The 66,874-nt window shown below is 53.3% G+C and overlaps 19 protein-coding genes across 19 annotated transcripts; 9 read left to right on the top strand and 10 right to left on the bottom strand.

Annotated features, from left to right (window-relative positions):
• Positions 1–3,021: 3,021 nt before the first annotated feature.
• Positions 3,022–4,305, bottom strand: PHYSODRAFT_261807 (hypothetical protein; the record flags this gene model as incomplete). The annotated part of the gene is made up of 2 exons (XM_009535184.1): positions 3,022–4,087; positions 4,121–4,305. 2 exons carry the CDS (start codon positions 4,303–4,305, stop codon positions 3,022–3,024), a joined length of 1,251 nt encoding a protein of 416 aa, XP_009533479.1.
• Positions 4,306–5,388: 1,083 nt separating this feature from the next.
• Positions 5,389–7,574, top strand: PHYSODRAFT_337511 (hypothetical protein; the record flags this gene model as incomplete). The annotated part of the gene is made up of 5 exons (XM_009535183.1): positions 5,389–5,459; positions 5,551–5,701; positions 5,775–5,848; positions 6,117–6,248; positions 7,415–7,574. 5 exons carry the CDS (start codon positions 5,389–5,391, stop codon positions 7,572–7,574), a joined length of 588 nt encoding a protein of 195 aa, XP_009533478.1.
• Positions 7,575–10,628: 3,054 nt separating this feature from the next.
• PHYSODRAFT_519494 (hypothetical protein) lies at positions 10,629–10,913 on the top strand (the record flags this gene model as incomplete). The annotated part of the gene is made up of 2 exons (XM_009535182.1): positions 10,629–10,666; positions 10,745–10,913. 2 exons carry the CDS (start codon positions 10,629–10,631, stop codon positions 10,911–10,913), a joined length of 207 nt encoding a protein of 68 aa, XP_009533477.1.
• Positions 10,914–11,872: 959 nt separating this feature from the next.
• On the top strand, positions 11,873–12,274 carry PHYSODRAFT_304510 (hypothetical protein; the record flags this gene model as incomplete). The annotated part of the gene is made up of 1 exon (XM_009535181.1): positions 11,873–12,274. The coding sequence occupies one exon, from the start codon at positions 11,873–11,875 to the stop codon at positions 12,272–12,274; it is 402 nt and encodes a 133-aa protein (XP_009533476.1).
• A 2,189-nt stretch (positions 12,275–14,463) lies between these two features.
• Positions 14,464–16,430, bottom strand: PHYSODRAFT_337508 (hypothetical protein; the record flags this gene model as incomplete). Its single annotated transcript, XM_009535180.1, has 3 exons — positions 14,464–14,574; positions 14,903–15,466; positions 15,699–16,430. The coding sequence occupies 3 exons, from the start codon at positions 16,428–16,430 to the stop codon at positions 14,464–14,466; spliced, it is 1,407 nt and encodes a 468-aa protein (XP_009533475.1).
• A 1,398-nt stretch (positions 16,431–17,828) lies between these two features.
• Positions 17,829–19,078, top strand: PHYSODRAFT_337507 (hypothetical protein; the record flags this gene model as incomplete). The annotated part of the gene is made up of 4 exons (XM_009535179.1): positions 17,829–17,836; positions 18,073–18,154; positions 18,205–18,716; positions 18,793–19,078. The coding sequence occupies 4 exons, from the start codon at positions 17,829–17,831 to the stop codon at positions 19,076–19,078; spliced, it is 888 nt and encodes a 295-aa protein (XP_009533474.1).
• A 5,594-nt stretch (positions 19,079–24,672) lies between these two features.
• PHYSODRAFT_563622 (hypothetical protein) lies at positions 24,673–26,724 on the top strand (the record flags this gene model as incomplete). The annotated part of the gene is made up of 1 exon (XM_009535178.1): positions 24,673–26,724. The coding sequence occupies one exon, from the start codon at positions 24,673–24,675 to the stop codon at positions 26,722–26,724; it is 2,052 nt and encodes a 683-aa protein (XP_009533473.1).
• A 3,478-nt stretch (positions 26,725–30,202) lies between these two features.
• On the top strand, positions 30,203–31,429 carry PHYSODRAFT_563620 (hypothetical protein; the record flags this gene model as incomplete). Its single annotated transcript, XM_009535177.1, has 1 exon — positions 30,203–31,429. The coding sequence occupies one exon, from the start codon at positions 30,203–30,205 to the stop codon at positions 31,427–31,429; it is 1,227 nt and encodes a 408-aa protein (XP_009533472.1).
• Positions 31,430–31,626: 197 nt separating this feature from the next.
• PHYSODRAFT_563616 (hypothetical protein) lies at positions 31,627–33,289 on the bottom strand (the record flags this gene model as incomplete). Its single annotated transcript, XM_009535176.1, has 1 exon — positions 31,627–33,289. The coding sequence occupies one exon, from the start codon at positions 33,287–33,289 to the stop codon at positions 31,697–31,699; it is 1,593 nt and encodes a 530-aa protein (XP_009533471.1). The 3' UTR covers positions 31,627–31,696.
• A 977-nt stretch (positions 33,290–34,266) lies between these two features.
• Positions 34,267–34,650, bottom strand: PHYSODRAFT_371548 (hypothetical protein; the record flags this gene model as incomplete). Its single annotated transcript, XM_009535175.1, has 1 exon — positions 34,267–34,650. A coding segment is annotated over one exon (384 nt), but the record flags the coding sequence as incomplete, so codon positions are not given.
• A 5,046-nt stretch (positions 34,651–39,696) lies between these two features.
• PHYSODRAFT_337499 (hypothetical protein) lies at positions 39,697–40,427 on the top strand (the record flags this gene model as incomplete). The annotated part of the gene is made up of 3 exons (XM_009535174.1): positions 39,697–40,135; positions 40,223–40,329; positions 40,389–40,427. The coding sequence occupies 3 exons, from the start codon at positions 39,697–39,699 to the stop codon at positions 40,425–40,427; spliced, it is 585 nt and encodes a 194-aa protein (XP_009533469.1).
• A 363-nt stretch (positions 40,428–40,790) lies between these two features.
• On the bottom strand, positions 40,791–41,192 carry PHYSODRAFT_519658 (hypothetical protein; the record flags this gene model as incomplete). Its single annotated transcript, XM_009535173.1, has 1 exon — positions 40,791–41,192. One exon carries the CDS (start codon positions 41,190–41,192, stop codon positions 40,791–40,793), a length of 402 nt encoding a protein of 133 aa, XP_009533468.1.
• A 679-nt stretch (positions 41,193–41,871) lies between these two features.
• On the bottom strand, positions 41,872–42,990 carry PHYSODRAFT_520792 (hypothetical protein; the record flags this gene model as incomplete). The annotated part of the gene is made up of 1 exon (XM_009535172.1): positions 41,872–42,990. One exon carries the CDS (start codon positions 42,988–42,990, stop codon positions 41,872–41,874), a length of 1,119 nt encoding a protein of 372 aa, XP_009533467.1.
• Positions 42,991–43,290: 300 nt separating this feature from the next.
• PHYSODRAFT_304503 (hypothetical protein) lies at positions 43,291–44,155 on the bottom strand (the record flags this gene model as incomplete). Its single annotated transcript, XM_009535171.1, is given in 6 exon segments — positions 43,291–43,304; positions 43,420–43,497; positions 43,608–43,637; positions 43,707–43,891; positions 43,973–44,046; positions 44,066–44,155. The coding sequence occupies 6 exon segments, from the start codon at positions 44,153–44,155 to the stop codon at positions 43,291–43,293; spliced, it is 471 nt and encodes a 156-aa protein (XP_009533466.1).
• Positions 44,156–45,957: 1,802 nt separating this feature from the next.
• Positions 45,958–46,942, bottom strand: PHYSODRAFT_261811 (hypothetical protein; the record flags this gene model as incomplete). Its single annotated transcript, XM_009535170.1, has 3 exons — positions 45,958–46,071; positions 46,099–46,383; positions 46,469–46,942. 3 exons carry the CDS (start codon positions 46,940–46,942, stop codon positions 45,958–45,960), a joined length of 873 nt encoding a protein of 290 aa, XP_009533465.1.
• A 6,271-nt stretch (positions 46,943–53,213) lies between these two features.
• On the bottom strand, positions 53,214–54,245 carry PHYSODRAFT_304502 (hypothetical protein; the record flags this gene model as incomplete). Its single annotated transcript, XM_009535169.1, is given in 5 exon segments — positions 53,214–53,367; positions 53,496–53,563; positions 53,608–53,640; positions 53,780–54,121; positions 54,141–54,245. 5 exon segments carry the CDS (start codon positions 54,243–54,245, stop codon positions 53,214–53,216), a joined length of 702 nt encoding a protein of 233 aa, XP_009533464.1.
• Positions 54,246–60,907: 6,662 nt separating this feature from the next.
• PHYSODRAFT_317824 (hypothetical protein) lies at positions 60,908–63,302 on the top strand (the record flags this gene model as incomplete). Its single annotated transcript, XM_009535168.1, has 3 exons — positions 60,908–62,779; positions 62,859–62,930; positions 63,015–63,302. 3 exons carry the CDS (start codon positions 60,908–60,910, stop codon positions 63,300–63,302), a joined length of 2,232 nt encoding a protein of 743 aa, XP_009533463.1.
• A 159-nt stretch (positions 63,303–63,461) lies between these two features.
• On the bottom strand, positions 63,462–64,447 carry PHYSODRAFT_337492 (hypothetical protein; the record flags this gene model as incomplete). The annotated part of the gene is made up of 2 exons (XM_009535167.1): positions 63,462–63,890; positions 63,989–64,447. 2 exons carry the CDS (start codon positions 64,445–64,447, stop codon positions 63,462–63,464), a joined length of 888 nt encoding a protein of 295 aa, XP_009533462.1.
• An 833-nt stretch (positions 64,448–65,280) lies between these two features.
• PHYSODRAFT_337491 (hypothetical protein) lies at positions 65,281–65,622 on the top strand (the record flags this gene model as incomplete). The annotated part of the gene is made up of 1 exon (XM_009535166.1): positions 65,281–65,622. One exon carries the CDS (start codon positions 65,281–65,283, stop codon positions 65,620–65,622), a length of 342 nt encoding a protein of 113 aa, XP_009533461.1.
• Positions 65,623–66,874: the final 1,252 nt, after the last annotated feature.

Here is a 66,874-nt window from a genome sequence, read left to right as displayed (position 1 = left end):
CAGGCATGCTTCGCTGTCACAGTCTTCGCCGCAGCCTTCCACGCACAGCCCTCGCAGCGTCTTCCAGCCACCCACTCGCTGGCTGTCGTCCACATCCCTCCAGTGCTTGGCCGTTGGACGTGGCTACTGATTGTCCAGAGGCACAGGTTAGATGCACTCGCACCCCGAAGCCATGGCAAACACACTTACTTACACGTCATCGAGCAGGAGTAACATGGCGCTTGCTGTTGCTTCTTCGGCTTGTCTTCCACGTTGGATCTTTCAAAATGAAGCACCTTTCGCCGGCCGCGTTGGACAACCTTGACAATTTTACAGTACGAATATATTACCCCAAGTAGAACTTTTGCGGTAAGCTACTCAGTAGGGGAAATGTGTCGTAAATTACAAGGTTGCTCACGCCACTTTAACAGAAATGTAAGGTTGCTCGAGCAGCCTTCTGAGATTTTTTAGGTTCCTATTAAGGTTGCTTTAATCACTTCGCCACGGTGGAGGTCCGATTTTCCGAAATAAATTACAGAGAACAAACATTAGTAGCCAATCATTGAGCGACATATTTTTAAAAATATCGATATGGAGTGTTTTGATTGGCTATAAACAAGCGTAACCCTGTGTAACCACTGAAGATTGGTGTCGGATATTACTACAGTATACGCTTCGAAGCCATCTTGGACGAGTTCCCGCACGACTGGGTCATGACGCGAACGCCAGCGAAAGTGTTTATGGATGGTGCACTTGTTGGTCTGTACGGCCTGGAGCCACCACTAGTAGGAAAAAGGAAAAAGATTGAATGGCTGAGCCTCCCAGCTCTTACCACTACTCTCGGGCTTGAGCCCGTTTCTCATGCAACGACCCGCAGCTCTCAGCTCTGCTAATTTTCTCAGGTACCTAGTCTCAGCTTTCGCCGGGTCTCAACTCTGACCTTCAACTTGGTCTTCAATGTGCATTGCACATTGAAGACCAAGTTGAAGGAATGCACATTGTGCATTCCAACAGTGTCGACCGACGACGACTAAAACGCACGAATAAAGAGGATTCACACAGCGACGTTTGCATGGTTCACATTCTTCCTTCCGTGCGCCCTTCACGATATCAATTCAAAACTATTGGGGTCAAGCAAGGTAGTAGTAGACTACAAACCGAAGGATCTTTATCAAAAGGGGCCACAAATCCATCAGCACTTTATCATTTGGGGCCACAAACCTGTCAAAGAGTTGGACTGTTGCGCAGTACCGTAAAAAGTACCGTCGATAGCCGATTGCTGTCCAGGCGACCGGTACAGCGTTGCAGCACAGGTGCCAAACCGCAACGCAACTCAAGTAGCGGAACGCGTCGCAACGAAGTCTAAGCTAGGCACGTTTTGCGGTTTCATTACAGAACTGCTGCAGATACGTACATGTATCAAACCAATTGACTAGTAGTCCATTACGTACTTACTCCAGGACTTCGTACGACCTCAAAGAAATATCACGATCCAGTAACACCACATTGGATCGCCATCGAGTTTGCTCGCCAGCATATGGGGTACATCGAGCATGCATATTGTAAATTACCAGTAATTATTAAAAATAAGCAATGGCAAACCAGCAACGCATCCGAAACGACTTAAGCGTGCCCAAAATTGTGCAACCTCCGAAGAATGGCTTGAATTACCGGTGTGGAACGTTTGCCACAGGACAGCACCCAGTTGCTTGCATACTCATGCCTTCGCTACCAGCAAAAAATAAACTAGCGCTGCTTGTGTGCCGTCCTAATTGCCTTTCAAGGTTAACATAGGTGCTGCCAAGTTGTAGATCGAGATGCGGTAGTTAATTTAAGTTAGAAATTGTCGCGGTTTAGAATGTTATGTACCCCCTCAGCTCAACCCAATATGTCGATGATGTGCTCGTGCAGGCACTCGTCTACGGTAAAAGTTCCGCGGTAGATAACACTTACGATCGTTGTGTAATTAACCTAAATGCACCTTGTACACACAACTGTAGATCGAGTTACCAGTGACAAGCATTGCCAAAGGGTGTAGCTTCAGCCGTGTTGTGCTGGTACTCAGAGCAAGGCGCCATCGATTCAGGAAATAAAATTAAGAGTCATCTATGATTGCATTAACTACTACGCGATAAGTTGCAGGTAACATTGCCGTAGTCTAAGCTTGCCAAAAGCCGTTGCCCACTTGCTTGATCAACTGTTTCAACCTTTAGCCGTGCATGCAGTTTGCAAATATAGACGGTAAGTAATTCCGATTGATTTGTTGCTGTTCTTGCATTCATTCGGAGCACTTCAAGTCGTCATGCAGTATAGGAACGGTTTCACAGATACAAACTGTTGGCCTAATAAGCAGACCCGGTTGATAGATATCTACAGGTTCCGACGTAAATAATTTTGTGCAAGGTATTTCACTATCGGTGCCCAACAGAAAATGTTGTATAGCTAAAATTCAGTGCTGCTTAGATAGAGGGCCCTTTTCATAAAGCTGAAAGGGAAGGCATGGCAGCAAACGAGAACTCCTGGAATGACATTCAATTAGGAACAGCCTACAGCGACACCAGGACTTTATAGTTCTAGTTACGTGCTTCTTGGAAATAATAGAGGACCTTTTAGAGCTTTCCCACTAAAGAGTTGATGCAAGTGTCAAATTCCGCTACGACAGTTATTCTGCTCAATAGCTTCCTCTCTTCGATGCCTTTGCGTCACTTATTGCGCGTTTTAGCTATAAACTAAACTTATTATAATACTGCAAGTAGAAACGGATCCGAGGAATGTTTTGTTACATGAAGGAGCGTCATAAAGCTCATAAGCGGAAGATCACTGCAACGCTGTACCGGTCGCCTGGACAGCAATCGGCTATCGACGGTACTTCTTACGGTACTGCGCTAAGTCCAACTCTTTGACAGGTTTGTGGCCCCAAATGATAAAGGGCTGATGGGTTTGTGGCCCCTTTTGATAAAGATCCCAAACCGAATCAAAAAAGCTTCATTCCTTTGAGGGGGTCCGCCACTTCACTGATCACGCGTAGGTGGCAAACGAAGACTAGAAGAAGAGGGCCGTGGCCAGGGCCAGCAGCGTCGACATGAGCACAGCCGACACGCCGTTCATGGCCGCGCCGCTCGAGCTCGAGTCGCCGTCCTTGCCCGACGAGGTCGAGTCCTTGGTGGACGAACTGTCGGCCGACGCGTCGCCCGTGCCGCCGTTCTCGCCCACGGCCTTCTCGAGCGTGGGGAACGTCCAGTCGCTGGGCGGGGTCTCGCACTCGTCCGAGGTCGAGTTGCAGACCGTGCACGTGGAGCCGTAGAGCTCGCGCTTGCAGCCGTAGTCCGAGTTGCACTTCTTGACGTTGTAGTAGCAGGCCGGGTTCTCGGCCGCCAGCTCGGCGGGCGTGGGCAGCGGCAGCATGTGCGCGATGATGTCCGAGTCGAGGCCCGACGTCTCGATGAGGCCGTTCGTCAGGTTGTAGTAGGCCTCCACGAGCTTCGTGGCGCGCTCCGAGTTGGCCTCCTCGTCCTGCGGGTTCTCCCAGAACGAGATGCCGTCGATCCACTCGCCGTCGGTCGTGGCCTCGAACTCGACGCCGCCGTCCTGGCAGAACTCCGAGAAGTTGGCGTACGTCTCGCCCGTCGTGTTGCTCACCATGGACGTGATGCCCACGAGGTCATCGATGAGGATGAAGCCCAGCACGCGGTAGGCGTAGGTGCAGCTCACGCCGTCGGGCATGACGCCGACGTCGCACAAACCCTGGCGGGTGCTGGCGCGGCACTCGCTCGTCTTGGCGCTCCACTCCTGCAGGGGGCACGTGTTGGGGAACGAGTACCAGACGTTGTTCGGGTAGGGCGCGCGCGGGTCCGTCTCCTTGGTCGTGCCGCCGATGAAGGGGCCGACCTCGGGCTCACCCTCGTCGCCGTTGAAGTAGTAGCAGGCCGTCGGGAAGCCCTCACCGCCCGAGCTCGTGGTGGAGCTGGGCGTGCAGCGGCCCGAGTCCATGGCCAGCATGGTGCCGTACTCGTTCTGGCTGGCCACGTCCTGGTACAGCGCGAGCGTCTCGTTCGTCTGCGCGATGGCCATCTCGTAGAACACGATGTACGTCATGTCGTTCTTGCGCGTGCAGCGCTCCTCCTCCGAGCGCGTGTCGTAGTTGATGCCCTCGGCCTGCACGTACATGAGCGCGCCCTCCACCGAGGCCGTGTTCACCGTGTCCATGAGTCCCACGTACGCGTCGTTGGCGTCGTCGTAGTACGACGACACGAAGCGCTGCAGCTCCTCGTTCCACACGGGCATGTCGCTCTGCACGCGCGCCTGCACCACGTGCACGGGCTTCATGTGGTACGCGTCCGACTGGGCCTCCTCGGCGCCCGAGCTCGAGCCCGTGGACAGCGAGCCCATGAAGTTGTTGGCGCCCGAGCCGCTCGACGTCGTCGTCGTCGTCTTCTTGGTCGTGGACGACGAAGAAGTCGACGCGCCGCTCGACGTGGTGGCGGCCGACGAGGCCGACACGGTGCCGACGCTACTCGACTCGCTCGACTCGCTCGACTGCGCGCGCGCGGCCACGGCCATGGCGACCACGAGGGCCAGCGTCGAGAACACCTTCATGTCTTTCTTCTTCTTGGGGGGAGGGAGACGGAGGGAGGGGGCTGTGTAATCTGCGAGCTCGAACGCGGAGTGCACGCGAGAAGGCAAATTGGCGATTGACTCCCCCGATGGACGGCAGGCAGCCATGCACATCAATCACAGCCGTTGCGAGCCAGTTCGCGCGGTCCGGCTGGATTCTGAGGCGAGGCAATGGGACGACCGCGGCCTCTACATGCACACGTACCGTACGATCACGGTAGCTGTGTGCCACGCTGCAACCCTTGCTCAGCATGCTGAGCCCAGAATGCCGAGCTGATGCTGCAGCAAGCGCCGAGATTCCCTCTTTGTCTCGCCGAGAGAGAGAGAGCTCGAGCAATGCGGGCTCGAAACTTCCGATCTCCTACCAGAGGTCTCTGCTTATGACAACAGTAAATCGGATGAAGCGGCTTGGTTTCGGACATGGTGACTAACCTTTTCGCCTTTCAAAGCTGAGGCGGAGGCTGGAATCTCTTGTTGGGAGCTGCTGCTCCTCCTCGTCGAGTGCGACTCAAAAGGCGGCGCTCCTGGTGCATCCTGCTGCAGCTGACGATACTAGGCAGAGATGGCATGAGATATGTTTGTCGCCCAACGCGCGCTGGAAGCAGCGTTCGGCACCGTTTCCAAAGTCTCAGCTCCAAAGTTTCGTCAAAGTCTCCAAAGTCTCACTTTGCATTCCGAGGCAGGCAAAAGTATCTTCGGGTGCCACTGCCGACATGACATGGAGAGTGCCCGCTTCTCGGCGCAACAACCCAACAACACCGATGCGCTGACGAGGCAGCAACGCACGTGCCGCCGATGGTCACGCGCAACGTCGAGGTCGGGGCGCCCTGGGACTCCCAGGCTGGGAGGGCCATCCGCCGGCGCATGTATGTAGCTGACGCCGTCTGAGTACAGCACCATGCCGCTAGCCGATCGGCCATCAGTATGTGTACTCAGCGCTTCGCTCGCTGCAAGCAGACTTCGCTTCCGCATCTTTGCCCAGCCAGTTGAAGGTGCTGGGGCGGCGGGTGCAACCTCTGGCGCCGCGGCCATTACTGCGCGCGCTGGACGCACATGGGCCTCGCTGTTCGACTGTGTGGTGCAGACTGCGAGTTGCTGTAAGTCGCCGGTGAGCGGGTGTGGCCGCGGAGTCGCCAAGATGTGGCGGGGGCGGAACGGAGGCCGTGGACAGCCTGCTTTAGTCGCTGCAGCTCGACACCATGACGAGATTAATTGCCAGCGCGCTTGGCGCGTCCATGCTGGCCACACGAAATTGGTCTGGGGGGGGGACAGACCCAAGTCAAGTCATGGCTTTCGTTGATCTACCGGTATTTCGCGTCAAGCGTGGCGACTAGTTCGAGGTGGACGGACGCACAGCCGCCAGCCACACAATGTGATCGGCATCGGAACAAGGCGCTCAACGGCACCGCCACCGTGTCATGTCAATGACATTGTCATGGATGTGAGTCAATGGGTATCGCACTCAGGTGTGTGCGTCTCAGTGTTCGGGCCCGCTTTTCTGCGCAGGGTTTGCTGTTTGGCAGGGACGCGATGCAGCCCACGGAGAGCAACACTGCAGGGAGGTCACCTCCTCGCGACAGTCGAGCATGGAGCGCCGCGGGCTTCGGACGTGAGGATCGGCCAACTTGGCACGCCATGTTGCAGCACTGCTGCAGGTAGGGCGCCCTCGATGCAAAGCTTCAACGTGTGCATGTGCACAGAAGCGGTGACGCCGCAATGCAACGACGAGGGCTCTCTACAGTGTGTCACGCACCGCCTGATACCGTTTCTTGATGATCAACTTGACCCGCAGCACTTCCAGCGCCTTTGGTCTTGATGGGACCGCTCTGCGGTCATCTGGCAACGCAGTTCCTTGCTCTACATGCATGAGGCCGACTCTGCTGTTGCTGCTGCTTCCAGGGAACGCCGAGATTACGCGCTTTCGTTGTTCGTTGGATCAGCCCGAGGAAGCTACAGCCGATGGAGTCATCGGATCAGCTCGGCCAAGACCGCATGTGACGGCGTCGTAGTCTGAGGCCTGTTCGATCAGGCTCCGTTGCTGACTCCGCGCCACCGCAGCTACTCGTTGCCGAGCTCCTAGATAATAATACTGTACTTCGATGGCGATGAGTTGGCTTGCTGCCACGCCTCAGGGCGCTTCATCGCGGCGGCGTTGTAATTGGCTTCCGCCGAGTAGCCTGCAGAAACCTTGCGCCAAGTGGGAACAAGTCGCAACTTGAGAGCGGCGAGAACGGTGTATGTTCTGTATCCAGGTAGCTTCACTGGCGTCGCCAGAGCAGCCTTGATAGGGAAGGAAAGCACCGGGGTCTAGCCCATTGAGCCGACCCAGCCCCGTGTCGTCCGTTAGTACCAGCCAGCTCCATCCCCAGCAACTGCAGCAGTGCAGCCGGCCATGAACGCGGGCGGCAACATCCCACCGCCGACAACTTCGTACTATCCTCCCGTCGTTAGCCAGCCGATGGATTCAATTAATTAAGGTGTCCTACAATAGTGAGGAAATCTACTACTTTGCTCACGTGCTATCAAAAACTGCAACATTAATTAAGACATGCTACGGTACCAACTAGCTTGCAATGCCCGCATTTATTACTAGTAAAAAATAAGTACTGGGTGCATGTATGTACGATGTGGCATACGCATACGGAGCGTCATGTTCTTTGCACACAAAAGTTCATACAAATGTACGCTTAGACGTAATGCAAAATAATGGAATTATTTATTCTCTGCTCTTCACACACTTCATTAATATCAATACCCTTCACTGGTGTGACTGCCCATGTCCGTACCAGCCTGTCCTGCGGGGTCCCAGCCACCGCTGCAGCCTCGCGTGCGAGCAGCAGCTGCAGTTTTTCCTCGACGTGGAGCAGGCGCTGGAGGCGCTGGAGCACATGCACCGCTCCATCGAAGCGGAGCACGCCCAGAACCAGCGCACCATGGACGACATGGCCGTCCACCTCGCGACCGAGATCCACCTCATGTGAGCGGCGAGCAGAGCGACCAGTACATATCTCCGTGGCCAGCGCCGCTCCGTGTTTGAGGGGAAACGGACACGGAGTGTGAGATCGGTTTAATAACACTTGCGCATTACCAGCATTATTGGCAACAATTTTGATTCATGCTCTTTCGTAAGACGATACTTAGCCCCAGAATGCCTATCATAAGACAAAGCGTCTTAAGTTTTCCGATCAACGCGTTTTGACTACATCTTGGTTTTTGTATACCAGTGGCTACATTGCATATTGTCTGTCAAAACATAAGACAGTTTGTCGGACACTAGTTTGCGCCATACAATTGGCCAAAAGTGTTCAGGTCACAGCGGCATCGTTGCCGCGGACGCGGTGGCAACGTTGAGCGCCGAAACGATGCAGTTGCATGGTGCGGTAGGGTAAGTAGCCTCTTGTTCACACACGAAGCGATGTGCCTGTAGTTGGCCGCTGGCAGCAAGCTTAAATATCGGCATAATGACTGCACGAACGCGTGCATGCAGTCCGTGGAGCTGTTCCACTCAGAGGTGCAGCCGTTGTAGGGCACGGAGTTACGATGAAGTTGGCAGACGTAAACTAAGAGGGACAAATAGCTCGTAACGGTACTACATGTACATTTTAATGTAGTAAATTTTATGCTTGAGCGTACATCATAGTAGTTGTGAAGGCGTGGCAGCCAGGGAACGGTGTTGCCAGTGGGCTTCCCGAGATCTTTCAACCCCCTCTTACCTAATCATTACAGTCCAGCAACAAAATGCAACCACGTACTCTGCAACGGCGATAATACCTAGATCTTATACCTACGACGCTGAGGTGCGGAGGAGCTCCACACTGCTGCGCGGGCGCTCGGCGCGCGCCATATCGCTGCTGGGCTCGACCTTCGGCATCGGCGAGTTACTCGGTATCTCCTGCAACTAAGCCATTGCCTGCAGCCATGCTTTTTGTCGATGCTACAGCGTAGACTGGTTTGCGTATGCGCGCTCTATCCGAATCTCCATCTTCTATGTAGTGTTAGTACTTTACTGTAGAAAGGAGAGTTGGCGTGGTGGGGTGAACGACAACAGTCGTTCACCCCAGTAAAGCGAGAAAACATTGCTCCACTACGGGAACAAACGGTCGCATGATAACTGTGCTATGATGTCCTTACATTCCATTCCTGTCTTCTAGCAGGAGGTTAGTGCATGGCGTCAGGATCAAAGGCCCGGACATTTCAAGGGGCATTTTTCAAGTGCGCTGCCTCTAGTAAAGGGGGCAAAATGCGCACACAGATAAATCAGTCCAATTTACGAGCCGAGATGCAGCAACACTCGAGACTACATAATACAATATTAACCAATGAAATTGCTACATTTGATTTGTCGTCAAACTGTCTTACGAATGCTCGACACAAGTGAATGTCAACGAGTTGCACTTCAACGAGAGCTGTCCGGAAACAAGTGCCCGAGCTTAGGTTAAGACTTGTATTGTATTGTGAACGTTAGTGCGCCTTACGCTCAGGGAATAAGTGATCTACACTCTAGGTTAAGACTTGCGTTTATTAATAGTATTTGGGCCATACTGAGCACCGCTTCCCGCAGTGCTTGGGTATCGCCGATACCTGACACTGACACTTGATGGCAGAGGTCCGAAAATACAGAACTATATTGAATTGAGTACGAGATCAGACCGTAATAAAAATTACAATTCAGCAAGGAGAAATAATAAAAATTGCCGCAATATAAATATTCTGCTCTTAAATTTGAGGCATGTTTGGATTATGCCAGCTGCAGTAGCCTTCATCGTCAAGGTCGTATTTCCCGCGACAGGTCATCTTGCAAGTTGCTCGCTGGTGATCTTCGAGCTTTACCAGCAGAATGGATTTATTTCCCCAAAGTGAAACCTTGAAGCTAAACGACCAAAATTCAATGGAAGGGAATGCCTGCGTTACTGAGACCGCAAGGGACTGCTTTCCGGAGAATCGGATTGTCAAAAACCCACCAAGGGCACAATGGACGTTATCCATTCATTCAATACACTACACATCACATCACACTACAACGCGCAACGCATACAGCTTTCGCTGGACTTCAATTGGAGGTTCAAACGTGCTATTCAGCGGACCCTGCACTCACGTCTGGTGCCAGCACCAGGATAGCTGTTGTAGCAATCAAACCCAGCACCAACGTTAGTTTAACGTCAGCGATGCTACGACAGGCTTTCGTACTCACCAGTCACGGCTCACGCTTGACTCCGTCGGCTTGTTCCGCCTTAAGCGCCCCGCTATCACAAACCTCACCCTGAATGCCACCTCCGGGTGCTTTTGGTGGACCTCGCAGTATCCGTTCGGAAGGAGTTCCCAGTCCTTGCCGCACCGTTCCCCCGTCGAAGCCACAATCCCGCGGGATCGAGATCGTGGGCTGTACGGCTCATAGCCCCAGCACGCTGTGGCGGATTCGACGTGTTTCTCGTGGTACCGGCAGTACCCGTGCGAGTTCAACCCCCGCTTCTTCTTGCAGCGAAGACCGCTCGAACTCGCGGTACCCTTGCAGCTCTCGGCAACGATGACCGGGAGTCCCCATAATCCGTCGAGGTCGCAATGCAAAACATCTTCGTCACAGTTGGCAAGTTGCAAAATGACCACCAAAAGCCCATACCCATCTTAATCAAGTCCAAACGCCTCATAGTTTCTCTGAAAAGTGCTCTGGGACGAGCGTCTCTTATTACTCGGAACTCTGTCTGTCAAAGTCTCTTGCGTAGTCGATTCGCGACGCTAACGCTTCACCGAGTAGATGTTGAACCATCTCCACGCACACGACCCCCCCCCCCCCCCCCCGTGCTGTCTTTGATGTACACGGGCAGCTTAAATTGCTTCAGCTCCTGCGCGACCCAGCTCTCCACCTCCGACACCAGGCCGAGCCTGAACTCGATAATCCGCCCAAGAAGAGCACCCCTGTGCCCTGCATGATGGATGCCCTTGCCAGCTCAAACTTCAAGGGGTTTTGTCACTCTTTCGGAAGAATGACGTACGCCCCCCATCTTTGTATGGCAGCGGCACCCCTCATAAACCAAAAGATGGCCAAGCTATTCGAGAGGAACCCGCGCAACGTGCGGTACGCCCTCGCCCTCTCTCCTCGTTCGTTCGATCTCTGCTGTAATATTGACGATCTCTGCCTATGGTTTGTGCTCAGCATCGCGTCGTGGGTGATGGCGGCCGGCCTGTTCGCCGCCTGGTACAAGTACGACCAGTGGAAGGACCGCCAGTTTTCGCAGCAGGACGCCAGCCAGTGGAACGAGGCCATCCTGCGCATGCACCCGCAGAAGCCCAGCAAGTCCAAGACGAAGGGCGACGAGGAATAAGCCGATGAGTGAATGCAACGGCCGTTTATCGCTCGCTGTGTCTCATCGTTTTTTTTCTCTTTTCCCTTCTTCTTCTGGTCCGTGCCGGGTCCCAGAGGCACAACTGTAGACCCCTCTCGCCGCTTTTGAAGCAGCACACAATTCAACTTGCAGGCCAGCAGACAAAAGCAAAGCTTCTTTGACGAGATGACGACGCCGTTCGAGAATCCCAGCAAGATCGCCAACAACGTCAAGAGCGGCAAGTGGACGTAAGTGGCTTCGGTGGTGCAGTAGCTGTGGTTGTGGATGAAAACGGTGGTGATGGTGTGACTGTTGTTTTGGTAGAACCCCTCTTCTTGTTGCCGCTGGCGTGGGAGCTGCCGCTTGGTACATGGCGTCGAAGCGTGACCACGCCGAGCCCGTTTCTCCCGAGCGCGACCCGCGCAGCTCGCCTCCGTCCAAGATGAACAAGTAGCTGGAAGCAAGATTTGGTCGGTTGCCATGAAAGGCAGGGACTCCGATCCTCTGAGTGATTTAACAATTTACTTTTTTTTACTGAAGATCATGCCATTTTATTGTTGTTGCGCACCTTAGTGATGCTACAGGCTGTCGAAACAAAAAACTGTTTTTGCTGTCGCCTGCAGCCAAAACATCAAGAGGATTGAAAACCTTTCAATCAAACTTGATCAGTCGCACCGAAGAGCTGAGTGTAAAGCTTTCACTCTCCTGTCGTCCCAGCAACGCTTACTTTGTATCTGGACCAAGAAGGAGAAGACTGATGTCGGGAACAGCACCGGGACGCGGAAGTCCGCGCCATTTGGAATGGGTGGAAGAAACTTAGCGCGGAGCACGTAGACCTCTATGTCTCGAGCGGCGTGGGCCGGACGCTCATCCGCCTGGAGCACAGCGGGTTTAAATGCTCATTAGCAAAGCCACTGCTGCTGCTGCTGTGCCCCGACCTAAATAACTACAAGGCGTCGATGGCGTATGTGCACGGCGGCAACTTCGCGCTGGCTGTCGGGACACCGGGCCAAAGGCCGTGGCTAGGGGAAGGAGCACCAGCGAACGGAACCCCCTTGGCTCACTTGTCCGCAGGTGTGGACGCGTCTCCGCCGCTTGCACTCGGACGGTTTATCACTGAACATTTCGATACCGTCGTGGACAAGACGGATGGATCAAGCATAGATGTGCTTTCGTTGCCGGACTTGGAGGTGTACGGCGACGTCACCTTCGCCTTGATCAGTTCACTGCAGTTTAGACGCCGCGGTGCTACTTCGGCCGCGGATGATGGTGTGCCCGTCGAGTCGCAATTGGTTTGTGCATTCATCCTCGACCGAATCAAGGGACGTCCTCAGGCCCAACGACATCTCACGATGGGTTGATACCGTCAGCGAAGGAACATCGCAATGAGTGGTAGTGGAGAGCTGAAGCAGATCACATGTAGTCCTACTAAAGTATCCTTCACTACACTGCATAATTAAAAAAAAATGGAGCGTACAGTGGCGTGTTGAATTTGACATTTTGTTGCTTAATGTACAGTAGCACTGGAGCAGTAGTTTGCTACCACGCTATTCACGAGAAGTCATGGTCTGGACTATTCGGCCGATAAAAAACACAGATTCATGTACTCTACATAGTATGACCTGGCAAATATCCCGGCAAAATCTGAATGTGAAACCACGTCGTAAAGGTGATCATGGACATTGCCGACTAAGGGCATCACGAGTAGCAACACAGAGTAACGATGGATTCCGCTCAGTGATTTGAAGAAAATATACTGGAGTACACTTGGTAGTGTACTTGTTGTGAGAAAGTTGCAAACACTGTCGAAACCCCATTAAGCTTCCAATCGCAATAAAGCTGACCAGGCGATAAGCGATGTTTCGGTTTTCGACTATGTATCTTCTTACACTCCGTGTTACATGCAAGTGCCATACTTCCTATGAGAACAACGGTACGTATTATAAACATTGTTTGTAACGTCGGTAGTGAAACACTTAGCTACTGTACTAAGTAGAATTTACGAAAGTGATATGTAAGTAGTTGTGTAGCTCTACTACCGAGCTTCGCTGCAAAAAAGCTTGTTCACAGGTCGAAGACCTGGGCAAAAAACTTGTAACTTTCCAAAACCGGGTACCAAACCGAGTCTCTCTTTCTTAGTAGTAATGTTTAAGCTAATATCTGCCGGAATCGGGTCCGTCGATAAATGCTAAGATTTATGCACATTATTTACCAAAGGTTGATACTAATTGTTCATTCTTTACCAAAACCTGCGTTCAAACACTTACGGACGCTCCAGTACACTATGAGAGCGTCATGGCCTCGCTGAAGGCGTATCAATTTGCGCCATAATCGACCAAGCTTAGCTGAAGATGACCAATATGACTTGTCTAGCTGCAGTCTGCATTTTTTACATGTCAATTTGCTCAATACTCAATCACTTAGCCGAAGATGCCCAACCTCGTGTCTCTCGCCAAACCAACCAGCTCAACTCGACAGTGACACGAGCATCGTTCGTTTGAATTAGGCTTTCTTAACCTGCGTTGAAGCGCCCACTTCCAAGGACTTGGCACATTAACGTATTTCTCATTCCGCAATTTACCCTCAAGTTAAAAGGTCAAGATCAGCGCACCATGCATCTCTCCTTCGTTCCGCTAGCTCTCCCGTCTGATCGTTAGCACACAACATAGTACTAAATGAGCACAGTATACCTTACCTGCAAACTGAATGAAATAGCTCTCTCGTTGCTGGCGTCAACGCAGCCATTGGACGCTGACCAGGGTGTTATTCCCGGGCAGATGCTGTGGCTGCGAAGCAGGCGCAGAAGATGCCCACGTTAGAATCAACTAGAGAGTTCGGCTGGTAGTGCTATTTTAAAATCCTTAAAAGGATTAAAAACAACACAACTTTGGGATTTACTCAATTGTTATCCGTTATCATCGTCCATGAAACCATTCGCCGACCTGTGTACCCTCCCGGAGCAACGCTCCGGGTTGCCTATACCGAATGAGCGGTATCAGTAACTTGTAACGGTGGCTGGCCTCCAGTTAATAAAGCAACTAAGTTTTGAGCTACTACACTTCTGTGACGATGTACTAAGTAAAAGTAACAATTTGATCATCATTTTTCATGCTGTAATCGCCAGCATCGAATCGACAGTTGTAGCAAACTTTCCTTCAAAATCTGCTGGGTACCCCGGGATATTTACCAGACCATACTAAGTAGGGAAGATTTTTAAACAGGTCATATGCAGGTCTGGTCTTTTTTGGTCCGTAGGACCAAAACAGGACCGAAATAAAATTAGCCTCCAAATGGGACCTAAAAAAGAACAGGGTTTTTAAAAAACTCTATAATTGTATAGGTAAACGGGAATTAGATGTATTATGCATTGGAGGGGAAATTGCATAAAAGAAAACCGTGTCAGGGCCTTCAACCTGCTGTCAACCGTTAATTGTCAGTCATGCTGCGGGTAACCCGGCTTGTACGTCGCTCGACTCTAGCTGCCCGGGCCGTCCGACTTGGTCTATCAACTTGGGCTTCCTGGGAACGCATCGATGCTAGACCTCCATGATCACCCCTGCCACCACGAGTTGAAGTTGCCCTGCCACCTCGAGTTGAAGCTGTACGACCACCGCGAGTTGAAGCAGCACGACCAGCGCGACTGGTTCGTGAGATCGACGACCTAATGGCTTCACGACGCGCAGCGTTAACACGCGATGTCAAATCGACCGCAACTGGCAACTCGATCTCCCCCGTGAGCTGGGGCAACAGCTCTGCGATTAGAGATATCGCCAAGCAGTTGCACGTAATGTGTCGATTGTCGATACGAAAGCGGGAATGCTTGGGTGTGGCGCAGCGATGGATGCGTTGAGTTCCCGGTTGAACCGCTCCAGGGGGTTGTTGGTTCGGCTTACCACTCCCAAATCCATGCCATAAACATCCCACACATCGACTGGAAAAATGTTGATCCATGTGCGACGAAAATACTTCCAGAAACGATCCCACCGAACCGCCGAGTACTCAATCTCTTCGGTACGGCAGCGAGACATAATCAACTCGGAGACATAGTTGATTCCGTGGGGATCGACATGAGCAGGTACGATCACGGTTAGCATGTCCAACACGCCGACTTCCATCGCAATCGAGATCTCCTGGGGTCGGATACGCATCTTCATCATGCGTCGTCGGGTCGCTTGCTTGAAGTGAAACAAGCATCCGATGACCCTGGCGTGCGGAAACTGGTAGGTCACTGAATCGATCAGCGCTGCCTCGAAGTCGCAGACAACACTCCCAGGTTGAAGGTGACTACCCGTGCAGTCATTCATGAACCGCATCAACTGGTATAGTTGATGGGTTTTGCCAGTCGTAAGAGCGTAAACGCAAGGCACGAACACGCCACTTGCTGCGTCGCTCACCATCAACACGACACACCGGTAGAACGACCTCGGGACGCACCGGAAAGTTCCGTCGACGGACATCTGCGAGCCCGAATACCGAAGTAACTCCAGCAGTCGAGAGTCCGCCCAACCCAGCACACGCTGTAGCCGCTCGCCCTCCATGAATTCGTGGTGGAACTGGAAAAATTCAAGGTAGTCCCTTGAACCAGGCTCTGCGGTGCAACCTCGACCAATCCATGCACGTTTCCACCGAAATGAACACGTCTCGTGCGGTACACACGTTGCCGGACTTGATGTCGTGTCAGTCCTTGAACAACCGCGCTGTCGTCTCTGACGAAAAACGGCTCGGGACCGCCAACCAAATCTGTTGCGCCGTGTGTGAAAGGTGCATAATCGACAATCGATCAACCTCGGCCTTCATTTCATCGGTGACGTCAACGTATCGGCTTGGAGCTTGGCCCGTCCCTTCACAAGTGTGTGGCGTAAAATTGTAGAACACATCTCGCGCAAAACTGTAGTCGACTTTCCCTTTGCACCCCGGAGTACGTCGGTAAAAGCTGCACCGGAAGGAAATCTTGCGCGAGGACTCTCGGGCTTTCGTGTACTGATGGCCGTTGAGTTGGATGCCGGTGCGATGCGCTGTCGCGACGAGGTCGATTCCCGCATGCCCTTGACGCCCTGACGCAGAAGGTTGAACTGCGAGCTCGTCGCCTTCGTCCTCACTGCTAACAGTCTCCATTTCAGGGTCGTATGCGTCAGAGTCGTCCAAACTGCTGCTGGCTTCGCTGTCGTCCATGTCATAGCGGGAAGAACCGAGAACAAGTCCGCCGGGCAGCCTGGTCACATCCCCTTGAATGGGCACGCTTGAGCCACCGCTGGGTACCGAGTCATCGTCAACTTCAATATCTCGCGGGGGAGTCCCAGTCGGCGAGTCTTCATCATCGCTGTCGTCATCACTGGTGAAACAGGGTTCTCGATCCCCATAAACAGGAGAGAGATAGCCAGCATCGCTGTCAGCATCACTGTCGCTCGCCGACGCTCCTCCACGATCCGAATTGAAGCCAAATTCCCACTGCTGGTCGAATTCACCGTCGCTGCGGTGGCTTGAAGAGGTCGGAGTTGATGCGGTGGTGGTTGGCATCACGACTTGACGCAGAGCAGGGGTTGCAGGGGTGGAGGCGGCGAAGGCGAAGAGCTGGTGGGTTGTCAGAAAAAATCCGAATGAACACAAATTCACACCGTTAGAGCAAATCCCAACAGCAGCTAAAAATTTTGTTACCAGTCTAAACCTACGTAACTACTGGTATGTTTGGAAACCCCCGTTCAATCGCATAATGTTACTATTAGATCGAATTGGTTCAGACAATAAGAGTCCGTCAGTATTCGAACTTGTGTATTCTTAGCAGCACAATCCCACGTAACGGAACTTGGAGCTCCCTGTTCAATCGCATAGTGCTTGAGAATGTTCAGAAATCCAGCCTATAGGAAGCCTTCACTATAGAAAGTTTTCCGTTTTTGTCTTTTCAGTGTCGATATACAACTTCCCAACCCTGGACAATCTCATGATGTTGGGAATAAATAGTCTAAAGATTTAAAATAGACAATAAGGCCGAGTTTTGATGGAATAGTTCCACCATGCAATAATATTAAAAATCTTTGGATGTTCTAAGGGTAGCACCCTGTTACATAGACCACCTCTGTAAGCCTAAACTTGGAATGGCCCAAACTACGATTTAGATCGAGATTTTGAGATCCAGTCTTCAGTCCGGTACACTTAGTACTCAGCAAACTAACGGTGATTTGAATATAACAAACATTGGATGAAGGGGCCAGCTCTGATCAAATGGCGACTACCGCTTTACCGGGCGCCGCTAAAGGGGTGGCTAGCCCCTCCATTTGTCGTCGTTGCCTTTACATAACCTTTTTCAACCGCCTATTCAAACGATAGTAATAGCTTCGTAAACTTAAAGGTCCTCGATACTAAACGTACGAGGAAGATAAATTAATCTAGAAATTATCCTATATTGACCAATTCTTCCTTTAGTACACCGTTTCCATTGTTGTTATGCAATATGCTCTACCACACGGACATGTACCGAATTTCAGACATGTTGTGAACCAAAGTATAATCCCCAGCAGTACTCTAAGTCAACTAGCCCCAAAATACTAAGCTATATCATCTACTACTACTAAATATCACGATATTATATATCAAAGTGAAGAGGGTCTAAAATTAGCGTGTTTCGTAGTGATACCATTTGGGTCTCGGCATCCAAACGAGACCACCGGGGAAATCATACTTATTTCCCGTTCGGTCTCGTTTTAGATGTCGTAGGACCAAAACAGGACCAGACCTGCATAAGACCTGTTTAAAACCTTACCACTAAGTAGAGTACAGGAAGCTGTTCGTTTATGGATTTCTGCGAATGCGGCCGAGTCTAGCTTGAGTGAGGAAACTTGCCGGATGGTGTCTCGTGAAAAGAGTAGCAGCAAACTACGTTTCCAGTGCTACATTAAGCAATAAAATGCTAAATCCAAGATGCCACCGTAAGTTCCACTTGTTTTCAGATTATATCTAACTGACAGTATTTTTCACTCTGTTTTTTGACATGAGGATAACGGCGCGGAACTCTGCGAAGTCGACTGTATCGTTTGAATGTAACACGCGCGTGCACGAATAGAGCTCTTCGTTCTCCCGTTTTTCACCTCACCAGCCACTCTACTCAACTCAAACTCGACGGACAAATCCGCACCAGTGCTCTACCCCTCCTCGTTCTTGCCAGTCTTGCCAGCCCAGGCACAGTCGCCACCGACAACGTCTGCAATGGACCCAGCGCGCGCACCCAACCTCCAGCAGGAGCTATCGTAGTCGATTAAACCGGCAACTACAACGGCAGCTTCCGCACCGTGGCGAGGGAGTGGCCAACATCCCCAACACGACAGATGAACACACGCTCTTCGTGTTCCCCGGGGTCTACCGTGAACAAGTGTTCATCGATCCGTTGAATGGCCCCTTGGTGCTGCAGGGCTACACCTGCGACACCATGTCGTACGCTGCGAACCAAGTGACCATCACCCAGGCCAAGGCTCAGCGCGACATCCCAATGGACTACATCGGAGACCGCAACTACCCGACCAGCACCATGGGTCTCGCGGCGAGCAACGTGAAGATGTACAACCTCAACGTCGCCAACACGGCCGGCAAAATCGGCGGTAAAGTGGGTCAGGCCGTGGCTGCGTACGTGGGGAACGGGACGGACTACGGCTTCTACGCGTGTAACTTCAGTTCATACCAGGACACGCTCTGTGCGATGAACGGCAAGCAGCTCTACGCTCGCTCGTACATCGGAGGTGCTGTCGACTTCATTTTCGGCAAAGTCGCGACTGCGTGGTTCGAGGACTGCGATATCGAGTCGGTCGGAAAGGGGTACATCACTGCAAACGGCCGCTACAGTGAGGAGAATCCGTCCTGTGTTCAATAACGCGGGCGTGTACGGCCCCAGTGGATTTAATTCGACGTATCTGGGTCGCCCATGGCGTCCCTATTCCCGCGTCGTGTTCGAGAACAGCGAGCTCAGCGACATCGTCCGTCCGGACGGGTGGAAGATGTGGAACAACGACACCAACACGGCCAACATTTTCTACAAGGAGTTCAACAACACTGGCCTCGGTGCGGCCACCGACAAGCGAGTGACTTTCAGCGGGAAACTGGACAAACCGGTGCTCATCACGGACACCTTCGGCGAGAAGTACACGTCGGAGTGGTGGGTGGACGCCAAGTATCTGTAAGAGCTCGCGATGGCCGTAGAGTGTGGAGTTGCTCGAGCGTAGTCATGAGGATCAAAACCATGAATACAAGGAAGTCTGTCTGTGGGGGGTGGGGGTGGGGGGGGCAATAGAAGTACTTCCCGTAACACAAAGAAAACTTCAGCATTTCTTGAAACCGAAAATGAATACTACCAGAAAAACTAACAATGGACATAATCGATTTCGTGCTGCTAGCCTTCCCCCACAGTCTGGCTTTGCTGATTACCTTTTCTGGTGATTGAAGTATCTCAAAGCTAGCAGTGAAAGCACTTGGAGAAGGGCGATAGAGGCGAATATGATTCCAAAGTGGCTCCAAATCTCTTCGTACTTGATGTTGTACTCTTGGCCGATGTACTCTTTTACAGTGACGGAACCGAGTGACAACGGCGAGTTTCCAAGCGGCTGACAGCCAATCTGCGAGCCCGCGTTTACATACAACTTCGTGTCTTTATCGTACGTCGCCTCTTTCCAACAGTCACCAAACACAAGTGAGACGAGAATTGACAGTGCGGGGAGATGTAGTAGCACCACCTGTACATGTCCGGGATCGATGCAGCGGGGGAATTGAAACCCGAGAAAAGCATGAAGAAGGAGTTGAGGAGGACGCCCACGATCGCGGCCAACTCGACAGTCGGGAGGGCGTGCACGAGGAACTGACCCAGGTATGTCTCCACTAGCACAAACAGCGACACAGCTACCCAGTACAGCAGACCAGTGTAAATCGAAGTGAAGCCCAGCATCGGGTAGAATACAACGGAGAAGATCAATCCACTTGCGAATGCGTACGGGATCTCGACCAAGAGTACACTGTACGTCTGCGAATTCCGCTCGCGGTAGTACGACGCGCGCTCTTGAGCAGTAAACGGTAGAACGCCTACGAACGAGATGTTTCCTTGGTACATCGCTGTCATCAAGATCACCCCCACGGCCGAGTTCATCCCTTGATACGTCGTGAAGTCTTCCACGACAAGTAGCAGACCGAAGGCTGAGCCCAGACCCAGCGCAATCACGAGTCGTGTGAGGTTGTACGACGGGGTCCGCCAGTATGCCGTAAAGAAGCGTCGAGTCACTAAACACACCTGCGTCCAGGAGCTGGCAGCTCGGTTGTGGTTGAAAACAATCTCCGAGTTAAGGTCGGAAGCAGATTCGGCGACACCTGGACGATTGAGTTGACGCAGGAGGGCGGCATGCTCCTCACTCTCTCGAAAATGGTGCGCGAAATCAATATACCGAGTCACCCGTTCATCCTCCAATGCCTCGATGCCTGCACCGATACACTCGAGCGTCCAGGTTGCTGAATTTCGACCTTGAGATAGACGAGGAGCGCCGGGGATGGATTCAAAGTAGTCGATCAGACGCTCGCCCGTGCGATTACTTGCCAATTCGTTGTGTAGAACGCCAAAGTAGACCATTTCGCCGCCTTGTTGCAGCAGTAGCAAGGTGTCGAAGAGGCAGAAAATGTCGGAGGACGGCTGATGAATGGTGCACACAACGGTCCGACCGCTGTCGGTCACCTTCCGCACAGCGTCCATGACGGTTTTGGCTGCGTGAGTGTCGAGGCCACTGGTCGGTTCATCGAGGAAGAGTACGCTGGACTGAGCTGCGAGCTCGACACCGATGCTCAATCGCTTCATTTGCTCTTGCGTCCGACCGCGGATGGTCTGATCAGCAATTGAACGCAAGTCTAGTAAGTCCAAACACTCCTCCACAGTAGCGCGTTTGGATCGGATAGAAACACCACGCTGTTGGCGCAAGAACGCGCTAAACGTGAAAGCTTCATGGATCGTGGATGCTTCCGAGTTTACGCTTCGTTGCTCGCAGTACCCGGTGCAGCGTCGCATCGTGTTAGTGGTAGCGGGGTAACCATTGAGCAAAATCTCACCGCGAATGCTGCCTTCCGTCTTGCGTCCAGCGATCACATCCAGTAGCGTGGTTTTACCAGCACCGGATGACCCCATGAGAGCGGTCATTGTACCTGGAAGTGCGTATCCACTCACGTCCTTGAGTAAGTTTACCGATTCCTGCTCGATGTTCACCGAGTACCAAAGGTTTTTGAACGCCAGAGTGATCGGCGCAAACGCTTCTCGCTCCTGTATGCTCACCATGACGTCTACTTCCGGTCCAGGTAAGCTTGAAGCAGCAGCAACACACGGTGTCGAGATCGTCGCATAGTGATTTTCCGTTGGTGTTTTGTTGCTGCTGGGCTTGAGCTTCTCCTCAACCATACTTCTACTGCAGGATTTGGGTCCATCGTGGCGATAGAACTCGAGGATGGCACTCGTCGCTGCGATAAAGAAAATGTTGGCAAAGACGAGGTAGAGCACGCCCGCCCAGATCCACGCAGGGCTTGACGGGACGTCGTACGTGAAGAGCAAGTACTTGCCAATGGTCTTGTTAAACTGCTCGCAGTAGTCTTGACCGCCGTAGACGCACACACTGAACTTCGATGAGCGGTACTGACTCACAGCCACCGACCGCAGACACCACGCGAGGGGGTTGATCCAGTACAACCAGGAGAAGATGTTCAGGTTGGGCAACAGCGCTGTCATCGCCAAGAACGACCCGGTCACGGCGGTGCTGACCAGGATCAAGCTCAGTCAGAGGAGAAGGTAAAGCCCGATGTCGGGCACTAAGCCACAGGCCCAGTACACGACGGACCCAAACACGACGCACTCGACTACAATATCTGGGAGGAGGGCCGCGATGTATGCGATCACGAAGGACGTAGAGCGGTAGAAGTTGGCTCGGCGGTGCTTGTAGTAAATCTCCCGAGCTTCCATGAACGTCGGGATCTCGGACGCTTGGCCCACCGCCATGAACACCGCCGACTGGTAGAATATGCCTAGCGTCACCTGGATATTCGCGAGATCAACCTTGTAGAACGTACTACCGTAAGTAAACGCGCCTCCGAGAACCAGAATGCCACGAACAAGCAGGAATTGCCGCCGTCGAAGAGCGATCTTTGTTTGCCAACGGATCGCCAACCACGTGCTGCTCCAGAAGGACCAGTAGAACACTTGTGTTTTTGACAAATATCGTTCCGCGACCTGGAGCCGTTCGCTGTCCAATGGTGCAGCCAGCGCTAATAAGAGGTTTTGGTGCAGTTCGGATTGCTGAAAACGAATCGCAAATTCGCTGGGCACTCGCGGCCACGAGCAAGAGAGGCTTCCGCGTTGAATAATTTCGTACTGTTGCTGCTGGTCGGTGGCGAGATCCAGGAGAAAGTCGGCGATGTTACGATCTGAGGGACACTAGAAACCGAGACTTCGAAAATAGGGAAGTATTTGTTCCCGTGGGCCCTGGTAAATCACTTCGCCATTGTTGAGAAGCAGAATATTGTCGAATAGCTCGAACACTTCAGGTGTGGGCTGGAGGAGGGCCATGACCACCGCCGTCTGTTCCTTCCTAGCAATCTCTCGCTGCCTGAATGCGATGTCGAATGCGGTAGCACTGTCGAGGCCGGTGGTGACCTCGTCCATGAAAGTCGCGAACTTCGTGCCAAACACCATTTCGCCGGTTGTCACGCGTCTGCCCTCACCTCCAGATACCCCACGACTCAAGTCGTTGCCGATCTTCGTATCCCGACATCCTTTCAGTCCGAGCTGTTTAATGACGAGATCCGGGAACCGATAATGCTGCTTAGGTGACAGCAATTCTTGTTCTGGTAGAATTGATGTCGGATCACCACAGCATGCATGAGCGAACTCCAAGGTCTCTTGCACAGTCAGCGATGAAAAGTGTTGGTCACTTTGTGGCACGTAGGCGGCAAGCTGCGGCAACTTTGGGAGAAGATTCTCCCAATCCACACCATTGTACGAGATGCTTCCTTCGATCATAACGTGCTTGTTCATCGGCAGCTGGCCGCTCAGCGCCTTCAGAAGCGTCGACTTGCCCGATTCAGGCTGTCCTAGCACGAGGGTGAGAGTCCCCGGTTCGAAGACAGCGTTTACCCGGTTCAAGATGAACCTCGACTTGGTAATCTTGCCACAGGTGAGTTTGCTGGCTTCGTCTTTGATACTGTTGAGCAGAGACGGCAGCTTGGGAGTTAAGTTGTTCGGTGACCTCGTGATGGTGACTTGAGTCTCAACAACCACGGAAAGCTCGTTGCAGCGTATCTCCATCTTCAGCAATTGGTTTGGAAGCGTTGGCCTCGGCTGAGAACCTGATCTGGGGGGGGGGGTGCGTCGAAGAGAGCGAAATGGTGAGCGGATCTTTACAACAGCAGCGCGTTCGCCCACCTCAGCGCCATGGTCGTGCACACCGCGGAAACAAAAGCTTCGACCACGATGTCCGTTCACGTAAGGTTTCGTGGCGTGCGTAGGAGCCATAACGCTTTCTTCTGCTGAAGTTCTCGCACTCGAATGCCATGCTACCAGAGTCGATCTTGATAGTCCAACAGCATACAACACTGTAAGTTAAATCGTAACCGTGGTCAAACAGGCTAACAGGATAGAAACCACACTCCAAAATTCTGACACGACAAAACCAGCACTCGTCACTACAGACTTTCGAGTAGGCGTCCCAGCGCACGGGGGTTGCCTTTCGCCATACCGTACCAGATGCCCCCCCCCATTCCCTTTATTGAACGGCGCGCGCGGGAGGGGGGGGGGGGGGGTAGAAGACTCACAATCGGGTTCATCTGGGACTGAGTGCCTCGAAGTCGGTTCCACTTGTAGAATGGCCCTCGTTTTACAGGAACCAACACCGGCACCTTCGCCCACCCCAACACCATTGTCGAACGCACTGTGGCTGGAAACGATGAAACGAAAGACGCTCACCACTTCACAACCTTCTCTGCTGCGTAGACGATCAACATCAACCGCTTACTTGCAAGCAAAAAGTTCAAGTCGGGGGTCCATGAGCATCGGAACTCCAACACCGTTCACCGTTGCAGCCGACGCCAATCAAGCATGCTCAGAACCTTGAGCCCAACAACGACAAACCGACAACCGCCATCGCTCGAACCGCGCGATCTCGCCAGTCGCTTCGCGCTCGCGCGATCCAACGACCATTAGCTTCGTTCCTGCCGCAGCATTTGTAGCCCCGTACCGGCACTCCCACAAAGCAGCTAACGACACCAACCACGCCTTTGGTCGTCTTCACCAACTCGAATTTATTCATCACCACTCTCGGCCACTGCAGCACCGGAGCTTTGTGTTAGGCTGGTCACTGTCGGGGGCTATCCTATGCACCGCTATGCTGACGTGACGGCTAGTCAACGCGGCTGCAATGTGCAAAATGGGTTCGCCCATGTGATATCCAAGATCTCACTCCGGTACTCGCCCGCCGGCCTGCAACATGCTGCCGGCAACTTGGCAATGCCGGTCACGCAGTGCCTGCAAAGCGCCACTACGAATCCGCCACGAAATGCCTGCATCCATTTGGGCGGGACTCAACCGTTACGCGGGCTTGACTTGAGTAAAGTAAGTGCTCCTGGTTCGCCCAATCAGAGAGAGTCTGAGCTGCGGTTTTCCGCCAATCCTCTGCCGTGAACCCAACCAGCCGTTGGGTATTCAGTTCACACAGCCGAAAGGTCTCCGGCCTCATTCCGACATTAGCGCCGGCAGGCAGGCTCCATGGCGATCCTGCGCGCTGCAGCGCTGGTGGCCGCACTCGGCACGCTGGCCGATGCGTCCACGGATATCCCGGCCCAGCTGTATGGGAACACGGCCTACTCCCAGCCCACGACCCCCTCGGAGCTCCCCACCGCGCTCTCCGACCTCGTCAACACCGTGAGCAACTTGACCTCCTTCTCGTACAACCTGCAGCGCGCGCTGCTGTGGAGCGCCGGCTGGGTGCGCGCCAACCCCGACACTGCCGGCTCCAGCTCGGCGTTCGACGACGTGTCGAGCGACTACGTGCAGGTGTACGTGCTCTGCGGCCGCACCATGGCCGACGTGTTCCAGTCCGCCTCCGCCTTCGACAACGACACGGCGTGCCCCATCCTGAACTGCAAGAGCAACGTCATCACATACACCGAGGCGAGCTGCGACGTCGACTTTGCGGCCGAGAAGGCGCTCTGTGCGCTGAGCTCGGGCATCACGGTGACGCCCAAGTCGCACGACGGGCCCCTGTGGTCCCTGGACGGACAGATCGACGCCGACAGCTTCGACCCGCAGATCTACCAGTACGCAGGCAGCACGAACAGCACGACGCTGTACATGTTGGCCCAGAAGAGCTCGTGGAGCATGACCGACGACTCGTGCCCTAACAGCGCGACGTTCATCGAGCCCTGCATCAGCGTGGACGCCAGTTCTGTCGAGGAGGACGCGCAGGAGAAGACGTGGTGCGAGCCGGAGATCGATCTCGGGGTGCAGCGCTGGCTGGCGGAGGAATACGCGGCCAATCTTGCGTCCAGTGGCGGGGGCTCGGACTCGTCGTCCAAAGTTTCGTCCACTGTCGCCATTATTCTAGGAGTCCTCCTCGGAATCTTCGTGGTCGGGTGTATCGTCTTCTTCTTCATGTGGCGCCGCTCCAAGAACTGGCACAAGGACGGACTGCACGACAACGACCAGAACACGTTCTTCATGCAGGCGCAGTCGTTCCGCGGCAACCAGCCGCAGGGCGGGGGCAACGTCTCGGGCCAGTACGTGTCCAACAACGGGCCGCACCCGAGTTACGACAACGCCATGCAGATTGAGGCGGTGAACGAGAGCTTCCGCATGCGCTCGCCTGAACTGGCGGCCTTCTGCGACGACCAGGAGCTCATGCTCAAGCGCATCGCGTTCGCAGGTATCATCTACAGGGAGCAGATGTCGAGCGGACCGAACGGAGAGGTGTGGCGTGGAGAGTACGAGGGCCAGCAGGTGGCTATCAAGTGCACAGTTGCGGCTGCAGTCGCAAGCGCCGCCGCCGCTGCCAACGCCAGTCGCGGCTCCAATGCCATGAACGCGTCTGCTCTGGTCAATGACAAGGAGCTCAAGGCCCTCGTGGACTTCACCAAGGAGATCCGCATGGCTGCGTTCCTCGACCACCCGAATATCGTCCGCTTCGTCGGCCTGTCGTGGCGTACACTGCCCGATCTGTGCATGGTGTCGGAGTACGTTGCGCTCGGAGACCTTGCGCACTTCCTTGCCCAACCGGACAGCAAGAGTTTGACCTGGAGGGAGGACAAGCTGCCTATCGCGGCGGACATCTCGAACGCACTCGTGTACCTGCACTCGTTGTCGCCCATTGTGCTGCACCGTGACCTCAAGTCGCTGAATGTGCTGCTGACCGAAGACCTGCAGGCCAAGGTGAGCGACTTCGGCCTCAGTCGGGAGACGAGCTTCGACGAGACCATGACTAGCGGCGTCGGCACGCTGCTCTGGACTGCGCCCGAAGTGCTGCGCGGAGAGCGGTACTCGGAGAAGGCCGACATCTACTCTTTCGGTGTCGTGCTGGCCGAACTGGACACGTGCATGCCCCCGTACGCCTACAGCCAAGGCGGGCGCAAGAACAAGGGCAAGAACGACATGGACTGGGTGCCCCTCATCGCCAGCGGGCGCGCGTCGCCTCCGTTCCGACCTGACTGCCCGCGCGCGATCCGCGACCTCGCGGCTCAGTGTCTCGACCAAGACCCGAGCAAGCGCCCGCCCGCCATGCAGATAGTGTACATGCTGCGATCCAAGATCCCGCCCACGCTGTAAATTCACTCACTCTATTGTTCCAAGCCCACACACAGGGGGCTACTCCATCCATTTAAGCTACAAATGGCATCGCAATTCTTTTTCATGTTCGTACACTGCCTAGTGTCACCGGCTACTTGACGGCTTCAAGTTGAAGTGATCTAGTAGTCAGATCCACCCGAGATGGCTACATCGGCATAATGTGCATGTTCGCTGCGTATTGTTGCACCGTTGACGTTGCACCGTTGACAGCATCCTCGGCTTGCTGCAGTCGAGCACCTCGGCCGCACCAGTGACGATACAGCCATCGCCGTGGCTTGCGCGCAAAATACTCGGCGGGGTCTCGTTCGCGCCCATTGCTGCGACTTGGAACGAGCGGCGCTGCTTCTTGCGTACAGTGAAGTAACGACTGCAGCCGAGCGTCGAGGCAGCATCGCTGCTGCCTGGGCACAGGAGTGCTCATGGGCGTTCAGCAGAGGCCGTTGCTGACGGGTCGAGCCAGTCAAAGTGCACTCGAGCTGCGCCGCTGTCTGAAGATGCAAAACGTGGTCATTGCGGCATCGCACGGCGGAGCAAAAGAGCCGACAGACGTGCGGGCGTCGGCATCGCAGCACTAACCAACCGGCAGGCTGGTACGCAACGCGGGTGTTGTTGCTTGTGGTGGCGAATTGGTGAGGAGAGTCGGTCGTTGCGGTGAGGCGGAGGCCCACAGCAGCAGCAGCAGACACCTCGTCAACCGCCCGACGCTGCAACTCTCTTGATCGACAATGGGGCAGCGAGAACCCGTGAAGCTTGTTATTCTCTCAGCTGGGTCTGGAGTCACAGGGAGCTCCACAGTCGATGCTGGCAACGACACCTCCAGCTCACTACCGGAACGAACGGTACAAGCTCCGTCACCCACGAAGCCGGCGTCCTCTCCGGAAGGATCTTCGGTCACGGACGATGAACTCGGGATCATTGTCGGCGGCAGTCTCATGGTCGTGGTCATGCTCAGCATCCTCATCATCGGCCACCAGAGGCGGCGAAGGATGAAGAAGGACGCCGCGCTGGAACCTTCACCCGGTACACTTGAGGCATCCACCCGGCGTTCTCCAGCCAACAACGCCCCGGGGATGTACGTCCTGGACAACAATTCGTACCTGTCGTCGTCGATTTCGTTTGGTTCTCGGGCGTCCTGCTTCCTGCAGGCAGAGTCGGAAGATTGCGAGTCTTGGAACCACCCCGTAGTGCTGGCGGTTCGCGTCTCCGTGAATGAGATTTCTCTGGACGAACTCGTTGCGCGTGGCACCAACAGCGAAGTATATCGCGGGCAATATCGTGACCAGGTTGTGGCGATCAAGAAGCCGCTCCCGCAGTGGCTCGGAGACCGCAAAAATGTCGATGCCTTCTTCGAGCGGGTGAGGATGTTGACGTCTCCGGCGTTGACACACCCTGGCATCGTGTCGTTCCTCTGTGTGTCGTGGAGATCGCTCGTGTATGTGTGTATGGTGTCTGAGTTTATGGCGGGGGGAGACCTCCGTTCGTTCTTGAGTCGACGACAACACCAAGTGTCTGGAGCGCGCGATGACTTCGCTCGCCGAGGGTTTTGCCGTCAGAAAGTATACCTCGCATCCCAGATCGCGAGCGCGCTGAGCTTCCTGCACTCGCAGGGGCTGGTGCACGGAGCGATACGCTCCCCAAACGTGCTTCTGGATGAAAATCTCAACGCCAAGTTGACAGGATTTCAAGGCAGCAGCGTCCAGCCGCCAGTTGGCCGTAGAAGCCCGACCCACGATGCCGCTGCAGTCACGCCAGTACCACCGAAGCTGCTGACTGCGTCCGTGCCGATAGCAGTGACGGAGAGGATACGACGAGAGCGCTCTCGGATCGGAGCTCTTTGGAGCGCGCCCGAGGTGCTCCGAGGCGAGCGGACGAGTGCTCAAACTGACGTTTTCTCGCTCGGAGTCGTGCTGTCGGAGCTGGACTCGCTGTCGGCGCCCTATGGCTATAGTGGCCGGTTCGGCGAGCACGCCGACAGCTCTGAGCTGCTCGAGAAAGTCGCTATGGGGCATGTCCGCGTGCACTTCGCCAGCTCTGGACGAGGCAGACACGGCCGACGGGGGTCGTCGTCGCCCGCAGAAGTGGTGGACGCCCGCCTTACCGCCACGGTCGTGCGTCTGGGCAAGGCGTGCGTGGCGCTGGACGCCGTCGAGCGCCCATCGGCCGCACTGGTGTCGGCCGAGCTGCACAAGCTGCTGCAGAGTACCGACCCCAAGCTTAGTCGTACGCCGAGCAAGCAAGGACCGCCGGCGTAAGCTCGTCGGCCTTGTCGGCGCCATGTCAAGGCCAACGTGGCGATCTGCCTGCAGCCTGCAGCGTCCCGTGGCCAGCCGTTTTCCGCCAGCTGTGCCAAACCTCATAGATACTTTCGCGACAACTTCAACATGCCATGCCAACCTTAAAGAGTCGGTCGGGTGGCGTGAGTCGCCGCAACAGCAGACAACAACAACCAATAATGTAGCAAAATGTACTCTACACGCCTCGGTTACCAGCTAACTACCAAACGATACTAAACAGCGAGCGAGCGAGCGACATCGGTCGGTAGTTTATTTCGTGGCGTCGGCCCAGCAGACAGACGCCGGCAATTGCGACGGTGGGGCGTTTGAGCAGGAAAGCGCGGCTCCGCTGCGTCCGAAACCCTCGCGCGCTGCGTGTGCGGGGCAAAGCGCTCGCTCGCCGTTCGTGCGGATGTGATCTGGTGGCTCGTGCCGGGAAGAGAACCGCTCGCTATACAATGTATCGTCACCCCGCTCGGCCGAAGCTGAACCCAACGCCCGTGACTGGCATCAGGCCCAAAATCCTCACAAATCCCACCTTGAAAAAACAGTCAAGATGCGGGCTGCACTCAAATTGTGGGTAAGGCATGGGCCATGGTACATCTATACAGCACAAGAGCATTTATATCACATTTTATTCTACCTTGGTTTTACTATGGTAATCCCTCGAAGTACCACCGTCCAACATTTACACTCTCTTCCACTATGACTTCATTTATAGAGCTGATCGGTATGACCAGCACTTCAATCCTCGAATACAATGTGGGTTCGAAATATCGCCGATCTGCTGGCGTGTCTTCATTATCCCTTTGCCCACTCGACCGACCGGTGCAGTGCATTACAGGCAGTGCATGGCCCCCTCTGCGCGCCTGCCAGTCGTGGGCGACACGCCGGTGGTCCTCGCAGCAATGCGCGCGCTGCGTGGGCTCAGGCCGCGCGCGCTGGAGGAATCCGCAGACTCTGGCGGGGGCTTCGACCTGCTGTATCTGATCCCCATCATCCTCGGGGTGCTCGCCCTGGTCTTACTGGTGCTGTGGCTGCTGTGTCGGCGCCCCCGACGCCGGCGCAAGAGCTCCGACAGCTTCCAGGTGTTCGACACGCCGCCCATCATCGAGAGCCGCAGAGGCGCTGGTGGAGACACCTCCGCTGCAATGGCGGACTCGGGGCCGGCCGTGGTGTCCCCCATGGACCCCATGGCGTCCTTCTCGTCCTTCAAGGACCACGACAACTCGACCAAGAACGTCTGGCTCAGCGGCAGCGGACGCACGCTCAACTCTGCGCGCAGCATGTGCAGCAGCCGCAGCTTGACGGCGTCCACCATTGCGGACTTTGTGCTGGGCACGACCCAGCGGGACGAGATCTTCCACGCGCTGCACCACGACGCGAACTTGGCTACGAGACGTCTGGCGGTGGACAAGATCGCCTTCGAGCGCGTGCTGGACGAGAGCTCTACTCGACAGCTGTGGCTCTGCCAGTTCGAGGGCGAGGAGATCGTCGTCAAGAGACTCACGCCGCCCGAGAAGGACGAGGACGCGTTCCCGGCGCTCATGAACTTCGTGCGGGAGATCCAACTCACGGCGTCACTGGAGCATCCGAACATCGTCAGGTTCCTGGGTGTTGCATGGGGCAAGAGTCTCCGCTCGCTGTGCTTTGTCGCCGAGTATCTGTCGAGGGGGGACCTCGCCACGTTCCTGCGTCGAAGCCGCAAGAGGAGACTGCAGATGGTGCAGCAGATTTCGTCGTCGTCGCGCTCGGACGCGTCCGGGGGATCGTCGTCTTCGAATACCGGTACGGTGGTGACGGGGCCTTCCCCGTCCCCTCCTCCGTCATTGCAGAGCTCTGGATCGGGGTTCACACTCACGAGCTGGATCGACGACAAGCTGCCGATCGCTATCGGCGTCTTGCGGGCGTTGGTGTATCTCCACTCTCGCCGCCCCAAACCGATCGTGTACCGAGTACTTCGAGCGAGCAAAGTGGCCATGAGCGACCGCTTCGAGCCGAAGCTGATCGACCTGACGCCGGCTGCAGAGGGAGCGCCGCCAGTGGACCAGGAAGAGCTGGCTGCGGGTGTAGGGAGTGCCTTCTGGACGGCTCCGGAGCTGCTTACAGGGGGAGAACCCACCCAGGCCAGTGATATTTATGCGGTCGGGGTGCTGCTGTTCGAGATCGACTCGGAGGGGAAGCGGCCGTACCAGAGCACGCGCTACTCGCGATCGGGCGAGAAGTTGCGGGCCTTCCAGGTGCTGAACCTTGTCGCCAGCGGAGAGCTGAGGCCTCATTTCGCCCCGAACTGCCCAGTGCAAGTTCGAGAGATCGCGCTCGCATGTATGCGCCAGAACCCCATGCAGCGCCCCACCGCTCGAGAAGTTCTTCAGGGACTGCAGAGTTGCGGCGCAGGCAGCGCAGCGTGATGAGAGTTACCGGTAGTGTACAAGACGGAGGGAGGAAGCGACGCCATTACAGCGTAGTTGAAACAACTAAAGGATTGTAGGAATTGTTGTAGGAATGGACACCAAGTGACGAACAATGAACAGAACGCCGCGTGGTCGTGGACAGCGCGAGGGATAATTACAAGATAATAGCTATGGGAATACTGTAGTTGCTACGCAATACTACGTGAGACTGGGAAGTACGAGGCTGCGCGTAAGCCGGCGTAGAGAGAGGTTCATGACAGCGCCTTAGAATACGTAAGATTCCTCGGCTTCTTCTTGGGCGAAGGCGCGCATGACGAGCTGCATCTGGTACAACGCCTGTGAAGCTGTGGGTCTTGCGTCCGGCTCAAACGCCACACACGCCTTACCGAGATGCACCATCGCTTCTAGAGCTGGAGATGCAGGCGGGGTGAACTCCACGCTGAGTCTGCCACTGGACACGAGCTGGAGGATGGCTGTGTCTGGGATGACTCGACCGGTTTCCGTGATTTTGGCGCTTGCGTATGGGAGTTTGTGCGAGTCCAACTCGCTGAGCACCACGCCGAACGAGAACAGATCCGCCTTCTCGTCGTACCGCTCGCCCAGCATCACCTCCGGAGCCATCCACAGCGACGTGCCCACGCCTGCCGTCATGGTGCGATCACTGCGTTCTCGTGACACACCAAAGTCTGTCAGCTTGGCGCGCCAACTTCTATCTAGCAGGATGTTCTTGGACTTGAGGTCGCGGTGCAGCACCATCGGGTCCAAGCAGTGCAAGTACGTGAGCGCGTGAGCCACATCAAGAGCGACACGACACTTCTCTGCGTCAAAGCCCATAGGACGGTGGTCCACCTCGTCAAACTTGATCAACAGCGCGCGCAGGTCGCCGCCGTCCATGAACTCGGACACCACACACAGATCCGTCAGTGAATCCCACGCCACACCGACAAACCGCACCACCCGTTCATGCTCCAGCGCAGCCTGCAGCTTGACTTCGGCCAGGAACTCCTCAATCTTGGCCAGATCCTTTCTAGATTCCGGCAGCAGCCTCTTGATCGCCACATCTCGCTCCTTGTACGTGCCGCGCAGCACCTCTCCAAAGCCCCCACGACTGATCACCTCACCCGTGACGATCCTGTCCATCGGAATGCGCGCCGCCACAATCGCGGGCTCGTCCCAAAGCCCTCCATGTACGGAACTCGGCCAGGCCGAGTCATTGTTGTTGTTGTTGTTGCTGTTGGCTGTGCGCGCGCTGCTACTGTTGCTGTCACTGTAGCCCATGGCCCTCCTGAAGCTCTCGTGAGCCTCAAACGAGTTGATCCGGCTGCGCGCCGACGTGTCGAAGGTGTCGAGGTCCACTGTGTCATCGAAGCTGCGCTCGAAGCTCTGCCCGTCCTTCCGCACGGACGGGTCGCTGGCCAGGAACGACGTCGACTGCTGGTCCAGTCTGCTGGACGAGCTGTGGCTGCCCGTGGGCTTGAGCACCGCCGGCGGCTGCGAGCTCGTGTTCATGGGCGACGTCATGACGTAGAAGCCCGCGTGCGCGTCCATGGAGCCCGTGAGCCGCAGCTTCGTGGCCGCCGCGTTCACCGAGTGCTGGTTGGCGACCGTGGCGATGCCCGGCGAGAGCTGGCTGGCTGGCGGGTTGGGCGCCAGGTTCACGTACGGCTCGAGCGCCAGCGCCTTGTTGCGCCGGCGCTCGCGGCAGTAGAAGAAGAGCCCCGCGGCGACGAGCAGCACGGCCAGCAGCCCCACGGCCGCGCCGATGACGATGGCGTACGGGAAGTCGGAGGCATCGGAGGAGGAGGACGAAGAGGAGGCGGCCGAGTCGACCAAGTGCCGCCGCAAGCCGCGCGCCATTGTCTAGGGTATTGTATACAACACTTGCGCGCTGCTCGTCTTGTTGCTTGATGGACGCTGCAGGAAGTGCGTTAGTATCGGGAGGTGACGGGCGGCTGTGTTTTTGTTCACCCTCTGAAGCCAAAACCCTCCAGAAAAGCCCGGCGCAAGGCTGCTGCTTGGTGTAAGCACGCCCCAAAGCTCCCGAGAGCATGTGACGTGAGATATGTCTACTGTACGTCGGTGGTTCGCAGCCGTCGTTGTCGTTGGAGAGGAGAGGATGGCACGGACAAGGGTGGAGAATGCGTGCAATTTATAGCGATGGCTCGCGTCTTGCTGTAGTTTTCCTTCCTTCGTTGAAGCGGAAGCTCCTTTTCCGTGGGGTGGGTCCGGACCCTGTCAACGAGACGATCACAGCCCCGAGATGGCTACATCGGCTTCAAAACTGCTGTTTCCAGTCGAATGCTGTTGACCATGAGCACGAGAGCTGCTGGCGTCGCGCTCTCTGTAGCGAAAAACTCTGCGGCACATGTCTTATTGATGCGAACGGAGGAATTGGCGTTGACATGTGAGCAAGAATAGTTTAGCTTTAGGCAGCGGGTCTTTTTGTGTATTTCCCAGTGGATCTGCGTTGGTTGCAGCGAAGGCGGTGAGCAGCAACTTGATCGCCCCCGATAAAAGTTTCACGGACGGCCTGTCGCCTCGTTAAATGGGAAGGGCCCGAAGTCGGTCAAGGACAGCCCTACAGTACTGCAGACTCTGGATTGTGGCCCACGCTGGATGACAACGCCATCCACTAATGGTGCTCCATGGCTCGAACGAAAAAAACTATATACGTGACCTCGTGTACAGTAGTGATAGACTTTCATCCTGGCTAAACATTTGTATTTACCTCTCCACGAAATTTACTACTGCCATCGTTCTACCGTGCTTCGCGTTTTGGCGGCTTAAGCCGCCACCGACCCGTTATAAGCGACCACGCCGGCGTCTTCGTCCAAATCGAAGTACAAAGTGGTGGCGTTTGTCGACGTGTTGATATTGAGCTCGCTCTTCTCGTGGCAGTAGTCGACCATGCCGTCCGTCGGGTACAGACTCTCTAGCTGCACCATGAAGGACGAGACCTTGTTGTAGAGCTTCGTGCCTTTGAAGTTGATGGACCCCTTTGAGCCACCTCTGGCGATGGAGGCCCCAGCGCAGTATTGGTCCTCGTACCACGCAATCTTCGCTAGACGCGAGAGCCCGCTCCACTCCGAGTCTTTGCTGTGGTCGTCCAAGCAGTGCGAAATGGTGTAGCAGCGCTGCGAGTGGCTGAAGCCGAACCCCATGAAGCGGTCGTTGAAGTACAGGTGCATCTTGGCGTCGACCACTGTCAGTAGTGATAGAATCGCCAGCAGGAGCAGCATGGACTTCATACTTGAGGGCTGTTTGTGCGAACGAATAATGAGGACAGCACGTCCCAATTATTTGTCGACCTTGCAAGCAGGTAGGGAACGCAATATCCACGTGATGACTATCAAGTAAGAAAAATTATTGGTTGGGCGGCCACACACAATGGCTGGCATCATCTATTGAGATATCGTGGCTTTACTGATAAGACCAAAGACCATTGTTCGACTTCCACCGCGTTCAACTCTTGTACTTCCGAAGTATCTGAGCTGCACGACCATGGCTGCACGTTCAAGTGGGCAACCGGAAGCAAAGTTGGTCGTGTCGAACTTGTCACCAGCTGGCGACAACTTGCCGAAGATGGAGATCCGATGCAAGGAGCTGTCTGTACTCGTCGAGACTCGAACGACCGAGAACCTGCAAGTGCCGTCCATTGCCAACAGCGCCAAGTCTGCACTGCACCGCCTTACGTCCCGTACGAAATACAAGCGGAAGTTCATCTTGAACCGCGTGAACGCTGTCTTTGAACCGGGGACTCTCACCCTCGTGCTAGGACAGCCTGGTTCAGGTAAGTCGACGCTTCTGAAGGCGCTGAGCGGCCAGCTGCCGATGAACAAGCACGTTATGATCGAAGGAAGCACCTCGTACAATGGTGTGGATTGGAAGAATCTTCTCCCAAAGTTGCCGCAGCTTGCCGCCTACGTGCCACAAAGTGACCAACACTTTTCATCGCTGACTGTGCAAGAGACCTTGGAGTTCGCTCATGCATGCTGTGGTGATCCGACATCAATTCTACCAGAACAAGAATTGCTGTCACCTAAGCAGCATTATCGGTTCCCGGATCTCGTCATTAAACAGCTCGGACTGAAAGGATGTCGGGATACGAAGATCGGCAACGACTTGAGTCGTGGGGTATCTGGAGGTGAGGGCAGACGCGTGACAACCGGCGAAATGGTGTTTGGCACGAAGCTTGCGACCTTCATGGACGAGGTCACCACCGGCCTCGACAGTGCTACCGCATTCGACATCGCATTCAGGCAGCGGGAGATCGCCAAGAAGCAGCAGAAGACGGTGGTTATGACCCTCCTCCAGCCTACACCAGAAGTGTTCGAGCTCTTTGACAATATTCTTCTACTGAACAGTGGCGAAGTGGTCTACCACGGACCTCGTAGCCAGGTTTTGCCGTATTTTGAGAAGTTGGGCTGGCTCTGCCCCTTGGACGTTGATGTGGCCGGTTTTCTCTTGGACATTGGCACCGACCAGCAACGTCAATACGAAGTTGTGAGGCCTGGAAGTGTGTTATCGAGTCGGGTACCTCGTTTGAGGAGTCAATTTGCGCGTCATTTCCGGCAATCTCGAACTTTTGAACACACAATGAGAACTCTGGGTGGTCCTTGGAGCAGCGAGTTGCTGTACATTGCTGATCATTTTTTCGTAAAGACTCCCGAATTCCGACAATCGCTTTGGAGCAGCTCACTGACGCTTCTCCGCCGACAAATGGTGATCACGCTTCGGAACAAGAAGTTTCTTTGTGTTCGAGCCATCATGGCGGTGCTTGGAGGCCTCATCTACGGCACCACGTTCTTTCATGTCGACCTCACAAACGTCCAAGTGACGTTGGGGATTGTGTACCAGACTGCAATCTTTCTGTCCATGGGGCAGGCGTCCGAGATTCCAACGTTCATCAAGGCACGGGAGGTCTACTACAAGCAGCGTCGAGCTAATTTCTACCGCACGGGGGCTTTTGTCATCGCGTACCTCACAGCAGCTTTGCCTGTCATCGTTGGGGAGTGCGTCATTTTTGGGTCGTTGGTGTACTAGATGTGTCGGTTTGTCACGGAGTTTGGCCCATTCGTGGTGCTCCTGCTGAGCATGATTCTATCCAGCGTGGGTTTGAGCGCTTCGTTCTTGACTTTAGCCGCGCTTTCGCCCAGTCTCGATGTGGCTCAACCGCTGTCGACGTTGTCGAATATTCTCTTCAGCGTGTTTGCTGGGTTTGTGGTGCCCATGGCTCCGGACTATTTTTCGTGGTTGTACTGGGTTAACCCCGTGGCGTGGTGCGTGCGTTCGGTCATGGTGGACCAATATCGCTCGGCAGAGTTTGACGTGTGCGTCTACGGTGACACCAACTACTGCCAGCGTTTCAACAAGACGATGGGCGAGTATTTGCTGTCCCAGTATGACGTGCCGCAGAGTGGGTGTGGGGTGGCGTCGTCTACCTTGTGCTGTTCAACTTCCTCTTCGTTGCGATAACGACTTACATACTGGAGCACAAACGCTTTGACGCCGCTCCGGCAAGTGTAAACGGGACGAAATTGGTCAGGAAGAAGATATCTCAGAGGAAGAAAGATCCCTATCAACTGCAACTGGAGCATCAAGACTTGCACGAAGATGGAAGAGCTGGCTATTATTTCAAACTTGCTTCGCCTGGACCAGCAAATCCATTCGCAATGCACTCGATTCACGGAGGCGTCATTGACTTTCACGCGGTTCCACCCAAGTTCAAACCAATGACGTTAGCGTTCGTGGATCTTTGGTACTCGGTTACAGTGAAGCATGAGCCTGTTCACTTGCTGAAGGGGATCAGTGGGTATGCACTTCCTGGCACAATGACTGCTCTGATGGGGTCATCTGGAGCCGGCAAAACGACGCTCATGGACGTGATCGCTGGACGCAAGACATCGGGTCAAGTTCGAGGTGAAGTTTTGCTGAATGGGTACCCCGCGTCTGATCGAGCGATACGGTGATGCACTGGATACTGTGAGCAACAAGATATTCACTCCGACGGATCTACTGTACGCGAGGCTCTTACATTCAGCGCCTTCTTGCGTCAAGACAGCGATATTCCCATTGCTGCCAAGATTGAATCAGTGGACGAGTGCTCGGATCTCTTGGGCTTACGCTCGAACGCTGATCGACTGGTTCGAAGTCTCACGCATGAGCAGCTCAAGCGATTATCCATCGGTGTCGAGTTGGCCGCTCAGCCCAGCATCCTTTTCCTGGACGAACCGACAAGTGGTTTAGATGCTCGCTCTGCCAAAAGCATCATGGAAGGCGTGCGGAAAGTCGCAAACATATTGTGTGCACCATCCACCAGCCTTCTTCCGACGTCTTCTTCCTCTTCGACAGCTTGCTGCTGCTACAACACGGTGGTGAGATGGTTTTCTTCGGTGAACTGGTCAATAAGGCACCAGATCACTGCGAGTGCGGCCATTTAATTGACTACTTCGAGGCGGTCCCAGGCATTCCTCGCTTACCCGAGGGTCAGAACCCAGCCACTGGGATGCTCGAGTGTATCGGTGCTGGAGTGGAAGGATCTAGTGATGAACAATTGACCTCAAATGTTGACTTTGTGCAACATTCAGAAGAGCCCCGAGTATTTATCGCTCATGCGTAAATTCGACCAACCAGGCATCGGTAGACCTGCACTCGATCGGTTGTCGAAGATCCAATTTCAAGCGAAACAAGCTTCAAGCTCGAGGACGCAGTTGTGGTTGTTGACTCGACGATTGTTCACGACGTATTGGAGGACGCCGTCGTACAACCTCACAAGACTCGTGATTGCGTTGGGTCTGGGCGTGGTGTTCGGGCTGTTGCTTGTGGGTGAAGACTTCGGAAGTTACCAAGGAATCAACGCGGCTGTGGGGGTGATCTTGATGACAACGCTGTATCAGGGCAACATCTCGTTCAACAGCGTCCTCCCTTTCACTGCACGGGAACGCGCTGCCTACGACCGCGAGCGGAACTCTCAGACGTACGGTGCTGTCTGGTATTTCGTGGGCTCTATACTTTTCGAAATTCCTTATGCACTCGCGATTGGTTTGGTCTTCTTCGCTGTGTTCTACCCAGTTGTGGGCGTTCCGTCGATTTTAACCGTTTACTCTACTGGATCAGCGTGTCACTCTTCGTGCTTTTGGAGACGTTTCTGGGCCAGTTTCTCGTGTATACCTTGCCAACCCTCGAGCTGGCAACGATCGCAGGTGTGCTGTTTAATTCCTTCTTCCTGCTGTTCTCTGGGTTCAATCCCCCCGCCGCCTCGATTCCAGGAGTGTACAAGTGGTGCTACTACATCTCTCCTCACAGATACGTGCTCTCAGTTCTGGTTGCACTCCTGTTTGGTGACTGTCCTGCAGAAAGTGCGTCATCAACGCCGTTCAAGGATTCGGACCTGCCAATTGGTTGCCGAACACTCGAAAACGCGCCACTGTCGCTTGGCGACATTACTGTCCAGGGCTACGTCAACCAAGTCTACAACATCAAGTACGAAGATATTGGGACCCACTTCATCTGCATCCTCTCCTATATCGTGGCTCTTCGAGTGCTTACTCTGCTCTCACTGAAGTATCTAAATCATCAGAAACGTTAAAAAATAATTTCAATTTGAGGTAAACTAGTATAGTAATTTCCTTCTGCCAGGATGCTGGTGCTGCTCCGCCGCTGCAGTGAGAAAAAAATCTAGAAGAAAATAAATGTTGGCCATGTTCATGCTGTCGTCCCACCACTCTCTCTCGCTGTTCTCGAAAATGAGGTGAGAGTAGAAGCCGAATAGATGAAGTACTTTGTACCGATCACGTCGACATAGTGAAATACGAACCAGGATAGGCCATCATTAAAGTAAAAGGAAATGGAGGAGAGGCTCGATGGTATTCAGCCGTACCTTCTCAAGCACTCTGTTGGTCGTGCACTATTATACAAAATACTCTAGCGAAAAAAAAAACTTACGATGGACACAAGTCAGGTGAGGCTTGCATTGCAGCTGCCCAGAGGAGATTTCGCTGGTAAATGGAGCTTTGTTCTCGTATTTTGTCATGTCCCCCTTACTACTGCTTTGCACCATACCGAACCGTTTGGTCTTGGCGACTTGAGCTGCCTCATTAGGTGATTGATCTCAGCAACGTGTCAATTTCGCTCCTTTTTTTCCTGCTCAGAGGCTCTCATTACCTTTCGTAAAAGTCAGGGGGGAAAATACTCGTGTCACTTTCTGTCAAGTAGCATCCAAAAACGCCACAGTGTGCCATTCTCCCATTTCCTCAAATCGAGCCATGGTCCCGCCACCAGCAGTAGTAGTGACCTACGTCGATGTCCCCATCCCGCCAGCGTCGTCCAAGGCCATCCGCGTCGTGACGGCGTTCAAGGGCCAGATCAGCACATTCATCATGGAGGAGCACGAGACCATCCACGAGCTCAAGCAGCGCATCGTGGACGACATGCGCTGCGACTTTCCTGCCGAAGACGTGACCCTCTTTTGGGCGAAGAGGAAGGACCGCGAGTGGCTCAAGACTCGCGACGGAGACTACCAGCTTCCGCGCCCCGGCGGCATTCCAGACGAAGCGTGGGAGGTCCTGGACAACGCGGACAACGTGCTGGACCCGCAGGCGATGGTGTCCGAGGAGCGATTCGGCTTCCGAGGCGTGAACGATCTCCGGCGTTTTGAGATCCACGTTCTTGCGCTACTCCCAGAGCACCGCGAGCTGTCGAAGGGTATGTTGTGTCTGCCTCCTTATGGGCTCTGTTTACTGTAATCCCTAACACTGTCTCTTCGCTGCTGCATTTACTACGAATTTCTAGGACTCCAGCAGGACGCGCGTGCGAGCAAATTTGGTGTTGGCTGGGCTCGCTTGGCTTGGGAGCGACTGTTGACGAGCTCTAACGCCGTGTTCGGCAACGCGCAGACTGTACCGACTAGCAGGAAGGATCTATAGTTAATGGCTAAGCGATCCATTTCATCTGTTAGGTACTTGGCATGCACCGCGACGATTTCATTGACATGTGAATCCGATTTGCATGTGGTGTTTATACAAATGGAAGCATATTCGCAGGTCGCCTCATGATTACCTGCTTGATCGAGACTTCTTACGCGTTGTGCTCGTTTGCAATAGCCTTGTTGGTAAATTAAAAAAAGTCTCCTATAAACTACCACTCAGACAGCTTTACAATGCCAATCCACTCCTTGCCTTCCTCTGGGCTTAGCTTAAGTAACTTAGTTAGAAGATAATAATTGATCCCCTGCTAGTCACATGATAGAGAGACGCAGGTCATTGTAATCAATTTGTTTTTAGAAGTGGGCTGAATTTATTCACCTTTGAATAGCTCCTCAATTCACCGTTGGCTGGCAGTGGATGCGATGAGTTTCCGGCTAGTCGAAGATGGAGCCAGGGTCGTCGACCGTGATTTCCTCGTAGCCCATGTACGGGCCCTCGTCGGTTGTGAAAACCATGAAGGACGACACTTCCTCGTTGAGTTTTTTGCTGGTGTCGTCTTCAAACGAGCAGCTCCCAGTAGGGGCGTTCCAGCTGGTGATTTTCTCGCCGCTGCACCTGGCGTCTTCGTAGAAGACAATCGCGCTGTGCTTCGGCAGCTTCTTCCACGTCGCTCGAACGGCTCGGTCGTTCCACAAAGACTTGAGCGTGTAGCAGCGCTGGATGGTGTCGATTGTGAACTTCCCGTTGCTCCCGTGGCTATACAGCCACACCTCCATGCTCATGACAGCGGTGCTCCAGAGCAGAAAAATTGTCGTCACGAATGGGAGAGTTGCCATGGTTCGTTGCGAAAGGTGACGCCTCTTGCGTGTTACGGAGCGAAACGGGAAGTGAACTAGCGGGTGCCGTTTGCTGCTGGGGTATCATGAGGGACTAATATGGCGATTGGTACCTCTGTTGTTTCCAGTACTTTGACCAAATTCGCCATCACCTTGTTGCCCAGCGCATTTCCTGCGGATGGGCTTTTGGCTTGCGACGGAGTATAAAGCGTTAGGCTTCAAGCCACCTCTGTCGCCTCGTAAGCATAATAAGCTGCTGAACAATTGTTCTCAATAAGTAGACACAGGTTAGCAGAGAAGGCACATCACGACGCCATCGTTGCAGCGGCAAATTAAGGAATGAAATTCGACTTGCACTCAAATCGAAAACAGAGGGCACCTGGTGCAATCGATGGTCGATTTCCACGAAGAATTGCCGGCCACAAACTTAGCTGAAATCACCAGCATCACTTCAGTTGGAGATCGTTTTCCAGGTCCAAGTGGGGTCGCTTAGACTTCCTGCAAGGCACGGTTTGGACCCAATTAGTATGGTTCAGACAAATTCTGCCTGTGGACTAACATGATCCATCTCTAGTTTGATTCTCAAGACGCGACAATCGCAAGTTGCATTCATCACCAGTTTGTGTGCCAATCTACATGTACACAGCGCATTACGCCTTCCAACTAGGTCTCCATCCGCCTAGTTCTTGATCTCGTTCTTCGGCTGATACGCCGGGTAGTCGTTGTAGAACTTGCCCCCAAGCGCCGAGTTGTAGTACACCTCGTGCCCAGCCATGGGCTCCACGGGCCAGTCATTCTGGAATCGCTCAGCCAGGTCGGGGTTCGTGATGTACAGGCGACCAAAGCCAACGACATCGACAGCACCGCTACGCACGACACCCTCGGAGTTGTTGTTGGCCATGACGACGCCCTTGAACGCGGTCTTGGCGTCGAGCGCCGTCAACGCGCGGCTCTTGTTGGAGTAGCGGAGGTGGGCGCAGTCCCCGTCGAGCACCGCGAGGTAGCCAAGCTTGTGCTTGCCCAGCTGCTCCATGGTGTACGTGAACATCTCGTAGTTGTCCTCGCTGCCCATGCCGCCGAAGCCACCGTTGGGTGAGACGCGAACGCCGATGCGGTGCGAAGGAAACACGGTCTTAACAGCCTCCACCAGCTCCAGCAGGAACCGCGCGCGGTTCTCGAAGGAGCCCCCGTACTTGTCCGTGCGTCTGTTAGTGGCCGACTGGAGGAACTGGTCGATGAGGTATCCGTTGGCGCCGTGCAGCTCCACCCCGTCGAAGCCCGCCTTCTTCGCCAGCACGGCGGACTTGCGGTAGTCCTCGACGATACCCGCGATCTCCTCCGTCTCCAGCGCGCGAGGCGTCTCGAAGTCCGACTCGACGTAGTTGGCGTCGCGCGTGTGGCCGCTCTCGCAGCGCAGAGCCGACGCCGACACGATCTCGCGCTTCTTGTTGAAGCTCGAGTGGCTCTGGCGACCCATGTGCCACAGCTGCATGAAGATCTTGCCGCCCTTCTTATGGACCCGCTCGGTCACGCGCTTCCAGCCTTCCACGTGGGCGTCCGTATAGCACGCGGCCGCATGGTGCCAGCCGTAGCCCTGCTCCGACACGGCGGTGCCCTCCGAGATGATGAGACCGGCACCCGCGCGCTGTTCGTAGTAGAGCTCGTTGTTCTCCGACGGCACGCGGTCGGCGCTGGCGCGGCCGCGACTGAGGGGGCCGAACACGATGCGGTTCTTGAGCTCGAGGTTGTCGCCCAGCTTGAGCGGCGTGAAGAGCTTGTAGTCCGTGGTGGAGACCATTGTCTGGGAGTTTGTGGTGCTTGGCTGTTGTTGTTGTGAGGTAGGGTGCAAGACGCAGAATGAGCAACGCTAGTCGAGGTGGCGTAAGCCCACGTCCACTGCTACATGTAGAAGTTCACGACATGTTACAGGTTGATTCGACACGTGATGCCAGGTTTCTGGGCTGCGATTGGTGCATGGTGCTGTTAACTCCATAGACAGGTCGACGAGGTTCATGTCAACATCCAAGTCGAGTAATCCAAGACGTGCTAGCTTAATTAAGTTAAAGCAAGAAATGGCGAAAATCGAGTGAAGAGACCTTCAGTCGAGAAGAACTACAAAAATGTAACAGAAGATCTGCAGTCATTTAGAGAAATAAAAACATCAAAGATAAAGGATAATCAAAGTAACATGACCGTGGCAATCGAGAAAGCAGTCACCTTGACTTACAAGTAGATTTCACTCGTGCTTCGTATCCTTCCGTTGAGAGCATTCTGACAGCAGATCGTGATACGGACCTCCTCGTAGCTACCAGCGACCAGTGTCGGCCCAGTCTATTCACCCGCAGCACAGCAAACCATAATTATATTCGTTAGTCCTATCAATTCGTGAATCGACAGAACCAGCGCCCAACTTACATGCTAAAGTCTCATTCCACAACTCTTGCTCTGCACAAAAGTCATAAGACGCGTCAGTAAGGGTCCAAGTAGCACTGGGCTTTCCTGTAGTGCACTCACCTCTTGACCAGTTGTCAGGCAGCTTGACGAGGAGATGAATGTCACGGGGTCCATTGTCGTGCCTGTTGGGGAATCCGTAGGCGTCGTCCCCCACGAAACTGAGCGGGTCAAGTTCATTCTCTGGGATCAGCATCTCCTTGACCGACGCGGGCACCTTCAGCTGCTTTAAGAGCTCGTACTCCTCACTCTTAGTTTGTAGCCAGCCACCTCAAGTTCCTCCTTTCGTCGTATACAGCGAAATATTGGCAGCGGGACACGACACCCACGTTTCACGTTTGATCACTTCTTTCAGCTTCACGACGCTGGCATCAGCGCTCACATACACATTAAAGCCGTAGCCCTTGTCGATACATACACACCAAATCGTTTTCAGTGTCATCGCTAGTAGTGCTTAGTCTGGGGGGATCTGGATAAGCATTGTTGCAACAAGGAGTATCGCGTTCTATCATTTAGAGTTGATTGAAGGATGCTGACCGCTTCATGGGTGGGTCTGCATCGTCCAATCGGCTTATCCTTGTGCTCTTTCTCCTTGTCGTCATTTTTCCAGACGCACTAATCTGCGCAAGACAACATTGCTGAGTCAGAGAAGAACAAGAAAATGATTTCGAGTTTCGGTGTGAGTAGTTCGCTCTTTACGAGAAGTGGGGTGGTTGACCGCAAACTAACTCCGGGACAAGTATGCGGATTGAGGCGACATTCACCTCCTCGCCATGCTGCCGGGTTTTTTCCACAAGGTGAGGGCATACTCGATAGCTTCATGCGAGTGAACCCCTAACTAACAGCATTTTGGACTCTGTGCAGATGAAGGCCAACGCTGTTCGTAGTAGAGCTCGTTGTTCTCAACCAGAAACTATAGTGCTGTCTCGAAGCGGACGCTGTTTGCCTTTCAGTTTTCAGGTGAGGTATAGTGTATTGTATTTGTTTAGCGCTATCCTGCCCTAACTAGAGACACCGTTTGCTGGCCGCTTGCTACCAGGTGGCCGAGTAGCATGGCCTACTTTCGTATCCCTCCGCGATGTGCGCACGGTGGCAAGCGTTGTTAGATGGAAGCAGTTATCTTCACTACAACGCATGGCAGCAAATGACGTCAATGAGTCTCTCCCACTGAACTCAAGGATTTAGAATCGTTTGACTAACAGTTTTTTTTGGTTTTAACAATTGGCATGCGAGTGCCCTGGGTTGCAGGCGAGCAGGATTCTTCATTCTTCCACGGACCTGCTAGCTGGTAGCAGCATTGGGGGGGCCAATGATCGGAGACGGAAATGCAGCTTTCGTGACCCGCTTTGAGTTTTTCGCGGTCGGCCGAATAAGTTCGAGAATGGAGGCCACCACATATCCTCGCCAATTTAGCATCTGCGGGACCGGTCGTTGTAGTCGTTAGGAAGAACTAAGTGACAACAATGTACCTCAATTCAGAAACAAACATATCCTCGCCAAGGTACGGCAGAATATTTATATTCTTACTAACAGCTTAGAACCTTGGACGAGGTTTATGGATTTGTACAGATAAGGCGCGAGAAGTTAAGGAGTGGTGTTTTCGTCAAGACTGAAGGTCAATAGACACTGTAGATAACGAATATGGTTGTTGCTGTGTTGTCGCTATACAGGTGGTACTACATATCGTATTTTGTTAGAGCCATTGGACGGATGAGTGTATGATTGTCAGTGTGTCCTTGCAGCCGATGTAACTGACCGCATGTACCATCCTTCCTTGACATGTGTAGTAGCTCAGCTACTGTAGCTGCAATCAACTAGTATTTGGGCGGCGTTAGTTCATTTTTGACCTACACGAAGGATGCGAAGAGGGTAAAGGGTCCCTGCCGCGACAATAAATAAATAACTCCCGAAGTAGTCGGTATTTTATGCGGGACCCCGGGGTCCCGCCATTCGTTTCATTTCTACATTCAATCGCAATATAGGCGCTAAAAAAGCTACTACCGTCTTACCCCGCATATTAGGCATGAGTGCAATAAACGAATATAAGAGCGTGGAGGTGTACTATTCGTTTACAAGACCTATTATTATATATTGAACAAATTCGTGAAGTCTGAAGAAATGGTTACTGCCTTGGTGATTTAGGCATGGCCCTCCTATTCAACTGGCGTGGGTTCGAGCCCGCCTGCTGACGATTGTATGTAAGTAATGTGTCTTTTCTTTGACGGGTGGCTGCGTTGTATACGGAGATGTTGCTCTCCATTTAATTATTTATGGAACAAAACTTTCTTTTTGAGAAGTTCAAAGCAGACATATATTATAAGTTAATGGCGTAGCCATTAAACTCCTTCACTGCGAAGTAGGACCCGGAACGAGCCAGACACACTGTTTTCACGGGGTTGTCTACTGTGTACGAGAACTTGGATACCACCTTGTTGGTTTTGTCGACAGTACTTACTTCCATGGTCCTTCGGTGCATCTGAGACGCTGCGTAAAGCCCCAGTTCACCAGGCTCCTCAGTCCCATCTCGGAATCCGGCCATGCAGTCCGCATCGAAGAGGCCGTCGAGGTCGCTGAGAGTCTCCATGTAGCTCGTCAACTCGGCCACACACTCCGGGAGGGGCGTTCCAATGCCGTGGAGTAGGCAACAGAACAAGCTGGCCACGCGGTCGTCCGGCAGGTACCACTGCGGTGTACTGATGTCGAGCTGCTCCCTGCCGTCCTCGCCAGTGAGCTGACGGTACTGCTTATTCCAAAGTTCCCTATTCACGTCTGCAGCGTGCAAGTCACGCAGCGGTGGATGAAGGGCATCCAAGTCGAACGCTTACTTGGGCACCATACCGCACAACGTGAAAGCACGCTTGATGCTCGGGTGGCTGCAAGATGGTGGTCATGTTTGGCGGCGCCACCAGAACAAAGATGTTGTACGCTTCAAGTCGCTTGGAATCAGCAAACTTGACGTGACAGCCGTAGGAGTCGATGATGTACAGCACCGGTTCGCGGTACAGCTGCGTCTCCATCCTGCTGCAGACAACCTTGCGCGCATGATCCAGCAGAATGTCCGCGCCCCACATGCCAGTGGGGTTGACGTCGACCATGACAGCTGGGGGACACGTCGGCTTGTTCTTCAGCTTGGAGAAGAGGAGGTGGGGTGTCAGCACCTTGCCCTCAGCCGTGATCGTGAACGTCGCGGTGAATCGCCGTTGGCTTGATCCACCTTTCCGTAGCAGCACCTCACGAGAGCCCCGAGTTGTGGTCGTCGACTTTGGCTCTGTCTCGAAGTAGCAGGGCACCTGGTCCATCTTGAGGATGATGCAGGGCTTGATGCAGGGCGTCGTAATGAGATGCTGGGCTTGCTGAATGAAGTCTATTCCGCCCAGCTGTATAGTGTGCGAATGTTCCGGGAGAACAAAGTCTCTTAGAACTTCTCAGGCGGATACACCAGAAGATGTCCGCCCGATGTGGCGTGTGTTCTTTGTGACAATCCCTCCCGGGTCGTTTGTCTTCGAGCCAAGGAGCTCCGCCGAGTTGGTGAGTTGTCGTATACTGTTAGGTTTCCGAGCGGGGTGCGATACGTACTTCCAAACGTAACCCCTACGACTCTGGACGATAACCACAAATACAGAGAAATACACAAATACAAATATCCGTCACTTATTCTTTCGGACCCTTGGACGGTGGGTCACTACTCCGGTCAACTAACGAGTCGTATCCAGGGTACTGGCCAACGCTGGGCGACTTCAAACGTGCACCACTCCCAATGCACGGAGATTAAATAACCAATATCAATACCCTACCACACAATAGGCTTTCGGCCAAGTCCCCGGCGGCGCTACTCACTCCGCCCAGGATGTAATCGATAATATGAAATGCAGGACCTCGCTCGGGGCAAGAATACAGCTGCAACTAGGAAATGAAATAGGCGGATCACGCTGAGACGCCTGTACGCCTCAGTCACCTTACCTAACTTGGGCGTACTTACTTCAGGGAGAGATCCAACCACGGCCGTACCTAGCCGCGGTGCCCGGTCGTCCTGCACTTCCTGCTCTTCTTGGCGGCTTGCGGGTTTCAGGGGAAAACGAACTCTGTTTATCTTTTATCTCTGCGGCTATCTTCCTGCAACCTAGACATGCATTCTGCTTTTCACTTGATTTCACTATACCTTGGTTTACGTCGACATCCCGGCCGAGCCAACATCCAGTATAGAGTCGTGGGTACAAATCACCTCCATCAACGTTCCACGGAATCTTTGCCCATCCTTGGTCGGTCTCCCTGGTCGGTCGGAAACATCTTGACTTGAGTATACCTTGGTCGTATTTTCCAGACTTACCCCCGGCCAGAGTCGCGAAATGAGTTAGCGACTCGGCCAGGGTCGCTGGTCGATGCGCGTCCTGGGCGTGTCTTCGCCGGGTCCCAGATCCTTGTACTTGTCCCGCAATTCACGTCATCCAATCATTCCATTTCAGCCAATCACACTGCGCCCAGACGAAAATCCAGTGTCCATTGTGTCAACCGCCCCTCTGATCTTGCTGGATCACCGAGGCCATTTACCCAATTGATCGAGCGGGACTAGACCACACGATCCAATGTCTGGGCGGAGTGTTGCCAACCGTAATGATTCGCCCGGACTTCCAACGGTCGCGTCCCTTCTGTGCAACCTCTCCCAGCCAAATCTTTCTCAGCCACGTCTGGGGCCATCAGTCACTCGCTCAGGCTTGCCACGAATTCTTCGCTGCTCACAACGCAATCTGCCATCTCGCCACAAGATGCCCACGAACACCTCCGACACCTCGTCGCTCCCGCTTGAGCCGCTGCCTGTGGCGAATTGCGTGGCGGGCGGCAGCACCAATAGCTTGAGGGCCGACTCGAAGGCCGGCAACATGTGCTCCTATAATCAAAGCCTAAGCGACAGCCTGCTAAAGAATGGTATCCAATACTATAGAAGTGTGGGTCGTTGGGTTATGGTAAAAGAACGAGTTACAATGAAGTTAACATACAAAACAACGCTTTACGTCTTCGTTCAAACAGAATGGAAGCAGAGCACAATAATTTCAGCGGGTCTTAGCCACGTGCACGAGTTCCAAATCACCAAGGTCAGATCCACGTCCACGTCTCCAAATCACCAAGGTCAGATCCACGTCCACATCTCCAAATCACCAAGGTCAGAGTATATAAACATTTACAATGTGCATTGGGATACGGCAATACAAGTACTGTACAGTTTGGACAGCAAGGAATTGGAATGCCAAGGTACACAGCTACATTTGCGTTAAGAAAGCATAGATAGCAGTTCCTCTATCAAGCAATTTTGCTTTTCCGGACACGAATCTAATTTTTATTACGATATTCACGTCTGTATCGTGGGGACCTCGTACCTTAGTGGTTTATCTAACCACTTGTGGTGCGTCGCCTCTATTAGCAGCTGCAGCACTGATGCTCAACTAGTCCTTCAATAGACCACAGGCTAAAAACGTAAAATATTCGCGAGTTATAGCTTTGCAACTTAGATAACCAGTGCTATTTCCTGGACAATTCTGGCTGGCACGAACCCTTCAGTTATTGTAATATTTCGATGTAATTAGTCTAAGCAGTGATATTTTCAACTCTAACTCGGTCACTTTCAATTGAACTGACGACATGTCAGAAAATTGGATAAATACGAATCATTTCGCATTATTGTCCATAAAATACATTAGTATCACTAAATGAAACAATTGGCGGGGACCCGGGCTCGGACGGGGGGGTTGACCGGTATTGTCGGGATTATTATGGGACCAAAAGCCACCAACTGCCACCAAAAGTCACCAAAATTAACCATGTCCTGACATCTGTCCGGGGACCCCCGACAAATATAACAGCCAATAGGAGACAACATTCAGCAATCTCGCCAGATGCAGCAAGTGGATGCCAACAAGATCAGCGACCGCCACTGCGGTGGAGGCACTGCGGGCCCGCAAGCTCGGACGGTGCATGAAGTAAGTGCTGCAAGATGTGTGCGGTGACCTATGCTCTTAACTATTCGATTTGCTTGTGCTGATATAGCAGCATACTCTAGTGGTGATATGAAGCCGACTACTGAGCGGGACACACTTACCACAGCTAGCCGTATCAAGTGGCTGCTCAGAGCTGCTGTAGCCTCTGCTCTGACTAGTGCTGTGGCTAACAAGAACAGGGGCGAGGACTTGATCGTGCTAGGCATCCGGCATCACGGTTGGACTAGATCCACTCGCGTCGATATGGTTTCGCGACTCTGGCGTCGAAGCTGGCGCAAAGAGCAGGCAAGCTCATGGAAGCCAACGTACCGTAGACGATTGAGGTTCACTTCGCCGGCGTTCTTTCAGTTGGGGATCGACTCCAACTCGTGCTATGTGAAGGTACATACTCAATTTCAAATGCGTTGTGGGGTGTGCTTATTACTAAGATACTACTACTTGTTGCATATTGATGTAGACGTTTAGCTGGCGGCAAGCGGATTTATTCAGCATGAAAAGAAACTGGTAATAGACTGCATTGGTGCTGTTGGGTCCACATCCACGCTTTCGTTTGTTGCAGCTTGCGCACGCTGGGCCTGTTGGCCGTGCACTGTTGAGCGTTTGACTGTGTACAAATGCAGGTGGTACAGGTGCTGGGTTTGAATATACACTCCCGGATACCGGTGCTGCTGTTGGCACGTTGCTGCCTTCTTCTGCTTCGAGTAACCTGCTACACACTTCCGTTTGTGAGAGCCATACCTTTTGCAGCGCCTCGCTGTCTAGACAAAGATGGTTAGTCATGTACTGCTCGACCGATTGCAAGAGTGGTGGTGCATAAGCAGTATCCGCAGCTTTTTGTTTCTCAATCTCGCAACCTGCACGAGCCAACAAAGCATAATAGCGCTTCTGACGGCGGCACGTTACATTGTCTGTAGCCCGCCAGTCCCTTGGTTGTAAGCATGCTGTCATACACTAGATCAAATAAATCGAGATTGCGGTCTGGTAAGTCAACAAATACGGGAATGCAAGGAATACCGCTTTCGATGAAGAAAGGTAAGCATCATCAATTTTAGAGAACGATCGTCCTGTAGAGCACTTGTACCTTGCATAATACAAAATGGTTTTGTGTTCGACATCATGGACAGTTCGCTGCAGATATTCCTTTACCTTCGGCGTGCACTTACATCCTTCTGTGGTACAAACAGGAGATCGACCTGCATTCAACACCTCTGGAACCCACGTGATCGTAGGCAGGTTGAACCAAGCCGATAGCATTGCGTTCTTCTGCTTCTCAGGGTACGCTATTGCAGGAGGAAAGCTCTTCGTTGCGATCGCATCTCGTATTGCAGCACGAGCCGCACTCGCTGCCATCTTTTTTTACTACCAGTAGTAGTAACTTTTCTTAGATCTATTCCTAGCTGGCGGCTTGTGGCGGGCGGCGGGGCCGCCCTTCCGGTGGCGGCAACCCCGGTCAAGCCGGTTGGACACTTGGTCGGACAGTTGGAATTTTGACGGTATGGTCATCAGGTCCGAAATTTTATGGTATGGATGTACTGTACCTAGTATACCGGTATGTTGGGTGCATTACTTTGACGTACCTGTATATTTCAAACTAATCAGTATTTAACCGGTACTAATGTCGAATTTTGTACCTCCACTTTACTGACTACAGTAGGAGAACCTCACCGATTTGCCTGCAGGTACGTCCGGATCGACAATACTTATCGAATGTAGTACTAGGACCCCTTGGTATAGAGAGACAAATGTCTCTTAAACCCAAGTAAAATTTTGAGTTCGTTTTGAGGTGAGTCCCCAGTACATATGTCTCCCCTACCCCTGAGGGATCAAGTCAATGTAAGTGGGGACTTCGTCTTCAACGATTAGAAGCAACGAAAAAAGGAAAGCTTCTTGGAAGAAGGAGATACGAAGACGAGCACTCGCTCGGTGCACATCAGAGTGGTGTTAGACGTTGACTAGCGTACAGTTGTGACGTGGAGGACTAAGGTGCTCGACCAGTTTACCGCAATGTTTCACTTTTTCTGCGGTAAAATGGTCATAACTTTTTTTCTAGACATCCTCTCAGAAATTTAAAAATATGCCGCAAATCTACAGAAACTCGCCTACAACAAGGTGATCTTGTCGTGGTTCTAGTGTTTTGCAAGCGAGCTATTGTGAATTCTGGCCAGTATGCCGATTCGGGTCGGTTTACCATATGGGTTGAAATCGCTGAATACAAATTTCAAGTCTTTTGGAATCGACCGAGACGGCCTGAGCGACTTCTTATTTCGTACTTTATTGAGTACATAGTAAACTCAAGGCAAATCAAAATCTCGGGCGGTTTGCTGGCGATTTGGCTCGGTCGATTCAATCAATCGACTTCGGAAAGTTCGACTAGAACGCGCAATACCTGCATCAAGGAAAAACCAGGATGCTTTGACGAGCGCCGGCCAGTTTAGCGCAGCGAAACATATTGGGGTTTGTATGACAAACCATCCCCCATTACAGAAAACGCGCAATGTGTTACAGGAAGAGCCAAAATCTGAACGCTCTTCACCAAAATGCGTACTTTTTTCACCACAAGGGCCAAGGGGGATGCTTCGTCATACATACCCCAATATGTTTCGCTGCGCTAAACTGGCCGGCGCTCGTCAAAGCATCCTGGCTTTTCCTTGATGCAGGTAGCTCGCTTGCAAAACACTAGAACCACGACAAGATCACCTTGTTGTAGGCGAGTTTCTGTAGATTTGCGGCATATTTTTAAATTTCTGAGAGGATGTCTAGAAAAAAAGTTATGACCATTTTACCGCGGAAAAAGTGAAACATTGCGGTAAACTGGTCGAGCACATTACCGCCTTTATTGACTTAATTAATTCCAGCATACGTAAAAGCGTGAATCTGAAAGATTTAATGGGGAGTAGGCGGTTTTGACACACATAAAACACGACACGGTCAGATGTAAATGCAGTAAACGGCAGCAAGCTTCCTACGGAGCAGGACTCTCCAAAACTTTATTGTAAATCTGAAAGGTACGGGCATTATACGAACCCTCCCAGCATTTGTAATTGGGTGATATTAATAATATTTGAATAATACACTTTCATTCCGGGACACTTCTCAAAATCCACATAATGATCAGTACATGGCTAAGAATTCAGAAAAAATGCTACTAACAGTAAAAACTGTTGTTTTCTTTGAACAGCAATTGTATCTGTACACGCGATGTCTAGCGCTGGTCACAATGGTTTATTGTGAAACAACGTCAAGGTAGTCGACCTGGGCAATCTCTAATCAACATTTATTCCTGCCTATGGATCGACATCTGGTAAAGTTTTAGATTAACTGTGCTCTGGCGACTACTGTAGAATTTAGCATCATCAGTCAAAAATCCTCTGCCAGCGGACTTTTATCATATGTATTGTTAATAATTGGGTCAATATAATATTGTATTTGAACCGGGGGCGTCCAATAATAAAGATTTTTATCGGAAAACCATATATTTGCTGTACTGCAACATTGTTTTCCGCGCGTTGAGCTTTTTCATAAATGTCTTGTCAGGAATGGCGCAATGCGAGTGAAGAGACCAGACAAGCTTCACTTTTTTTTAGCTGGACGCAAAACGGTTCGAGCTGGTCCGTAGTCGGTCTGGGAATGTTACGGCTGTGGTTCGCAGCAATTGCCCATCACCAAGCACCAAGGCAATCACTTTCAAGTAGCCCAGGCAATTAGGTTCTCTGATTGCTTTCATTTGAGAAGAACTACACAACGTAACAGAACATCTGCAGCCGTTGAGAAGACAAGAAGAACAAGAAATTTTTTTAATCAATAACAGGATAAGCAGAGTAACATGATTGTGGCAATCGAAAAAGCAGTCACCTTGACTTACAAGCGGATTTCACTCGTGCTTCTTCTCGTTCCGTCGAGAGCATTCCGATAGCAGATTGTGATACGGACCTCCTCGTAGCAACCAGCGATCAGTGTCCACCCAGTCTACTCACGCGCAGCACGACAAACCATATACTCGTTAGCCTCTATCAATTCGTGTATCGACGGAATCAGCAACCAACTTACATGCTAGAGCCTCATTCCGCAACTCTTGCTCTGCACAAAGTTAATAAAGATCGTCAGTAAGGGATCAAGTCGCACAGGGCCATCTAGTAACGCACTCACTTCTTGACCAGTTCCTGGGTAGCTTGACGAGGAGATGAATGTCACGGGGTCTCCACTTTCGTACTTGTCGGGGAATCCGTAGGCGTCGTCCCCCACGAAACTGAGCGGGTCAAGTTCATTCTCTGGGATCAGCATCTCCTTGACCGACGCGGGCACCTTCAGCTGCTTTAAGAGCTCGTACTCCTCACTCTTAGTTTGTAGCCAGCCACCCCAAGTTCCTCCTTTCGTCGTATAAAGCGAAATACTGGCGGCGGGACACGAAACACGCAATTCGGTTTTGATCAATTCCTTCAGCTTCACTGCGCTGGCATCAGCGCTCGCGTCCAAGTCAAAGCCGTAGCCCTTGTCGATACATACACACTAAAATGCTTTGAGTGGCACCGCTTGTAATGCCTGGGGTCTGGAAGAAAGGAAAATAATCAAAATCTTGCGAAAGGAACAAAGTAACAAGAAAGTCAGATTCCATCATTAGAATCCGGTTCCTTGATTTGTTCCGAGTTCGTCAGTTCCGTCCAATCGCTTATCTTATTGAGTGAAGTTTGATACTCCTTTGCAAGCTGCGGCTTTATTCTTCATTCTTCCACGGATATTGAATGAAGAGGCGCGCCGAGCGCGCCCCGCTCGCATAGTGGCAGCAGGCTTCGCCAGTCTGCCAGTCGAGTAATTTTGCAACTGAAAGAAAACCCTCTCAAACATGTAATTATTGTTTTAGCAAGTACGAGAGAAGTTCAGATCGCCAGCTGTGGTCTGGATAGTGCAGGCAGAGAGCTGCCTGCCAACCATACATAGCGCGATGACGACACGAGGTCGAGGAGTGAGGAGTCGAGGACGCAGTCCGAAGACGAGCTCACTTCCTCTTTTGCCTCCAGGTACCGAGCACGGATCTAGAGTAGTAGGCATAGGAATAGAGGATAACCAAAAGAGTAATACATTGTAGTGAGCTACCTACTCTGTGTAAACTGTTCATTTCAACACGTCAAGTTCACGGAGGAGAGCTTCACGCTGGAGAAGGAGAGCGAGAAGCTTGCCAACATCTTTGACAACAAGACCAAGCGCGAAATTATGGCGCTGGCTAGCGGCAGGGTGGTCAACCACGTCAAGTCGACCCCAGCCAAGACGGCTCCAACAAATCCGAAGGGATCCGTTCTGGGCAAGCGAAAGGCCGCAGACGGTCCGATCAACGACATCCACTACAACTTGGGGTACATGAAGTGCCACTACTGCGCAGGCGCGCACAACGATCGGGATGGCATTGGCCCACACAAGATGCTTGACTGCCCCGCGCGTCGCGCAGACAGGGCTGCGGGTGTGTTTCGCCGCAACGTGTGGACGTACCCAAGCCGCAAGGCTCGCAAGGAAGTGCACGAGCCTACACCCAAGATGAAGGGCAATGGAAAAGGCAAGGCCAAGGCCAAGGAGCGTCGTGAAATCCCATTGGCTGAGTGCCTGGCCAAAATCGTGGTGGTAGACGCGTGCGACGCGCAGCAAGATTCGCTGTCCGCGACCCCGGATGGGTACACGGGCCCGTCCCCAAGCAACTTTCAGCAGCCTGACACGCCGGGAAAGGGCGCTGCGCCGATGAGCGACGAAGACGAGCCAATGGAGAGCGTCGTCAACGCCGTGAAAGCTGACGCTTCGGGCACGGCTCCAGCCGCCGCTAAGCAATCGGACGACGACGTGGACATCGAAGGACAGCCAAGCGAGGGCAGCAATCTAGAGATTGCCGAGGCGACGAAGAGCTTCGCCGGCATGCTGACTGACCTCGAGAAAAAGGTGCGAAGTTTGTATCCATTTCTGTTAGACGATGATTCGTATCTAACCACAAATTCTTGGGTACTTGACTCAGGGTGCGGGCACGGACTAACCAGCGAGGCAGCGCGGTTTGTGCAGAAGGAGCCCAAGAACCAGTACATGTTTACATTCGCACAGGGCTCTAAGCATTCAAATACACATCTTGGCATGATAAAATTGTATTTGCATGGTCCACAAGGAATTAGACCTTTTCTGTTCGAAGATATTGCGTTAGTACCGGCCGCTACCTCGAACATTCTGAGCGAGTTCGGGCTCAGGCGCGGTGGGTACCAGATATTTGGTTCCCTAACTGGCGAGTACAAATTTGTGTTCTTTGCCAATGAATTAGTGTTTCTTGCAAAAGCAATTAACGGGGCATACTATATACAGAATAAAACACTGCAAGAGCGTCAACTGCTGTGCAACGCAGTGAAACAGGAGCCCTGTAAACCACTAGCTCGCCTAGGTACTGAGAGGTTAGAGCGCACACTGCAGGAGCGGCATGTTAAGCTGGGCCACCTTAATAAGGATGCATTAATTGCAATGTTAAGCACAAAAGTGGTGGCTGGAATGCCAAAAATTTTCGCGCCAGGTCTAAGATAGGTCCCATTCTTTTGCACAACTTGTGCAGAGATGAAGAAGAGGAGAATGTCCTACCGGAATGCGAAGGGCTCGAGAGATGAGAACCCAATGAGCACCATTCATATGGACACAAACGGCCCCATGAAGACCATAGGGGTGTATGGCAGCTGCGGGAAAATCAAATACTTCCTGAGTATCATTGACGACAACACGTCGTGGCGCTCGACCTACGTCCTACGCAGTAAAAAAGAAGTCTTTGAGAAAGTAGAGGAGCTACTTTTGCAGCTTGAGCGTGAGAGAAAGTTCACGATTCGTCGGATCCGGTCCGATGGAGGAACTGATTTTGTGAATGCAGCCTTTAAAAGCTTCTGTAAAGGCAAAGGCATCGTATTCCAGACATCCAACGCCTACAGCCCCGAAGAAAACGGAGCTGCAGAGCGAGACCACCAGAGCAAACTGGATAGAGTTCGTTGCGCGTTGAAGGACGCAGCTATGGAACACAGGTGGTGGCCAGAGGCGCTCATGTACATGACTTATGTGCAGAATCGCACACCCATGGCACGTTTGGGAAACAGGACACCGTATGAGATGGTGTATGGGGAGCCTCCCAACGTGAGCAAGCTACCTGTGTGGGGATGTGTGTGCTTTGCGCACGTTCCTGCCGCCCTAAGAAAGGACAAAAAGCTGTCTGCTCGCGCCGTAAAGTGCCGGTTTCTCGGAATATCTGAGGAATCGAAGGGTTATAGACTCTGGGACATGTATAACAACAAGCACATCTTTATCGCGTGATGTGCTGTTTGATACGACCAATGTAGCCACCATGGTTCAACGAGCTTTCGGTCAGGCCGAAGAGCCCCTAACAATTGAATCTGCCGCGCTCGAGCCACCCGCAGCAGAGGGAAACCAAACACTAGCCACCGAGTCTACGGAGGCAGTGGGAGCTGAAGCACTTGCCGACGGGTCCACGGCAGTAGTGGGAGCTGAATCACGAGCACAGGGGTCTACTGAGGCGGTGGGAGCTGAAGCAGTTACTGAAAACAGTAATCCAGCAGTGGGAGCTCAAAAGAAACGCGAACGTGTGGGACTCGTCGATACGCCACAGAGGCGTGAATCCCGCCCACGTAGAGAGGCCAAGAAGCCGAAGAGATACGCGGACTATCAGTGCTTCCAGGCGATGCTAGATAAGAACATTGCGCCGGACATACTAGAGCCCAAAGTGCCGACACCACGGTCGCTCAAAGCAGCCTTAAGTGGACCTCATAGAGAGCAATGGAAACAAGCTCTGGAACTTGAGTACGACTCCTTGATCGAGAATGGGACGTGGAGACTCGTAAAACTGCCACCCGGACGTAAGGCTTTGCCCTGTCACTGGGTACTAGTAGTAAAGTATAACGCCGTCGGGACTGTCGAGCGGTTCAAAGCACGCCTCGTAGCACAGGGCAACCACCAGGAGTTTGGGGTAGACTGTGATGAGGTATACGCACCCGTGGCACGATTTGAGCCGCTGCGCCTAGTGCTGGCAATAGGGACGATATTAGACTGTCATATCCACCAGATGGATGTCCATACGGCGTTCTTGAACGGCACGATGGAAGGAGAGCAAAAGATCTACATGAGGCAACCTCACGGTTTTGCGAAGCGAGGCCAAGAGCACTTGGTCTGTGAACTTCTGAAGAGCATCTATGGCCTGAAACAAGCCCCGCGCATCTGGTATAAAGTCCTACATACCTTTTTGACGTCGATGGGTTTTGCACGCTGCCACACAGAGTTTTGCATCTACGTGCAAAAAGTGGGAGTAGATTGGATCATAGTCGTGGTCTATGTCGATGATCTAACGATCATGTCGCGGAACATGCGACTAATTGATGGGCTCAAAGCCGAGTTGTCAAAACGGTTCAAGATTAGAGACCTTGGCGACATTCACTACATCCTCAAGATGGAGGTAACTCGCAATAGGAACCAGCGTGTGATGATGATCTCACAGCGCAAGTACATTGCAGAGTTGATTACGAAGTACAAACTGGTCGATAGCTCGCCGGTGATGACACCGCAAGCACCTGGCCTCGTACTCGAGCCAGAGACGAACATGAGCGCAGAGCAGATTGCTGCGCAGCCTTACGACTACAGAGGCATTGTTGGATCACTCCAATATTTGGTCCGTGGCACACGACCGGACATCGCCAACGCGGTTAGAGAATTGAGCAAATTTCTGTCTTGTTACAACCGCACGCACTGGGAAGCGGCTAGGCGAGTACTCAAATACTTGAAAGGGACGTCAACGTACGGTCTGTTTCTCGATGGAAAAACGAGAGACGTGACTTACGAAGTGTACACTGACGCAAGCTTCGCGTGTCAACCTAAAGAACGTAAATCCGTAACAGGGTACGTAATCCAAATGGCCGGAGCCAGTGTGTCATGGTGTAGGAGCAAGCAGGGAGGCATGTCGCTCTCTACTGCTGAAGCTGAACTCATCGCACTAAGTGAGGGAGCTAAAGAAAGTGAGTGGTTGTGGCACTTGCTGGGAGAAATGGGGTTTCCTCAAAAGGTACCAGTGCAGGTATGATGTGACAGCAACGCTGCCATCAGCATTGTGAAAAATCCTGGAAATCACAAAGCAAACAAACACATCGAGATCCGCTACCTGTTTACGAGGGACCTGGTTGAACTTGGCCGCCTCAAGATAGCTTACTGCTCTACAACTGAGATGACTGCGGATATTCTCACTAAAGCTCTCCCCACAAAACACTTCCTGAAACTAAGAGAGAAACTAGGAGTGCGAGATCTGAAACTTTACCCTAGTACTTAGTGGGAGTGTTGAATGGAGAGGCGCGCCGAGCGCGCCCCGCTCGCATAGTGGCAGCAGGCTTCGCCAGTCTGCCAGTCGAGTTATTTTGCAACTGAAAGCAAACCCTCTTAAACATGTAATTATTGTTTTAGCAAGTACGAGAGAAGTTCAGATCGCCAGCTGTGAGGCCACCACATATCCTCGCCAAGGTACGGCAGAATATTTATCTTCTTACTAAATGCTTAGATTGGACGAGCTTTATAGATTTGTACAGATAAGGCGCGAGAAGGTAAGGTGAGTGGTGTTTTCGTCAAGGCTGAAGGTCAATAGACACTGTAGATAACGAATATGGTTGTCGCTGTGGAGGTTGTGCTACATATCGTGTTTTGTTAGAGCCATTGGACGGCTGAGTGTATGATTGTCAGTGTGTCCTTGCAGCCGATGTAACTGACCGCATGTACCATCCTTCCTTGACATGCAGAGACTGCAGGTCTCTTTGAGACTGACAGGAAGCAACAGGTCAGTATCTGAACATGACATTCACCGACTATCTGGATATGACATTCACCGACTATCTGGACATGATGTTCACCGACTAATAGGGAGTTTCCACGGCCATTGTTCAATTTACTGCCAAAATCTCGAGCAGCAACGATGCAGGAGGAAAGGAAGGTGTATGTAGGCGTAGCATCTCGCTGGCAAAAGAAACTGCACTCGGAGCAGCTCGAGCTCCGTGTGGTGGATGCACTCGAGCATTTGGTAACTGTTTTCTCCGATCGAGTGGGGTGTTCTGTCGACCCCGCACGCATTTCAGCGTACACGACGTGCGGACTCGGCGAGGGTGGGCAGTGGCTCGGAGAAGACGAGTGTGAAAGGGCTCTGAAAGGCGGCGAAATGCTTGACCTGCTGAAACAAGTAGGAGATGACGCTTTCAAGTTCCCCACGAGCCCCCCCGTTGGCGAGGAGCTCGAGATTCACGTCGTCCTCGATATCCCTGAACCCAGCCTCCGTAAAGGTGTGTATCTTTGATCGCTTGCTCTAGTTTCTTGCTTGTAAGTACTGACCAGGGTCGTGTCGTTCTTTGTAGAGCATTTTGTCCGCGGGCTGGAAGTACTCCTTGCGTTCGGGCTTCTCCTGTTGGCGGTGTACCAGCGTCTTTACGGGGGTAATACGGCTGAGGACCTTCTGCTGGCATTGTGCTGCGTATGTACCACTGGAGCGTAAGTTAATCGTGCGTTGTGTTATGCCCCGCCACGAGAAGTATTCACGAGCGAAGCTTTTGTGAAATGTTTGCAGGCGACGATATACGTGAAGCTGCGGAAGCGGTCACCAGCGTCGCTGCAGTGGTGTTCTTGTCCAGTCACGAGCTGAAACACGGCATTACCTGGACTGCCGTCGGGACTGTACTGGTCGAGGCGGCGTACTACACGGTCCACCTGCTGTGCGAGTTGTTGCCGAAACTACGCCCAGGTGAGTTCGGATTCCTAGCTTTACTGCTCCGGCGCATACAGACAGCGTATTCCTCTTGCTCACCGCTGCAGATGACGGGCTCCCTGCTGCGGATTAACACTCCAAGGCCTTGTCATGGCTCAGAGCGGGCCTAGTCGTCGCCGGGCTTCTGCTGAAGGCTTTCGGCGGTTCACCGCATCATGAACGCCCAGTTCAAACGCTGGCTAAGGCTCTGTACCACTAGGTGCACTTAGTCGGCTAGACGTCTGCAAGGAAGTCAGAATTGAGTGAGGTTGCGTTCGTGCATTGTACTCCGTAGTATTTCAGAAAATAAATCGTTGTCTCGAGCTTTTACACAGCTCAAATGGTTGCAGTCTTAGTTGTAGGACTGTAGTAACCCAAGTTGTATCCATCGCAGGGTCGTTTTTCAAGTCGACCGAGTTTGAAATAGTTGAGTCGTTTCGTCGATTCACCAGGTCCCCGACCAAGCCTTCACCTTGTTCAAGCACTGTCGATACAACATGATGCAGGATGTTGGTACCAAGTCTGGCGGTGCTCGAGCTGTGGAGCGCGTGAAAGTTTTCTGTCGCGTGCGGCCCCTCCTGCAGCGCGAGCGTGACGGCTGGAGCTACGAAGAGTACTGCCAGCACTTCGGGGAAGACGATCAGCCCTTGGATGCGGGCGATACACAGCAACCTGCCATCGATTCCACGCCCGAGAGCTCCGACGATGACCCAGCCACGTTCATCACGGAAAAGGGGCGCAGGATCACTGGGTCCTTGACGCCGTCGCTCACGATGCAGCCGGACGGCCGCAGCGTCACGTTCCAGGCGTCAAACGCAGCACACGGCGAGGCTCGGCTCTTCCAGTTCGACGGCAACCTCATCGAGACTTCCGACCAGCAAAGCGTATACGAGCGTGTGGCTGCGCCTATCGTGGAGGACGTCATGGCCGGATACAACGGTACCATCTTGGCGTACGGCCAGACGGCGACTGGCAAAACCCACACCATGGTCGGGCCGGGGGACTTGGTGCACGGAGACCAACGCGGCCTTATCCCACGCGCCTTGGAAGACATCTTCATTCGAGCCGAGAAGACTCGGTCGCAGGCAAAGACGACGGTCGCGCTGAGCTACGTGCAGATCTACTGCGAGCGCATCTTCGACCTGCTGGAGCCTGACACCGCGCCCAGCAACATCTTGGTGCGGGAGGACGCAGACCGCGGCGTGTATATCGACGGCGCCGCTGCGGTTCACGTGGCCAATGTCGAGGACTGTCTGAACCTCATGGAGAGAGGCAACGCGAATCGCGCCGTCTCCAGCACCGAGATGAACGCACACTCCAGTCGTAGCCACGCTATCCTCATCCTCCGAGTCGAGCGCAAGGAGTTCGCCCCGCCACCGTCTTCAAGCGGAGCATCGAGCAGCAGTACGCAGCCTGTTATTCGGTTAAGCAACCTCTACCTCGTGGATCTTGCAGGCTCCGAACGCGTGAAGAAGGCTCGAGTCCACGGTCGTCATATCAGCGAGCTCAAGGCTATCAACCTCAGTCTTTCAGCCCTTGGTAACTGCATCTCCGCCCTCAGCAAGCAGTCGCAGCAGAACCAAGCGAGTTACCACGTGCCATATCGGGACAGCAAACTCACACGATTGCTGCAGTCCAGTCTAGGAGGTAACGCTAAGACGGCTCTGGTGGTGACAGTCACGCCCGCTGTGTCAGAGGCACCGGAGACGCTCCAGACGCTGCAGTTCGGCCAGCGCGCCATGCAGGTCGCCGTTCGAGCTCATCGCTCAGCCTTGTCAGTACTTGACTATCGCACGCTGTATGAAGAGATGCGCCAGGCACTCGACGAGGAGCAGCAGCGTTCACAGCAAGCCGAGGCAGCAGCTAGTGACGAGAAGGCTCGAGCTGCGATAGCAGAGGAAAAACTGACGAAGGCGCTTCTTCGGGTCCAGCATTTGGAGTTCGAGCTTGAAGCAGCACAAACAGCAACCAGACACTCCACGGCTTCAACAGGAGGTGAGGGTGACGCAGGGAGCGACGTGGAGCGCATGAAGCTGGAGCTTCAGCAGCTTGTAGCGCGCCACGGTCAGGACATCGCACAGGTGAAGTCCGCTTGCGACCGGCAGATCGAAACGTACAAGCGACTAGCGCAGGAAGCTTCGCAGGAGTGGCACGAGGTCGAAGGAGAACTGGCGGGCGAGAAAACGCAAGTGCTTCACACGCTGCAGGAGCTCAAGGAGTTCAAGCTCCGCTACTTCCAGCTGGAGGAGGACACGACGGAGCGCATCGCTGAACTTGTCCAGGATGAGCGGGACCGAGAACGGGAACGAGATGCCGCTATGTCGAGAGTCACCGCCTTGGAGAAGGAGCTCAAAGCGATTCACGCGAAGGTTCTTCAGTTGTTGTTGATTGCTTGCTTGCTTGATCCCAGTTTTGTCTTGACAGTCGTGTGTCTTGCTTCCATTGCAGATGGTGGAGGGCGAATCCCAACGAGAAAAGCTTCAAGACCAGATCGACACAGAGTTCGTGCCTAAAGAAGCGGTACGCAGAACCTGTTTAGTAGCTCTGCAATATCTTCTGGCGACGTAGCAAAGGACTTACCTGAATACGTTTCACCGTTCCTAGATCCAGCAGATGGAGGCGTTGTACGAAGGAGCGATTTCCAAGCTGCAGGCGCGAGTCGGGTGTCTGGAGAACAAGTCGCTGAGTCGGAGACCTAAAACACCCAGCAACAACAGCAACAATAGCACAGCCCCAGGACAGCCGCAGCGCTCGCTGCCTGACGTCAGGAAACCAGGAATGGCGAACAACCGTGCAGTGCCCAAGATCGGCCGACTCATCCCAGGATCCACAGCAGGTTCAGCCTCACGACTTGGCTCCGGTCCCAGTGTATCATCACGGATTCTGCAATAAACCCCCAAGAGACACAGCGTTTGCGCACGTTTTCGTACGAAGTTGCTCGTTGAGCCATATATTGCGTAACAGGAGTGGTGACGCCCGCAACGAGTAGCAACACTTCTTCGATGTGACCAGCGCTTGGTCTTGCTCGGCTCCGACCAAAACAAAAAGACCCTACAGACTGCGGAAGGGGTTTTCCGGGTCGTCCAGGTCGTCCTCCTCCGGGTCAAAGTCCTCCACGGCCTTGTACTCCTCCCACGAGTCCTCCACGAACTGCAGGAACTTGATCAGCGAGTCGGTGGACGCCGTGTCCTTCTCCGCCAGCACCAGCAGCGGGTGGAACGTCTCGCTCGTGAATTCAACGCCGCGCGTTTGTCCCTGTCTCATGAGCTCCGTGGCGACGTCGTACTCCCTGGCCTTGACCAGCTCCACCAGCACCGGCATGAAGGTCTGCTCCACGGGGCACACGTCGTCTCCTCCCAGCACTTCTCTCAGGATCTCGGTGGCCTCCTCCACCCTCTTGGCGTCCAGCAGGGCCGTCAGCAGTCCGTCATAGGACGGCAAGTCCAGCACCACTGCCTGGTTCACCGCCTCATCATACAACTATAAAAAATAATAAACATCACACAAAAAGTATCATTACGTCACTTCCAGAGCTCGTAGAAGAATGAAAACAACGTGAAAGATCGTTAAACCCGCACCTCCATGGCCTGGTCCAGCATCCGGAAGCGCAGGCACGCGTCCAGCACGTAGATGGACGCCAGCTGCGTGTAGTCGTCGGGCTTGAGGCCCGGCGCGCGGTACACTCCGCGCAGGAGCTCGAAGGCGCGCAGAGCGTGGCCGCGGCTCTTCCGTTGCCTGGCCAGCAGCAGCGCCAGTCTCTGCAGCAGCTGCGGGGCGGCGGGTTCTTGAAGCTGCGCCAGGAGGCTGAGCGCCTGCGCGGGGCGGCGCTGGGCGATGGACAGCTCCAGAAGCGACAGCGCGTCCGAGTCGGGGGCGGCGCTGCTCTTGGGGGCGGCAGCGACAGCAGCGGCGGCGGCGGCAGACGACAGTTGGCGAGCAGAAGAGCGCTGCAGCGAGAGGAGGCGGGTGGAGGCGGCGGCGGAGCGCGCGGGACGGCGGAGCGCCGACGCCAACAAGCGGAGCGGCAGACCGGTCATGTTGATTGTCGAGTGGGAAAAGTTGTAGGGTAGTGATGAGGGGTTGACACACCGTTTCGGTGCATTGAAAAGTTTGTGAGAAGCTGAATGCTTTCCGGTGGTGCACCTTCGCTGTCTTCAGATAGGTAGGTAACTTTCAATAAGATACTGTAGACGGTGGATAAGGGCAACGTCAACGGGTGCTACTGCTTTCCAAAGTAGATAAGGCGCCAAGGACTCCGAGCACAGAAGAGAAGCGGAGAATACGTGTAGGCAACACGCTTAGTTGGGGATTCTCCTTATCGAACATCGTACCCATCCGCCATGGCCAAAACTACCGCTGAAGTGGGCGATGATCTTCGTGCCCTCGGTATATCACCTGAGCTGATTGCGCTAGTTGAGGGAATCAGTGTACGGTACACTTGGACTGACGACGACGAGGTTGTTTACGCCCGCTTCGTAAAACTGCACTTGAAGCCAAGACCACGTCAACAGTTTTGGAACATCCGGGTCGATCTTCTTTCGAAAGATGCTCTCCAGGAATATTGTGTGGAGCTGGCTGACAGTAACTATCAAGTCTCAGACCATCTTTCTCGGCAAATTGAGCCGTGCTAGTTGTGCGAGTATTGCGGAGAGCTTGCGCAGCGCACTCAATGTAGATGTATGCCTTTAAGTCGAAGTTGCATCAAGAAAAGGAAGCTGCTTTAGGACAGATGATTCAATGCACAGTACGACTCGCACTACGAGGGCACACCGAAACACACGAACAAGCGCAACCAAGAAAAATCGAAGTGCTCAAGGCAGAAGTCACTGAATTGAAGGCCAACTTAGCGTTTGAAAAAGTGTTGGCCGAGATGACGAGAAAGAACTTCCAGCTCGTTCTCGCTGGCATCGCCCAAGCGCGCCAGGAGGCCAAAGTTGCGGCATTGAATTTCGGGGTAGTCTTCGGCGAGATGAAAAAGCGAGGGTTTTCCCATCTTCTACAAGAGATTGCCGTCGCAAAGCAGCATACCAAGACTGCTGAACTGGCCAAGCGTCTGCAACTCATTCAAATGGAGGCACAAGAAGCTGGCATCGATCTGGAAAGTATATGCGCGATGCCCGTGGTTATGCCGCAGGTGGTTCCAGTTACGGGCGACATCTCGCGATGTTCGGACAGCATTACGATGGCAATCCCGGTTCCGAAGGAGCAATGATCTCACCTGGAACTGTGGCCCCATTTGTTACAGTACATGGCCGTTTGCACCACCCAGCAGCGAAGTTAAGAGCACTATAGCGGCATTGTGCGATGCAGAATTTCAGAACTTGCAGGTTTAAAGAAGTTTGGGGGTTGTCGTTTTCAGCGGAAATCTCCGTTTTTGTCAACCAAAGATAGATGATAAGATAGCTCAAGGTAACGCTGAGGTGGCATCAACCAAAAACAAACAGCACAAGCTCGTCAGAGCTCAGTCAATCATGGTTGCGGTTGGCATACAACTCTTTCGGTGGATGTGTGACCTCGCCACACTTCTGGAATATCCGAGCGGTCGATTCCGACCCCGGCTCCAAGTTCTGTGTGGAGCTGACTCATAAGGCGACGAAATTCGCGGTACCAAGTGAGCTTGATCCCGAGTTTGGAGCGAAACCTATCGTCGATACGCTAAGTCAGCGCCGGTTCACTCCTACGATGATAACGAAAACTTCTCTGGAATTTAAGCCCGAGTCTGGGTTCACACCTAGCTGTCAGGCTGTCGAGGAATCTGTGAAATACGCGTGTCAAGTTCAGACTGTGGTGCCGTATGTGCAGGCACAACTATCTCAAGAAAAGGTAAACGCAATTCGACGGCGCTTTCAATCCATATTACACTGAAGTCTCGCCATTTGAAGTTCCGGAAAAACTTAAAACGCTCACTTCGGAGGTATCGAAGGTCAATCAAGCGCAACAGGCCATTAGTGGACACTGAATGGTTACCTCTCGACACCTTCACTGCTCCAGCAAGCACTTTTGAAACAAGAATGTGTAGTCCAAGAGCTCGAAGCTGCAATTCTAACAGCTAACCAAAAGCAACTATTTCTCGAAGGGCAGCTGAAAGGGGCAGTCTCGGAAATCGCGGACCTCAAACGAGTAGTTGTATTTCAAGCGAGAAAGATTGAAGCATTCGAGATTGAAGTCGCTAAATCCAGGGCCCGGGTCCATTATGACAAAGTGCTCATTGAGATGACGAGAAAGAATTTCACGCTCGTTCTTAATTAATGACATTGCCCAAGCGCGCCAAGAGGCCAAGGCAGCTGCGCTAAACTACAGGGCCGTCTTCGTCGAGATGAAAAAGCGAAGATTTTCCCGTCTTTTGGAAGAAATCGCTGCCGCGAAGCAAGATGCCAAGGCTGCTGAACTCGCCAAGCGTCTCCAGCTCATCCAAATGGAGGCGCCAGAAGAGCTGGAATCGATCTGGAAAGTATATGCGCGAT

Source organism: Phytophthora sojae, assembly GCF_000149755.1.
Source record: "Phytophthora sojae unplaced genomic scaffold PHYSOscaffold_8, whole genome shotgun sequence".
NCBI classification, from domain to species: Eukaryota; Oomycota; class Peronosporomycetes; order Peronosporales; family Peronosporaceae; genus Phytophthora; species Phytophthora sojae.
The sequence above is the reverse complement of the archived record's forward strand: the minus strand, read 5'-3'. Positions and strand labels throughout refer to the sequence as shown.